We start from the raw sequence: 72,089 nt of genomic DNA, 5'->3' as shown, positions 1-72,089 counted from the left end.
GCCCCGGGGGATTCACCATGAAAAACTTACCGTGCCACGTAAGTGGAGCGGAGGGTTTTTTTTTTACAAGTTACATAAGCGTATAAGTTAGGGGTAGGCCCCCAATAATTTATCTCCCAAGCTTAAAAATAAGGGAGGGGGTATTATATTTAGGGAGGCGGGGGGCACACATACTATTCCCTATACTTTTATTTGTTTTATCATGTTTTAGATGCTTGAAGATCTAGCCTATAGCTTTTATACTATCTTGAACCGAAATTGAAGGCCACATGCCAGTGCTCGAGACAAACATGGGTTTAGTGTATTCCCACCCACAAATTTTGAAATTTACCTCTTGAAATTAATTATGTGGGTTTTGACAACTTAGAAAAAAAAAACCTATTAGGTTTTTTAAATGTATGCAAAGGAAGAGGAGGTAAACTACCTTTTGAATATACAAGGATAAGATAAGTGTAAGGGAAAATAAAAAAGTTATATAGTTTTTTTGAATTTTAAAGTGCATTATGTTGTTGAACTGAGGAATAGGACTAAGGATAGTGGGAATGGGGAATCAGGATGCCTTAATTAGGTTCATGTAAAGTTTAAAGACTTTAGTGTTGCTAGTAGGTTAGCCTTAGCTAACATTTAAATCTAAATAAACATTATTTTTGGTTGGCAAGGCTCCCGGCCCTTTGTGTCATCCCGTCTCTTTTCAATTTGCCTTGTGAGCCTGTGACTTGTGAGCGTTGTCTAGGAGTCCCCTTTCACTCTCTCTTCCTCTCTCTCTCTCTCTCTCTCTCTCTCTCTCTATGTGTGTGTGTGTGTCTATCTCTGTCGCTGTTCTAGAATCCAAAGATGAAGTTTGAACAAATGCATCCTTGAGGTTTGACCTTAGGCGTTTTGTTTTAATTAACAAAGGTAGCATAATGCATTTCAATTTTTGGGCAGTAAGCCTTTGAAGTTTGAAGTTTTGAACGGCGAGTAGGGTTGCAGGCATGCGTACACGCGTGCGCACACATGCATGAGCGTGCGCGCGCGCACACACACACACACACACACACACACACACACACACACACACATAGGGGATGCATTCTCCTCCCCAGAAACTGAGCGTGCTCTGTACCACTGAAAGGAAAAGGGAAACTCTACATGCCTATTCTCTACCCAATCACTCCCTTTTATAGACTCCATAAGTTATCTTTAGGAAACCAGGGGGGGACAGGGTCAGCTAGGCATGCTAAGAATAGATGGTCCTACCCTTGTGGTGACATTGCCCTTGACACAAAATGATACCTCTCAACCAAAACTTTTCTCAAGATTGAAAGGGATATTTAAGTGTCCAATTGCTAGGGAAGGGAAAAAATGGTGGGATGAAGGGCTCGTGTCACATAATCTACCCTTTCCAAGGCAATTGCTTTACCATTTTGCATTGGTGTGCTCTCATGATTTGGTATAGGAAAGTTACACCATAAATTGGATGTTGTACATGAGCACTCAATTCATCCATGAAACACTTTTCACAACGTCTGTTGAGTTCACCTTCATCTGACATGCAACTCACAATATGATCACAGAGAGTTTCCTTACTGGCACCTTGTAAAGTGGACCATTGATCCCTAATGGGTGGGATCGTATGGGACCCCATCCCATTGTCCAAACGTACACACGTGCCATGTGTGAGTGCCGAGGTTACCATTGCTGCCAACTCTTAAACTCTTGCCTCTATTTCAAAAGGTATCCATTTCTTGCTTTCTAATCTCTGTGGGTTGCCCCTCACGCGAGCTTTAGTATTCAACTTCGCCGTACACACCCATTTTGCATCTTTCCCTCGACGCAGATAAACTCGGTCTCTCCCTCATCAAGGACCGTTGCACTTGCATCCTTAGGGTTTCCCAAAAGCTTCACCCCGGGATGCATCACCCTCAATCTCCACATACCTACAAAGATGACCTCTACATTTGGATTTTCACAGATTGTCTATGCTCTCGTTTATGAAGGAGTTGACGCACACACCACAAGAACTTCATGACACATTCCGAAATGAGAAAAGGGTCTTTTTTGGCTTGCCCAAAGGGCTAAGGTCATAATGATGTGTTCCCTTTTTCCTACTAAAAAAGGAGAGGTTGTTTTTTAAAAATGTGTAATTTTATGATTGGTTGGTTGCAAGAGCATACAGTCATTACAGGGATAGGCCTTTAAAGACACTATTTACAAGGATCAAAGACTGTCAGGACACTCATTATAGGGATAGGACTTGAAAGAGAATTTTTCCAAGGACCAAAGACTGTCAAAGCTCGCCTCTGTTCAAAGTTTTCCATCACACATGGCTCCTCTCTCTCTCTCTCTCTCTCTCTCTCTGAGTTTCATCGCCTTCATCACATAGACCATCCCCCCCTCTCTCTCTCTACCACTTCGCTCTCAGAGGATCTCTCTCTCTCTCTCTCTCTCTCTCTCTCTCTCTCTCTCTCTCTCTCTCTCTCTCTCTCTCTCTCTCTCTCTCTCTCTCTCTCTCTCTCTCTCTCTCTCTCTCTCTCTCTCTCTCTCTCTCTCTCTCTCTCTCTCTCTCTCTCTCTCTCTCTCTCTCTCTCTCTCTCTCTCTCTCTCTCTCTCTCTCTCTCTCTCTCTCTCTCTCGCTCGTCAGACAGACGATCTCTCTGAGTTTCATCGCCTTCATCACATAGAACATCCCCCCCTCTCTCTCTCTGCCACTTCACTCTCAGAGGATCTCTCTCTCTCTCTCTCTCTCTCTCTCTCTCTCTCTCTCTCTCTCTCTCTCTCTCTCTCTCTCTCTCTCTCTCTCTCAACTCGTGGGGTTGGCTAAGATGTAGCTTGTTGTATGTTCAGTTGTGAAAAGTTTAATGCGCTTTTTAAAGCTTGGATGTGTCCCTGATCAATCCTTCATCCTCTTCAACGACAACTAATTACATTACTTGCTCTCTCTCTCTCTCTCATTCCTACATGCTTTTGCTCAACAAGTACATATGCTCTCTCTTTATTTACTATGTTGCCTCACATGGTGTTGCAACAGCTCTACTGATCACATGAAAGGCGTGCAAGGTGGAGTTGAGAAAGAGAAACTTAATCTAGAGCACAAAAACGCTCAACAAATTACGAGGGAGGTAGCTTAGAGGGCATGAGAAGCACAAAGATAAAGATTCTTCCATCACATATTATATAGTAAAAGCACACGCATGCTTCATGTCCTTCTGCTCGTAAACCTACACGCAAGCTTGGAGAGATTTCATCTCCTCTTGTGTGAAAATGCAAACATGCTTGCAGAGAGGTCATAGGTGCTCTCTCTCTCTCTCTCTCTCTCTAGCGCTACAGTCTTCTGGATTTTGGCACGATACTTGCACTTATTTCTGGTGTGAGTTGCACACTCTGGAGTCTATAGAGTCTTCAAAAATTGCGATATTAATTTTTTCCAAACCCCGCACCAACATTACTTAGCGTACATGCCTCCATATTGGCTATGCAAACCATCCAGTTGAGCCATCAAGGTTGACCAGTGGTGGATAGCAGTAGTGACTAGCAAGTTGGGAAGGGAGGAAAAGTTTTGAGCAAGATCGAAATGCTTGTTAAAGTTTGTTGAACAAGGTCCGCATTTGTCCTAATTTCCCTTTGGTTGGATAGGCGTAGCAAGTTGGGAAGCAAGGGAAGCATTTTGTGTTTCTGCTTTTACATAGGTGCAACTGCTTACCCAGTACCAGATGTATGAATCAAAAAATGTGGCACATCTATTTGTTGTTTGTTGTGCTGCTAACAATCACCACCACTGAATTGAGGCCCGCTACTGCTGCTCGCCCCCCCCCCTTTGCTGTTGCGCCATCTCTCTCCTCCCCCCCCCTCCCTCCCCCCACTGCCCCTTCGCTGCCCCCCCACCCCCTTCAGCCCCTGCGCACTGCCTCTCAACCCACCCGCTGCCCCCCCCCTATCTGCACGCGCTGCCCCATTAGCTGCCGCAGCCCGCTGCCCCCCCCTATCTGCGCGCTGTCCCTTAGCTGCCGCAGCCCGCTGCCCTCCTCTCGCTCTGCCTTCCCCGCTCCATCCCCCCCGCTCGCTGCTACTTGTGCACCCGCACATTGCATGGCTGCCCTCTTCGCCCTCGCTGTCTCCTCATCACCCCCCCCCCCCCCCCCCCCCCCCCCCCCATCCTCTTCGCCCTGAAGGCCCTCTGCACCTGGCTCGACAGCACTTTCTCTTCAGGAAAGTGCCTGGCTGACTTGTTTGCAGGTTTCTTCTTCGTCGCCCGCTTCTTCGACTCAGCAATAGACACAGATGGAGGCTCCAGCTTCACCTCAGAGGGACTCGCCCGAAGCCCCCTCGCCCGACCCCGCTGAGCCCACCATTCGACTTGCTCTTACGCCGGCAGAGCAAGCGAGCCTTGCCACAGAGGTAGAACGCTTGCAGGCAATTTCTGTCATCTGCAAGGTTCTCGGCACTCGTCCCAGCAGAGGAGAGCTGCAAGACCTTCTCCAGGCCCGCCTCCTCGCAGAGGTGGGCAAGATCTTGGATGTCCAGATTCTCGGACGGGGGTACTACCAGATTGAGTTCGAGACTTCCGAGATGGCCTCCAAGGTCATAGCTATGAGTCCATTGGCCATCCGAGCATCACGCACCCACTTTCGACAGTGGCGACATGGTTTTGACCCGTCTTCGGATGTGCTAGTAGAGGAGGCGGACATCCCCATCTCAGTCTGCTTTCCGGGTTTACGGAGGGAGTACCTTCCACTTCTCTCCAGGATTGGCTCCGCCATCGGAACTGTCCTGGAGACACCTCGTACGGCAGCATCAGTAGCTGCCAAGGTGGCTGGCATCCTTTCAGTTCGAGTTTTGGTCAGAGATACCCACATGCTCCCGAAGGTCATCCTTCTGCCTCGGGTGAGTGGGGGTTGGTTTAGACAGAGTGTGGAGTACTCGGGTCTCCCGAACCAGTGCTTCATTTGCAGACAGATGGGCCACCTAGCGAAGGCCTGTCCACGGAGGAGACCACGACCCGCACCCCAGCCTCAGCCCCAGCCTGCCAAGGCTGGGCCACAGCCACAGCCAGCGACACAGAGCACAAATTCAGCGCCACCCTCCGAGCGTGGGGCTCCAGCGGAGGAGGGGTGGCAGCAGGCCCGTGGCCGTCGACGCCAGGGGCCACAGCAACAGCCTGGCACTCAGAGTGGCCCCCAGGTGCCTACTCAGCAGCAGTGGGTTCCCACGGGGAACCGCTTTGGTCCTCTTGAGCAGGAGGAGCCCCCTACGCCAGCCACCACCTCCGCTTCACCCTCGCCAGCCGCTCCGCCTTCCGATCTCCCCTCCTCCTCCTCATGCCCTCCCCCGCCCTCTGCTACCGCTCACTCCCCACCTCGCCCCCCCCCCCCCCCATGTCTTTGCCGCCCCACCCCGCTTCTCCTCTCTCCCGCCCCCCCCAGCCCCTTCTCCCCCTCCTCCTGCTTCAGTACCACAGTCGGCTCAGGAGACTGGACCCTCGCCGGCGGCTAGGAGATCTCTTGGTAGCGCCTTCGCCACGAGTCGCCTAGTGAGAGAGGGTCAGCCCTTCATGCGGCCCCCTTTGCAGATTCAGACATCTCCTCTTGCAGCTATCCCTCGTGGTTTGACGAGCATTGACCTCCGACGCTGCTGGGATTTCTTCGATTACGGGTTTACTCGTTTTCTTGGAGATTCCGCAGCAGACCACGAGGCAGCCTGCTTCAGAGTCCACGCTTTGTTCCTCACCGCTAGGGGGACAGAGGCCTTGGACTCAGCAGTTGGTTTCTCCTTCCCCCTCTGTGGCAGGACTGAGATAGAGTGGTCCCTCGACTCAGTGGTGGGATGGTTGCATACACAGGTTCTCGAGTTCTCTCACCACATGGGAGAACTTGGCGTTACAGATTTGCTGCAGACTTTGTGGCCACTGGCCAAGTTTGCGGTGACACCCCCAGATTCAGCAGGATGTAGACACATTGTGGTGTACTTTTTTGCTGATACGCAGTGTTTGCCTTGCTATGTATTCATTCATGAGGACTCCTGGATAGAGGAGGTTGCTTTACGCACGGCTCGCTCTACTTGGGCTTGGACCAGGCACTCACTGCAGTCTCGCCTATCTAGAGGACGCTCGGATGCGGATTACTCCCCATCCAAGCCTGCTTCGAAGATAGCTCGTCTTGCTGCTGCGGCAGCATCTGTTCTCTCTCGCTCCCCATGAGGATCGTCTCATGGAACGTGCAGGGACTAGGTGGGCCCCAGTTTCAGCGACAACGGGGCCGATTGCGTCAGGAGCTTCAGCGTTGCCTTGTGGGAGGAGAGATTGATCTCCTTATGCTTCAGGAGCACCATTTGTCTGAGAGCCGCATTCGACGATGTGGTCAGATTTTGCGTGGACGCTATGATACCTTTTGGTCAGCTGCTTTTGGACCTGGAGGCATCCAGGGTGGGGTATGTATGACTATTGCGGACTCAGTACAACAGGCCATTGTGGGCAGAGGGATTATTGTACCAGGCAGGGCTCAGTGGATTACTATGCAGGTTCAGGGTAGCCTTGTGGGTTTGCTGGACATCTATGCGCCCAATGGGTTTGCGGTCACAGATTGTTGAGTCTTTGCCACAGGTTGACCAGTGGTGTGTAGGAGGGGACTTCAACATGTTGGAGGACCCTTCTGACAGGATCGGAGGCAGCCATGCTACTTTGCATGGAGTCGAGTTAGCAGCTTGGGAGAGGTTTTGTATGACGTTGAGGGTCTCGGATACATGGCAGCATTCTGGCTTTGTGAGGCCTCCAGAGAGTCTTGCCTTCTCTAGATCGGACCGTCGAGTGGGAGGAGTGAATCTATCGCGCATAGATCGCTTCTACACTAGTGACCACTTCAGTGACTTGGGGGGATCAGTGGGCATCCTGGCAGGGACATCCTACTCGGACCATGCACCAGTGATCCTCACAGTGGCAGACAGGCAGAGGAGTGGGAGCACGATGCTTCGCATCCCAGAGCGGGTCTTGTTGGACTCAACACTCAGAGAGAGGGTCGAGGCTCTATGGACAGAGGGCATGGACAGCCAGGCTCCACCTGCAGACAGAGTGGCCTCAGGCCTAGCTCAGCTTAGCCACTTCTTTCTCCAGGAGTCTCTGGCTCGACGGGCTGCAGCGAGAGAGGAGGAGCAGCGTCTCAGACGAGGCATTGCTTCACTAAAGAGGATGCAGGAGCAGCATCCAGACAGTCCATGGTTGGAGGAGCAGTTACAGCCGGCTCGACAGGAGCTTGCTTGCACAGAGGAGAGGCGCCATGAGTTTGCCTTTCACCGACAGGCATCTCAGTGGACTCAGGTGGGTGACAGAGTGACAAGTGCTTTTTTTGAGACAGTGGGACCTCGGCACTCGCATGCCAAGGTCAATGAGTTGAGGAGACCCGATGGGTCAGTTGTTTGTGAGCGAGAGGATATGCGTGCAGTTGCTACTGACTTTTACCGTGAGCTACTGTCGGCTGAGCCCGAGTCAGAGAGACAGGATGCATGCAGGGAGCAGGTTTGGGCACAGATGCCTTGTCTTGTGACTGAGGAGATGCGGCAGAGGCTTGAGTTACCTCTTCAGCTTGAGGAGCTGCACACGCCTCTTAGGGCCCTCCCTCGTGGTAGCTGTCCAGGTGAGGATGGGCTGACTTTCAGCTTCTTCTTGGAGTACTGGGACCTGCTTGGCCCAGATCTTTGTAGTGCCTTTCAGTACATTCTGCACACAGGAGTGATGCCGGATAGCATGAGTGAGGGCCTGATTTACCTCATTCCAAAGGAGGGTGGCTCCTTGGATGAGATTCGACAGTGGCGCCCCATCACCATTCTCAACTCAGCCTACAAAATTCTTGCCAAGGCTCTGAGTTTGAGGATTCAGCCACTTTTGGAGAGCCTTATACATGGGACTCAGACAGGTTTTGTCAAGGAATGCAGTATCCTTGACAACATCTTCACTTTTTGGGAGGCTTCTTCCCTTGCACGGCTCCGTGGGGAGGACCTTGTGATTCTTCTTCTCGATTTTGAGAAGGCATACGACAGAGTTGACTGGGACTTTCTAGAGGGCACGCTACGCAGGATGGGCTTCTCAGAGGCTTGGATCAGAGGGGTGTCAGCTTTGTACAGACATGCTCACAGTCAGGTGATTTTGGCAGGAGGTAGAGGTGAGCGCTTCATGCTCACACGATCGGTCAGACAGGGTTGTCCTCTTGCCCCCTTTCTCTTTCTGTTCTATGCAGAGGCGATGAGCAGATTTTTGGTGTCACAGCAGGTTGGTTTGAGGGGCTTAGCACTCCCTATACGGGGAGATGAGCTTCTGGACGCTGAGTTTGCCGACGACTCAGCCTTGTACTTAGAGGGCCAGGAGGCCAATTTACACAGATGTGGGCAGGCTTTGGAGACCTTCTGCTGTGCATCGGGCGCGCTGATCAACTGGAGAAAGACAGTGGCTTTCTCAGTTGGTAGTGCTCCTGTGCCAGATTGGATGCCAGGAGAGGGTTTCAGGTGGATTCCTCCAGGGACTGCAGTTCGGTACTTGGGTTGTCAGGTTGGTTTGGATTTGTCCCCCGAGAAGCAGATTGCTCCTCTTCTCCTGTCCATCAGGAGAAAGCTGTTACATTGGAGCTCAGCACGACTTTCGCTGGCTGGTAGAGTAGTAGTTGCCAACCAGGTGTTGTTGGCGACTATGTGGTACATCACTTCTTGCTGGATCTTCTCGAGTTCTTGCATCAGCCAGGTAGAGAGGCTGATCAAGAACTTCCTTTGGTCAGGTCGCGACACTCAGATTGCCCGAGCCAAGGTGGCTTGGTCGGTCATCACACTTCCTTGTTCTTAGGGAGGGCTTGGGATCATTGATCCATCACAGCAGAGCAGAGCCCTTCTTGGGAAGTTCGTCGTCAGAGGACTTCTTCCAGGCGAGGAGCCCTGGAAGGAGTTCTTGTTGCAGAGGCTTCGTGCCAGGGTGCCTCAGTCACGAGGCCCTTGGCAACCTTCGACCAGATGGATCTTTACAAAGTTGCGCCGAGTTGGTTTGAGCAGGAGACTGGAGGACCGATTCGCTGTGAGTTTGCTTCGTTCTTGGGAGCTATTGCGGCGTGGCCTAGAGCAGCGACAGCCGACGTGCACGGAGGAGCGCCTACGGCAGCCCCTCGTCTGGAACCCCATGGTTAGCACTCAGAGAGGCCACTTGGTTGGGAGTAGGCATCATGTTTCTTGGGGTCCCATGGCAGCAGGTCCAGCGCGCTCTCTAGGTGACTGGCTAGAGTTTACAGGTTTGTCAGAGGAGGTGCAGGTTGTCCAGCTACAGGGCATGAGAGGGGTTCACAGCATGTGTCAAGACATCTCAGAGTCAGTTCCAGTTGATTGGCTCACGCCTCTCGAGCCAGTAGCACCCCGGTGGATGGGAGCCTTCACACGAGTGGAGGTTCTCATTTCAGTCAGGGCTTGCTCAGAGACTGTCCCAGCCTTGTTCTTCGAGCTTCAAGGTGGGGGACGATTACAGAGAGTTGCAGTAGAGGCCCGGCAAGTAGCAGAGTGTTGTTTCCAGAGAATCCGAGTTGTGGGCATCTGTGGGAGGACTTGCGTCATAGACCCTGAACCAGCAGGTCTTGAGACAGGACACTGGAGGCTATGGGCTTGGGAGTGTTGTCCACTGGCACGAGTACAGTGGGATCCTGGTGAGTGGCTTTGGAGGGACCCATTCTTTTCTGCAGACCGCCCAGGAGTCCCTTTCTTTCAGTACACTGTTCGGCTTGGACGTCATATACTTGCAGCACAGAGAGAGGCCTGCCCCGCTGCAGCACGTCATTGGCAGGAGGAGGGTCTCACAGTTGAGTTCTTGGCAGCTTTTTGCCAGAGGCTGTGGGACTCCAGACAGCCGAGGCGCGTCACCTTGTTCCAGTGGTTGGTTGCACACAGAGCCACAACAGTAGGGAGCTGGCTTGTACATAGTGGTCTCTCGGCCGCATGTACAGCCTGTGACCAGTTGGTGGAGAGTCAGCGACACTGTCTTTGGGACTATCCCTCGGCCTAGCTGGTGTGGCTACGAGTTCTTTGGCTGATGCCTGCCCTCTCCACGGCTCGACAGTACACTTGGGGGGCGGCGGCTTGGTCCACCCTCACGGGCCCGGCACTTCAGTTTGAGCTATCTTCCACCAGCAGGATGATAGTGATACAGGGGGGTCGACCTACACTCCAGCCTGCTACAGACCTTACTCCACAGGAGTGGAGCAGTGAGAGAGCGGAGTGTTGGGAGCTCATCAGCGGCCTAGCTCTCTGGTTCATCTGGCGGGCCCGGTGTTTCCGCATCTTTGAGGCTCGCCTTGTACCACCAGCAGAGACTGTTCGTGACTTTTGGCTAGAGCTGATCCATACTCTCAGAGGACAGCTTGAGGGACTGCAGGGCAGCTCCGACTGCATGCGGGAGCTCCGCGAGGCTTTCCTTCGACTCTGGCGCCCTGGGCCGTTTTACTCCATGGTCCAGGGGGTGCTCAGATGGCACTATTGTCCACCTGTGTGTCTTTTCCCTCCTCCCATCTCTTGATTTAGCCCCATTGTATATATGCTATTTTCTCATTGGGAGTGTCTCCCCATCATGCTTGTTGTAGCCCTCTCTTGCAGAGGTGGATGTAGCCCTATGGGCAGCTTTCATTAACTAATAGAAGGATCTTTTTCTCGGAAAAAAAAACAATCACCACCACTGGTTATGATCTGATTCATTCTGTATAATGTTATTAAAATCAGAGGTGTAGGATGTATGAAGTAGCAACATCACTTCTATTAGTTGTTGCTAGCTTGTGCTGCTAATAATGAAACCACCACCACTCGTTTATGATCTGCTTCATATGTTGCTGTATAGTTATCATACTTATCTTGCAAAATAATACTTGTGATTGCATGAATCGTGGATTAAATTTGGTCCCTCCTAATGAGATGTTGTATTTTATGTCCCGGACACAAGTTTTGGATTGTTGTTGATGGATTCTATTTCTGTGTACAAATGTCCATTGGATCGTGATTGGAGCTACTCTTCCAAGGCTCCTCTCTAGGTTTGTTTTAGGCTTGTAAGCTTGTGTGCACATGTGCAATCTTCAATACGCTGTACGTGCGAACATGTAAGCTTAAACAAGATGTTATCTTGCCTTTTAAACAATCCAATCTTCCATGGCGTAGGCGTGATGTGTTCTTGTTATGTACGGCTCACAAATAGTAGGCCTCGTGATTTTATCACTTGTTATATTGGTCGGTTGTTTAGCAGGCACTCATTATAAAGATAGACACTCATTATAAAGATATATCTTTGCAGACACTCATTATAAAGATAGACACTCATTATAAAGATATAGCTTTGCAGACACTCATTAAAAGACGATCTATCGTTAAATTCTTTTTGGTGTGCCTAAGGCAAGGCCTTATAATTTAGCTTTCTCCGTGGTGACCCTATATGGATTTATTAGGTATCCATTCCTTAAAAGTAGCGTATATTTTTTGTTTTAAAATATTTTCTAGTATGCACGGTCATCATGAGGGAGAGAGGCATACTCAAGAGTCCCTTTGCTCAACTGTAAAAAAAACTCTTTTCTATCTTTTTATTCCCTCCTAGTTGCTGCGATGGTGAGCTCCAGGCCACATGAGCAGCTCTCTCTCTCTCTCTCTCTCTCTCTCTCTCTCTCTCTCTCTCTCTCTCTCTCTCTCTCTCTCTCTCTCTCTCTCTCTCTCTCTCTCTCTCTCTCTCTCTCTCTCTCTCTCTCTCTCTCACGTGCGCGCCCTGTTTCGGACCTTTGTTCGACTTCATCTTCTTAAACCTGCTCACCTCCCTATAGCTAGTCGTCTGGGCTTTATAAATCTCCAGCTTCAAAGCTTGCTTCACTGCGATGCTCTCTAATGGATGCAGTCGTCACATTTATCAATTTCTCTACTTCCAAGCCCTTCCAATCGACCAATTGTAGACCCTTATTTGCTTTGTACTTCGGTGCTTCTTGGCCTGCACTTGCGCCTGGCATATTGTTGAATGTTCTCCTCTGGCCTCTGTAGTAGCTTGTCCCTCCCTCTTTTCTATTTATAATTGCGCACATATTTGTGCTCCACAGAAAGACTTGATATATAGAGCAGGAGAGGAACACTCCATGATTGCTCAAGGGTAGGAAAATTCAGAACTAAGCATTGGCAGCTTAAGAAAAATAGTTCATGATGTAAATTATAATGAAATGATGTCTCATTTACAGCTCCCTTGTGTCTATAAAGTTTTGGTTTACAAGAAGATCACTGACATGTCTCAAGTGGATCCAAGGTACCAAATTTCTTTGACTTGTGCTTCATTTCCTGTCATGTTAAATGTGGCAGACATTACACCTATTGCAACCTGTTATATCTTGCACTCTAGATGGAGAATACCTGGTGGAGCTGGCCTCTTTGTTACTTTTAGAACAGAAATCCCTTCCGTTTCACTCATTTGCTGTCTGTGGTGTGATGCATTTCTAAAAAAATTCTTCAGTAGCTAATTCATCTCTCTCTCTCTCTCTCTCTCTCTCTCTCTCTCTCTCTCTCTCTCTCTCTCTCTCTCTCTCTCTCTCTGCAGTTTTGTTCCTTGCAATTGGTTTTTTCCTTGTATTTTTGAACGGTATACAATTGAAATCATTTTTACTATAAACTATTCTGGATGATATGAAAGGCAAAAGAATAACATCCAGAGAAGCAATGATGTACACTAGGGTTATGAATTTAAGGTTGAAATTCACCAATATCTGAGTTGTGATCCTAGTGAAGAATTTTGTATGGTGTCCCTCTTGGAGAGAGAGAGAGAGAGAGAGAGAGAGAGAGAGAGAGAGGGAGAGAGAGAGAGAGAGAGAGAGAGAGAGAGAGATAGATAGATAGATTTTATTATCGTCCTCGGAGGTCAAATATGACCTATGGGACCAAAGTTACATGTGATGTAGTATGTGTATGGCTGATGAGTGACTCTCGATGCTCCAAAATTGTAGTGATGAGAGTCGCAATGGAGAGCCCACACTTTGGCTGGGAGAGGAAAGTGTGTAGGTCTAAGTTATGGCTGAAAATGTGAGAGAAGCAATTTCGGATGTGATCAAAAGCTGAGCACTCTAGTAGTGTGTGGTACTCAGACTCTCGAACTTGCAGTGAGCATAATGTGCACAATCGATTTGACTCTTCTCCATTGCCCCAACGCCCTATCTCGCATCGAAGGAAATGGGAGCTAAGCCGAATTGCTGCGATAGTGCGTATCGCGGACAAGGGAATAGGCTTAAGCATGTAAGTGTGAGTACGGTTTCCTCTCTAGGCGAAGAACATGGTTTTGTGGTTGGGGGCAATATAGGTGGTGTAATGTATGAAGCGTGACCCACCGGATTTCTCCCAAGCCATAATACATTGGCGTTGTAGAAAAGCTTCATTCACTTGAGAGTCAATTGAAGCATCATGTAGCAAGTGTAATGCATCCCATCTCCCAAACCACTTCTTTATGTCTTGCATCCATCCCGTGCTCAAGATCTTGCTTTTATGCGTCTTTTGAACTTTTTTGCTTGCTTCCCATGCAATTGTAGGAAGTCGATGTGAGGGGTTTTGACGCATCTTTATCATGTACTCCACAACCCTTTCCATGCCCATAACCTCAATTGGAAGAGATCCCGACTCAAGAAGTAGGAGCATATATGGTGTTTGTGTTTTAATTTGGAGAAAGTTTGTAAGAAAACGCTTTTGGACATTCTCAAACTCTTTCCAAGTAGACTTTGAGATGCTCCCGCCCCACACTTCAACTCCATAAAGAAGAACCGGTGTCACCAATGCATCAAAAAGATACTTCTTGAGAACCCAACACTTGATGTTTCCCGCATTACACATGTTCTCAAATGCATAATATACTCTCTTTCCCGCTTCCAAACGACGCATAGCACATTCATGCCACTTGTGATTGGATGGAACCTCAAGGCCAAGGTACTTAAAGCTCTCAACAACTTCAAGTGTCTCGTTGTTGTACACAATGCATGGCTTCTCCTTATGGTTGGTTTTCACAAGCATAACCTTTGTTTTGGATTCATTTACAATCCGCCCACTATGCAAGCAAAAGTTCTCAAGGACAACCATAAGCTTTTGTGCATCTTCTAAAGTGTGTGCTAGAAGCACTACATCATCCGCATACAACAAAAGCATGATTACCGCATTGCAAATAGTGACCTCTTCAATGCCTTCTTCTTGCATAAAGTCAAGTACCATTTGTTCCAATTGATCGATGCATAGACCAAAGAGAGTTGGTGACAATGGACATCCTTGTTTAACCCCAATAGTACTTACAAAAATTTCTGAAATTTCTTTTCCCATGCGCAATTGACAAATCACCTTCTCATAGATTCGAGAAACCGCAAGCATAAACTCACTTGGCACTTGGAGTTCTTCCATCCTTCTCCACAAATTGTTACATGGAATCATATCAAAGGCTTTCTTAAAGTCCACAAAACAACAATACAATCGCTTGCCTTTCAACCGACTTTCCTCCATGAGAACACGAAGAGTGACAAGATGATCAATGGTGCTATGGCATCGACGAAAACCCGCTTGTCCCTTTGCACGCTTGTCATTCTCTTCAGCCCAATCACTCAATTTCATCTCCATTATGCACCCAAACAACTTTGCCATAAGAGACCCAATCATTATAGTCCGGTAGTTGCTTACATTCTTTACATCCCCTCCTTTATGCAAAGGCTTAACCCAATTAGTACTCCAATCATAAGGCATACCATGTTGAAGTGCAAGGTTGAACATATCACACATCCACTCATGGGTAAAATCTCCCATCCATTTGATCATCTCCGGCTTGATACCTTGAAGATCTCCCGCTTTGCGAGTGGCCAACTTTTCAAGCCCACTGCATACATCCTCAATAGTAAAAAAAGACGGCATACATGGGAGTGAACCATAAAATGGCATTTTTTCAGTATTTTCTTGCTCATATAATTGCCTACAATGTGTGTACATATCCACTAGACTCAAGTTACCAAAATTCTCAATCCGCTTGCCTCTCAAGTTTCTCCAAAATCTTCCACATGCATGTGCCTTTTCTTGGACTTGAAATTCTTGTTGCTTTACTTCCCATCTTCTTCTCTTCTTTTGAATCAATGCCTTGTATGTATGCAAATGACTTTGATAGTTGTCTTTGTCCATAGTTGCATCAAGCTTTATCAAGGACTTTCGAGCATCTTGACATTCTTTATCAAACCACCTTTTGCGTGATCTATCTTTGTTGATACCATGGAGATGCTTTATGGCAAAGCATTCTTCCGCACAAGAACAAATTGCTTTCTTGAAAGCTTCCCATTTAGTTTCCAATGGTGCATCACATTGAAGCTTTGTCATCCATAATTTTTGCTCAACCATTTCAATGTACATTGGTGCCCGTTTGAAATCCATACATAGTGATAACTTCTCTTTCCTTTGGCTGAGATTATCATGCTTAGTTGCTTCTCCACATGAAAGGTCAATACATAAGGTGCGATGGTCGGACTCCGGGGTCCATTGACCAAACATAAAACTCTTTATGCGATACATGATGGAGAAGAGAGAGAGAGTTTGCATGGTTGCAAGCATTTGGTGCACTGGGAAATTTGTGGATGACATAATGAAAAAGCATTGGATGGATAGGAGGTGATGGAAGTATCGTGGTCCGAGGCTAGCCAAGGAGGTTATCAAATTCCTAATCCGTTGCTCTCTAGCTACCTATAGTACTCACAAATTCTGCAGCTCTGTCGCTTTCAAGCTACCTTTTGGAGCGTGAGCCAGTAGCAGGTCAGCGGACAAAGAGAAATTAATGATGGAGGAGCTGCTATGGACAATGCGTTGGCGCTTGAAGAGTGATGCTATAAAACTGCCATCGAAGATGTGGTCATGTTGGGCACGCGCGTGCTATTGAAGCGCTTGGACCTATGGTTGAAGCTAGCCTTTGTCCTGAGAGGGCCTCGAAGTTGAGTATATCGACCTTCCTATGTATGCAAAAACAAAAAAAATTGGAAGTAGGGTATAAAATAATGATCCAACAAAAGGATGCATGTAAAAGCATCCTTGGTCACTACCTCTCTCTCTCTCTCATGCCTTTGTTAGTCTATTTCTCTCTCCATCCATGCATAGTCTCACTTCATCTTTTGCCTCTAGCGCTGTTGTAATGTAAACATGGACCTTAGCCCTTCTCTAATGCAACTAGCTTAACAGAGGGAGCTTGAGAAAACCTCATCAATTCTTTGTAGCTCCTCTATCTTGAGCCTCCCACCACGTGTAGGGGCACCGTGCACCAATACACTTAGGATGAAGTGACGGTCCCTTGAAGTTGTCCATGTCTACAGCCTTGCAATGCTAATGCATTTGTGCATCTAGCCTTTTGTGCGGTTTTTAGTGAGTTCGACTTTCCATTAAGAGGTTTCTAGACCCAACTTAGGTGCCTATGGTTGGGGAGAGTGGAGAAAAACTGGGTTCAGCTGGTGCACGTGGCAGATATGGGGCTTGTACGTGGTCGTGTTGATTGCTCACGAGCTGACATAGAAAGTAAAATATTGGTAGAGAGTGGTGCAGCCAAGGTGTTGGGTGCACTTTGGGATGGATTTCTATTTTTCTTGTCATGGTGGTGAACTTTTATCGTGATTATATGCAAGGCTTGGAGACGCCAATTACCTTTGCGTGACTTGTATTAAAAATATTGGGTTGTTGTCATTGCATATACTATTTGATTGAAACCATGCAGTCTTAGTTTGATGTGTATAGGTGATCTAGCTATTGCATTGGAGTAGAAGTGGAAATTTTCATCCTCCGTGAAAAGAGCCTATTAAGTCTCATTGGCCTAAGCCCATTACGAGTGCCATCATCTGCACACCCCCCCCTTGCTGTTGGTAGGTTTGTTGGAGGCTATCTTGTCGTTTTTAGGTGACATTGTGGGAATTGTTCAAAGACAAAATGATTGGACATATATCTTAACATTGTGCCACATGAAATATTACATTTATCAAAAATCATGTTTTCAAAATTTGCATTGGTTGCATTGCAACCCATGCTTTTTCATGTTGTGCACATATGTTATAGGGAAATATTGACAAGGTAAGTTGCTATCTAACATTTGCAGCCATTTCAATTCTAGATTGACAACATCTTTTCTTTGCAAGCATTATGTTTAAATGAGGCCTATTTGTCTTGTGAGCATATTAGTATTTTGGATTTCTATTTGCAATAACTTGGGAGCTGTTGTGCATGCTATTTTTGCATGGTGTGTGTAGTTGTTTGGAAGTCCTCGTCTTTTTTCTTAGCATTTTAGGAATTTTTTATCTATCTTACACCCCTCTTTTGTTTATGTTGTGCGGCATGGATAGAAGTGGATTAACAAGACAACTTGTTAAAATATATGTTGTATTTTTATCGCTTGTTTCTTGTGGGTTGGTACTTGTAATAAATATTTTCATGCTATATGCCATGGTGTGATCTTGTATGTTTCATCTTGTGGTTGGGTATCTTGTATTGACCTTTGTATGTGGGTCCATTTCTTAGATGTTTCAAAAGCATATAGCTTGAATCACTCTTTCTTGCAAATATTTTTTTTTCTTTTTTATCGAAGTAGTGAGATACTATCAAGAAGATGTGAGCATGCGATCTCTGTAAATGTTATTGTAGTGCAAGAGGGTTGTTTTAGGCTTCTTTTAATTGTAAGATTTGCAACAACAACAACTTGCACCAAATAACTTATCCTATTGTAGTGAATTGTGATTGCTCTTTTAAGTTGACATTTATCATTGCTCTTGTGGTAAACAAGACCTCTTGATTGTTTGGGACAAGAATGTGTTTTTCCATTAGTATATTTAAGTATTTGACATGACCTAGTGAACACAATTGTGATAAGTTTTTCTTTTCTGGTGGCTATTAGTAAATGATTTTTTTACTTTGTTGCTCCTTTCGTGCGTCTTCAATTGCACATTGGATTTAGCCCATCTTGTTAGTGTTGGATTTTTTTGGGACGTGTTTGATTTAGTTCAAACATTCTAGACCAGAGGCAAAAGGCTCACAAAAGGGTAGTCAGTTTTATGACTTTTACCTTTCCGCCTACCAAGCTCCTCTTAGTGGGCTGGCCACCACTCCCTCGTTTTGTGGTTTCTAGTGATTAGAATCCATTACTTTTTTTTTAGTTCTAATGCTCTTTGTAAGTGTCGAATTTTGTTTTATCAGGGCTTCCTACACTCAAGCTGCATGATGTTTCCATGCGTGATGGCTTTGCCACAATGTTAGATTACGTCAGCATATTGCCCTTGCTCTTGAGTTGCCATTATTTTTTATATAGAGAACAATCCATTTTATGTGTGCTTTATATCTCATGTGGGAAGCCTACTGAGTAGGTAGCTAGTGTCTTTTTTTTTGAGATTAAGATTTGTATCGATTTACAAAAGAAATGTTGTTTGTTTTTTGATAATTACATTAAATTAGTTGGTTTATCTTAACCTAGTATTCGTTTTATTTGTCGCTTTTCATGGTGGTTTGTTTTCTCAAATGAAAGCACATTACAATTTACACTTTTGATCATCTCCAATTCAACATGTATTTTCGCAAAGCATGTGCTTCTAAAATTGTCATGTTACTAGAATACATAAAATAGTGGGCCATTACATTTCATACAAAATCCATACGGGGGAATGGTTCAGTACGCAAATATCCATATCTTGTCCGTATGTAGGGAAATATGTTAGAATTTAAGATATCGTACATAGGGGGGTTTCTCTAATTTGGATGTACGCATGTGACATCTTTTCATTACTAATAGTGAATCTCCCGGGGTCACTATGCTAGACACTCTTGATTAGTTTTACTTAGTTAGATCATATGAGGCATACATTTTATAGGTAAGATAAGGGTATGATAGTTTTCTTCATTTATTGTCGTATAAGTGTAGAAAGGGGGGTCATATTTCCTAGTATGAGTCGTATATAGGGGTTTTATCAAAGTTGTCCGCTCGCAAGTGGCGTCCCATTTTGTATATAGAGTGAATCCCCCGGGGTGTGTGCGTTCTTGCACACAAGCATGTGCTTGAAGGTAATGATGATTGTCCATCCAAGAGAAACAGAGAGATGACCTTTTTCTCTTCCTCTTTATATATGTAGGTGTCTGTATCCTTTTTCCTCAGAGGGCGATTGCACAATATACTAAGTATCTCATACAACTTGGTGGAAATTGAATGTTCTAGCTAGACAAATTTCATGTTCTAGGTGCAAGCCTCAAAAGAATCTAGGTGCAAGCCTCAAATCTCAAAATGAGCGAGTTTGAGCCTTGGTCCTTTGTCCTTGAAACTTGCCCTTGATAAACCATAGGCTTATTATTGCCAATGAACACATTGCCCATAGGATAAATACCAATCTTCCGATAGAGCTTGAGAGAGAGGAATATATATATATATATATAGTATAATAATGTGTAGAAGAAGCCCCCCCCCCCCTTTCTTGAATGCCTAAGGTCAACAAGTCGTAGAGGTTCATTATTTGCATCCAAACCTCCATGTTTATGTGTTGCATGGACCACAATTAGTTTGCGAGGTAGGGCATGACTTTTGTTCCTTATAATTTCTTGGGAGACATTGTGTCGACTCTTCATCATACTTCTCTATGGCACTTTTGTATGACATGCACTATTTATGGACTTCATTGTCTCCGTGCCTCTTAATAACTTTTGAGAGAGAGAGAGAGAGAGAGAGAGAGAGAGAGTTGACCTAGACTGATTGGGCCCCTTTTACAAGCATTTATTTATTCCTCCAAAGGTTTACTAGTTTATAGGCTGAAAAATCAACATGGAATCACCGTGCGTTCTTCATGCAATCACTTCGGCAACATGTCCTCCAATGTCTTCCTTCCTCACATGAGCTTGAATGTGTGTGTGTGTGTGTGTGTGTGTGTGTGTGTGTGTGTGTGTGTGTGTGTGTGTGTGTGTGTGTGTGTGTGTGTGTGTGTGTGAGAGAGAGAGAGAGAGAGAGAGAGAGAGAGAGAGAGAGAGAGAGAGAGAGAGAATGTAGAGCTTAAGGGGGGGAGAGAGAGATTGCATGTAGAGGGCAATGGTGATCGTAGTGTAAAGGAATCACCGTGCGTTCTCCTTCATGCAATCACTTTGGCAACACCTCCTCAAATGTCTTTCTTCCTCACATGAGTTTGAATGAGAGAGAGAGAGAGAGAGAGAGAGAGAGAGAGAGAGAGAGAGAGATTGCATGTAGCGGGTAATGGTGATAGTAGTGTAAAGGCTTCTTGGGCTGAAATTGAGAGGAAAATTTCAGCGATGAGGTGATCTCCAAAATGAGGGAGAAGGGTTGCTTTTATAGATGAACTTGCGACTTGTAAAGGAGAGCATTTACACAAGTGTTTTGCCACTTGTTTAAAAAAATAAATTGTCTTTGACAAGTTTCCTTGCATGTCTGAGGTGTTTTGCCACAAGTGTTTTGCCTTTTGTAAAAAAAAGTAAATTGTCTTTCATAAGTGTTCTTAAACATGTAAAAGTGTCTTGCCACTTGTTTTCCTTTTGGAATTTTCCTTTTAAATTCTTCTAGCCCTTGATTAGAATCTTCTAGAACAATTTAGAATCGGCAAAAAACAAAAATATTAGTAATGGGAATCAAACGAAAGCTCTTTTCAAGTAGAATACATAAGCATTTTCAAAACAACACTCAATGCAAGTCATCATCCATGTTTTACTATGTGTACCTCGGGTAGATTCTATCCATTCCATACACTTGTATCCATCTATATCTCCCTTGCAATAAGGTAAGAGGATACAGTCCTCCATGCTTTTCAAGCATGTAAATGGCCATTTATACTTCCTCACTTAGGGATAGAAGTATGCCTAATCAATCATGGTTCCGTAAACACGAGAAAACATGTCCAATTATGTAATCTTTTAATCGGAAAGAGAACATAAGTAATCTTTCATAAATTTCTTTGATTCATGGGTTTCATATACAAAAGCTCGTGACATTACCTCCCCTAAATTTTAGTTGTCCTCATTTGAAAGGCTTCCAGATAGGGGTTTAGTACTTCTGGATGATCTTTCATATCGTCTTCATTTATGCATTTGGCATCAAGAGCTGAATAATTCTTAAACTTTACCAAGAAACTTCTAATAACCTTGCCTTTGGATCATTTCTTTTCTTTATGGAAGACAACTTGTTTTGGTTGCAAGACTTCAATAGATTTCTTAGTGAAGTTTAGATGGATCTTCCATGATAGGGAGGATGGTTCTTCTCCACAGTAACACTTCAATAAACTCACATGAAAAGTGCTTTGAATTTTTCAATGAGGAGGTAATCAAAGTCGAATTGTTACATCATTGATCATTTGTTTAATCTTGAAGGGTCCATAATCCATGTTTGAAAGCTTGATTGATTAACACTCTCTCCTCTTCTTCTTTAGGTGTTTCTTCTCATATTTGAGAAACACCCATTGTCCTTCTTTGTAATATGCTTCCCATCTTCGTTTATCAACAACTTTTTTTGCTTAGCTTAAGACTTCACTATGGCTTGATACACTTGAGTGAGCAACCGATCAAAATTTTCTACATGCAGCAAAGATTTGTTCTTTGATTGCATAATAAGCAATAGATAAGGTTGCACTTCAAAATGTGCTTTTCTTGTAGAAGAATGTACAAAATTGCTATATGCAAACTTGAGAAGAGGTAGATACGTTTTCCAAGCGGTCTTCTACTCAATACAAAAGCGGTTCAACATATCCAAAATTTGAAGATTAACATTCTCACTTTGTCCATCAGTTTGAGGATGATGATAAGAAGATAAATATAAATTAGTGCCAACATTTTCAAAGAGGGCTCTCCAGAATAGGCTCGTAGTTTTAGGATTCCTATAGACTTAGGAAGCCCATGGTGCTTGAATACAAGGTGCAAATCAACTGCTTTTTCAGTCAACATTCATCCCTCTCACAATGGGTGTGCAAATCAGCCGTGAATTGATCATTTTTAGGCCCACCTCCAAGAAGCTATAGGCCTATGATGTGTGGATTTTCAGCCCCTTCGTCCTCGCCATTTTGCAGCTATGGAGGGTTGAAGGATAACACCGACAAGACCTTCTTACGCAAGGTGGTCATTCGGATTGTTAGCTATGGTATGGTCAGGTGCTTAATAAAATTATGGTTTGCGCTGCTCTGACGAGTTTCTTATTCAAGAGCTGTGATTGCACGATTTGACTGACAATAGGAAGGGCTACTACGCTTGCAATCTTGCAAGCATCTGGCATGATGGAACATGTTGACATAGGGAGAAAAGTTCTCTCCTTTCTCTCTAGGAGTGATATCCCCAGTAGGGGCAGGCCAGCAAGCTCTTGTCTGTTTGCATCTGAAGCAGAGCAAAGGCTACGATTACTGCAGTGTTGTTTCTAAGATTGCTAGCCGTCGGCTGTTTAGTCTTGCTTGGCAATGGTTCGGCCAACTTGTATTTCTAATCTTCCTAATGAGCTTCTTACTGAAGTTGCTGTCATTTGGATTACTCTTATTGCACGAATTGGTTGATAAGGGAAGGGCTATGCTTGCATTTTGAAAGCATCTGCCATGACTCAACATGCTGTCATAGGGAGACCCTCTCTCTCCTCTCTCCCTGGATGTGATATCCCCGCTAGGGACAGGTCTCAGCTGTTTTTATCTATAGATCAGAGCAACGACCAAGACTAGTGTTCTTTTGTAAGCCCAACAAAGGCAAGGCCAGAAAGATCTGGTTGCTACACTAGGCAAACATAGCTCCAAATGGAATTACGTTTACTTGCATCTAGGGCGCATTTACTTTGTGTTGGTTACATAGATCGCATCGGTTTCAAGCTATGCTTGACAGAGACAATTCCAAGATGCATTGAGGTATTCTCCAAGGTATGAAAATATGGCAACTACAAGGACTGAGGCATAGAGCCAAAAAAATTGAGACACTAAGCCAATACAACAAGGCATAAAACCATGCTCAGGACCATGTCCTATTTTGTTTTCCAAGATACAGATCCCCAAGGTGGCCTCCTTGATTTGTTGCCCGACTGTCAATCATATTCATGGCACATGCGGGGTTTTTGGCATAAAAGGTCTTAAGCAATTCAGCATGGAGATATTTTAGGTCAACTTTGTTTATTTCTTCTCTAATGCATTGTTTTTTGTTGTTGAGTTGCCTAGAGGACGCGCACCCCCCGTCTCAGGCTATATCTCAATTGGTGAGGGGCACTAATTGTTTGTCAAATAGGGCAGGCTAGGGTTTTCAAAACAATGCAAGACATTTATTCCTCACCTGACAATGTGACGCGCACAAAAAGATCAACAGAAACAGGAAGGTAAACCACATTTCCTAGCCTAGAGTGCTACATAATCTCCACTCTCTTACGGTGCTTACAGCTTTCAACCAGTACAAGACAGGAAACAATGGGCGGCACATTGGTAAGACAATCAATACATAGTGTCCTCTTACAACAGCTGCAATGGTTTGCAATCGAGGTCGTTTAAATTTCAAGTTGCCTTGTGCCTCCTCAAAACTCCAAGAAAATTGACCAGCAGCGAAAACAAATGGATAAGATAATGTACACGAGTAGTTTTCTGTTACCTTGGGCATGGTTCAAAAAGCTAAAAAAGCACTCTCTGATACTAATTACTCAGCAGAAGGTAAGACTGACTCAACAGCTTCCGTTGCAGAGGTAGCAACAGACGCAGCTGGCGTCTGGGATTGAGCTGGTACAGCTTCAGGTTCGGCCTTTGCCGCAGGCTTTGGCTCTGCAGCAGCCGGCTTCACAATGAGCTTTGCTTTCGCTTTCTGCTTAGCCATTGCCTCTTTCATTGCCTCTTTTCTCCTGTATGTTGCAAGAAGCTTTGCATCATAGGCGCTCAATGACTTGTCTTCCTCCAGTCTTTTTTCAGCAGTTTCAGCTGGCTTCTTCCTTGCAGCCAGGGCTTCTTGTGTGCTGTACGACTCCACCAAGACTGCCAAAAGAGTGGCAACTGCAAAAGTTCTTTGCACAACAAGAGTACAAAAAATCAACCGCTGGGTTTTGCTAGCCTTTTCTTGATAGAGAAATAAGATAAGAAGGACCTGCCTGCGGGGAACCTTCTCCAACCTTTGCTCAGAAATGTCCACTGGTGACTGCTGGCACAAAACTTGCAGACTGGGACAAGAGCGACTTGATGATGTTGTTGATGACTGACGAGATAATGACATCGGGCTTCCGTACAATGAGGACCATGTCAATGAAGCCATGACACCTGTGATAACATGAAAAAGATTAGTGATGTCTCGCAGTTACATCAATGTTTTGATCAAACAAAAAAGGATTGCTATCATAGGCTTAGCTATCAAATAAATCTGAGCCTACCACTCTTTGAAATGTAATTTGACGCTTAACCAGTCCTTCAGGGCACATGGCATTTGACAAACTAACATTGGATAATTTGAACCTGAAGCCCACAAATGCCGGAGAGAAGGCCAACAACCGCAACTTGATATAGGGTCCTTTGCTTGCAGGGTTCGCTGCAGCCCTGGCTGAAGCAGGACTGGGAGCCTCTCCAAGTGGTTCGTCTACACTGGTGGAGGAGGCCATTGACACAACCTCATGCTTTGGATATTCGAGCACCAACCAAGATGGTAAGGGCAGCAGCCAGCTGACTTGGAGGTGAATGGCACCATTGCACGCGTTGCGCGGTAAAAGCCACCCAAACAAGGTTGGAAATCCGGTGGCTGTAACGAGCGGTTGGGCAGGGAGTGGGAGGCCGAGCAGCAGGGGCAGGTCGGCCAGATGTCACGGGTAGGCTGCAAGCCAAGCATGGAGATTAGGGATAGCGGGCCATGTAACCAGCAGCGTGAGGAGCCTCTAGGCAAAGAGAATGGATGAAGCAGGCTGGAAGAGCGCTTGCAGACTCTGGCAGAACAGTGCACAGGGTCAGCGGGAACTCTATGTACAGGCAACGAGGGAGGGCAAGAAGCTTAAAGGCGATCACTGAGCGAGGGTTTGTCTTCACGCTGGGTTCGGTCTGTTGCACACGGGCGCAGGTCTGCGCCATGCTCAATGCTCCTCAATGATAGCTCTGAGTGTCTTGGGTGGAGAAATCTCTCCTAAAACGGGCATATCCTGCTGCCCGTATGTTCTCACTCTCTGTCCATCTGCTCAACTGTTGCTCAAATACAACCGTGCCAATGTGTGTCCAATTATAATAGTACGGTGGTTTCTAGGCTTCATTGGATCACCTGCCTTGAATATAGGCACAATAGTAGACAGTCTCCAAGTCTCAATTAAACCCTCACATATAACACGATTTAACACAATTGCAAGAACCTCTATCAGCATATCTCTAGCATGTATAAAGTGTTCTGTTACTAGACAATCTTAATCATATGCCCTCCTGGTCCTCATCCTGTCAATGGCCGTCTTTACCATCTCTATGTTAAAGAAGGTACTCGTAGATGGGCATGGCTCAAGAGGATGTGGAAGGGGTGTATGTCCAAGGACCGTATACAAGGATGTTGCATACTGACCCCACACATTAGGGGAAGTAACACTAGGGAAGGGGAGTGCTCATGAAAGAGAGCCATACCTCTCCTGAGTCTCTACTCAAGAACAACTGGTATAAGTTTGGCTCCATCTGAGCTAGGAATGCTCGCTTCTTTTGTCGCACAAGGCGCCAGAAGGCTATCTGAGAGAGAGAAATAAAATGAAATGAAGTGTCATATTAACGTCTTCAAAAGGCCAAAGTGACCTATGAGACCAGAAAGTTACAATGTGGTGGATCTGATACATACTCTGAGTAACAAAATAAAAAATATTGAATTTGAAGCTGCTAGATGTGAACTAAACAGCTAGCTTGGATTGTGTAGGATATGAGGGGGGGGGGGGGGGGGGGGGGGGGGGGGGGGGGGGTTGAAGCAAATGGGGAGCTAATACAACAAAATGTGGGTGTATCCTCTGAAAGAGTTAAATCACAGGAGATCTAGCATCGGTCGCTAGCAGATCTCATCAATCTCCTCCGTGGTCAGTAGTCTAACCGAGCGTCGTGCATGTTGAGCCAAAGTGATCTAAATCCTCAAATAGAGCTTCCTTCGATGCTCTGTAGTCCTCCGCAGTCTCGGGCGTCTGGATCTCCCTAGCTCGGTCGCTCGGTCGATCAATTTGCCTCTAGTACGAGGGGAATGTGGGCTCTGTTGTGGTAGTAGCTCCTCCGGTTTCCCAATGTGCGTCTGCTCTAAAGGAGTCTATGATCCGTCTCTAAGACTGGCTAGTCTCTCCTCTCATCAGTCTCTCTCTGAATCTGCATAGCTCGAGCAGAAACAAACCCAGGCATCTCTGGTCCTCGTATCCCATGACTCTAGAGAGTGGTCCAAAGCCCTCTCTGAACAAGCAGTGAAAGCGGCCTCGTATCTCATAGTAGATTGGGCAGCGCCATGTGTAGTACAACTCTGTCTCACGCTCCATGTGACACAAGGGGTATGTCCTAGCCTTTGTTGGTACTCCGCTGTATCTCCCAGTCTCGACCCGAAGCTGGTGTGAAGATGTGCGTATTTGGCCAATAGCACATTGAATCCCATGAGACAAGTGGGTGTCCATGTATCTGGGTCTCGCCACAAAGCTGTCCTCCGTCAACTGGAGAAGATGCTCTTTGTTGAAAGCCATCTTCGTGCCCAACTCCTACGCTGGCTGTATCCATGTCCTCCTAGTGTCTAGCTGAGTCAGGTCCTGAAGGATGAGCCTGGTGATCTCGGATTGTGTAAGAGTCAGAGAGGGTGCATCCAATGAGTACTAGAAGGGAGGCAATCTGTCGATGTTGAATCCGTGTGTTTGGAACCATGATGTCATCTCCCATACCAGCATGTTGTATCTCCCTGCATGGCTAACTGTTGAGAGGACTCAAGTGCTAGGCGGGCATATCTGTCTTTGGGAAGTTCCCACAGGCGGTGTATGACGAAGACTGACCTAGTGAGCGCCTCAACCACTAATGGGGGGGCAGCTAGCTCTGCTCGAATAATGTCATATGGTACTGAAACCTTGGCCCTAATAAGTCGTGAGATCATAGAGACTAGAGGCTTCTCCATGTCCCCCCATCCATCAATGCGGCCCGACCTCCCATGATGATCCAATGAGGGTCCCCAAATCTCAGCTCCATAGAGCAATGCGGAAGCCACCAAAGTATCGAAGAGCCAGAGCTTCGTCCGAGGCTCCTGAAACTGAACCTGTGAACACATCCTCTCCAATCTATCCAATGTTGCATGGGCTCTGGTCACTCTAGTCTCTACTGCTCTCCTCAGTGAAAATGCTGGTCCACTACCCCAAGGCAAGTGTAAGCATTTGTATACTCCACTGTCTCCTGGCCGTATGTGAATGCAGGTGTTGACCTCTTGCTCCACTGTGGGGTGGTATTAAACACCATACCTTGGTTTTACCAAGGTTGACAAACAAACCACTTTCATGGGCAAACCTATGCAAAGCATCCAAGTGCTGTTGCATCCCCTCCGGAGAGTCAAAGATCAACACAATATCATCATAGCATATAACAATAGTGGAATCCATGTCCCTGCCAGCTGTGCACCTCTATCACCATCTCTCTCAATATAGTCAGAGACCTCATCCACATACATACCAAATAGAGTAGGAGAGAGCGGGCAGCCCTGCTTCACCCCAATAGTGGAGTGAACCGGTGTAGATAGACCCTCCGAGGTGCGCGCACCAATACTGACCTGTATAATGCCATGATCCCCCAAATGAGCTCTAAGGGTACCCCCATTTCCTGCAGTCTATGCATCAGTCTAGCTCTGGGTACTGTGTCAAATGCTTTGTGGAAGTTCACAAAGCTACAATAGATCCGTCTCCCATGTGATCTGCCCTCCTCAATAATGGCTCTAGAGTCATGATATGGTCAAGAGTAGAAAAACCTCTCTTGAACCCTGCCTGCCTGGCTGCGCGTATCCCTTCTCTCTCTGCTTCTACTCAATTGTTGCTCAAGAATGGATGCGTACAACAGTGCCAATGTGTGCCCAATCATGATAGTGCGATAATTCCCAGGCTCCATAGGGTCTCTTGACTTGAGGATAGGTACAATAGTAGATAAGCTCCAAGTATCAGGCAAGCCCTCACACATGGCACGGTTGAACATAACTGCTAGAAGCTCTGTTAGTAGATCTCTGGCATGTATGAAATGCTCAGCCACTAAGCCATCATGATCATATGCTCTCCCAGTCCTCATCCTGTCAATGGCCTTCTTTACCATCTCAATGGTAAGAAAGCACTTGTGTGTGGGCATGGATCGGGGGGGTCAGCAATGGGTGGCTGTCCGGGAACTGTGTACAAAGATGATGCGTACTGGCCCCACGCCTCTGTAGAGGTAATGGCATGGGGAGGGGAGTGCTCATGAAAGAGTCGCCATGCCTCACATGAGTCCTGGCTCAAGAATAACAGGTACAGATCCTGCTCTAGTCGAGCCAAAAATGCCCTCTTCTTTCGACGCACTAGGCGTCGGAAATCAATCTGTCTGTCTGTGAGTGATGTCCCCCAAAAGCACCTCCCTCTCAAGTCTGGCTCTTGTCTCGCAACATTCTTCATCATACCAGCTATTCTGGGGCATGCTCCCAGAACACCATCTATGCTCAAGTTGGGTGTGCGGATATGCCTCTATTGCTACATCATGTAATGTCTGTGGTAGACTGTCAGTATAGTAGTAAGCTCCTCCAGCGGTCGCCCTAGCTCCTCAATGCACAGGCATTCTATAGATCCCATCTATGTATACAGAGTCCGTTTCCCGCGTGAAGGTGTAGCAAGTAGGGGCTATAACCCGTGGCCTGTGTGCTACACTAAACTGGAAAGAGATGGTCATCGAAACAAGGGCATGATCCACTGCCACACCAACAGGTCTCGGTCCAACCGTGAGATCCTGGATACTAGAGATAAAGCTCGGCTGTGCCATGACATAATCCATTGTGCTGGCTCCATGTCTGTGTGGAAAGCATATAAAACCTCCCGCAATAGGAAATCTTTGTAGGTCATTCAAAATGGCCAGTCCATGTGCATTCCCCATGTCTATCAAGTGTCGTCCATTCTCAGTAGTTCCACATCCCGTGATAGTCTAGACAAGCCCGTCTCTGTAATATCCAGCTCTCTCACCATCTCCTCTGACGTATCATAAAATACTGTCTGGTAATGTGCAGTCCTAGCATTGAAGTCCCCTAGGATGATAATGTCACTATCTCTAGAGAACTCGCATATGTCATCATCCAAAATAGAAAAAGGGGACTGTCCTCTAGGTTGTGCATATACTGACGTACTCGGGGTCAAGAAGCAAATAGCAATGTAAAGATACCTTCCTGTCTTTGCTCTCAATCTCACCCACATGTACCTAGTCTGCTCATCCCTGCGGGCTATATGTATCAACGGTCACAACTCCTCCCCGAATAACACTGCCACTCCCCCTGGGCCCCGTCATCTGTGCTCTGATCGTGTCTCCTGTCTGCAGGCTGTCTCCCATCTATATCCACTGATGTGAGGCATAGACTGCCGAAGGGCCTGATGTGTCTCAGAGTAGAAGGCGATGTCTCTCCATGTAAAACTATCCTCATAGCACCCACATCAAGGCGCATAGATCAATTACAATTCCAGGTAGCAACTTTGAGTGTGGTCCATAGGTCTCCCACCGTCATGTGGAGCGTCACTCCAATATCACCACTCTTCCATCTCGGTAATAGGCAATCTTACCTTTTTTCCTTGCCACTCTAATATACCTCTTAAGTTCAGAATAGTCTGAACTCACGAATTATAAGAGGGAGTAAAGCACTCATAAAACTATAAAAGCAAGGGACACAAGAAAAGAAAAGAAAAAACAAAAACAAACAGACAAACTAACTAAATCACTTTATTTGCTACGAAACAAAACTAGATAAAACAAAACATTATTAACTTAAAAATGTTTTTAGAAAAGGCATGCGTAAAATAAGTTGACGCAACTTACTTGGCTTAAAACAAGTACTCGACAAAGGATAAGACATCTTAAAAACTTAATCCTAGAAATCAAACTTCACACAACAACTTCCCTTGCCGCTCTAATCTCCGGTATTACCTCCTGCATAAAAGCGATTTGCGAGAGGGTAAGATCACCCCGAGAAAGATGCCCGTCTTCTTAAGATTGGTCTCTTCTTCAAAAAGTCCTTCACTTCCCATGGAGGGAAAACAAAGGATGAGTGCCCTTTCTTTCGAGGTTTCCCCATTGCTTCCATTTTTCTTTTTATTGCCCACTCTCCAAGCTTTTGTGTGCATCGGCTCATTAACCCCCATCAAAGCCATGAGTTCTTTTATCTCTTCGTCCACATTGCCTGTCTTTAAAGCCGCAAATCCTCTCGTGTAAAACGCGTACACGCTTTCTTTGCTCCTCTTCTAGTGTCAAGTTAATAATGGTGGGTGTAGATGTTGTTTCCTTGCCTTTTCCTTTCTTGGCAACCTCGATCCATTTCTCGGCGTCATCCACCTTCTGTTGGGTCTTTGTAATAACATCTACCCAAGAGGTCGTCATTTCTTTGTGTTGCTCTTCCCCCTCTTTGATGCCCGCACTTGCTCTTTAATCGTATTGAGTTCTTCTATTACTGAGGGTTGCAGTTCTCCCTCTTCAAGTGTGTCTCTTGATCGTACCTCGGCGAGATCCTTCATGAGTGACGCAATCTCTTCATCTTGGGCTGTCACACGACCTTCCAATGTAGTTATCTTGCTTTCTTAGACCGACACGCGTTCTTCGAGCATCTTTATTGTACCCAAGAGGCTGGGTTGATCTTGTTAATAGTTTCGGTCATTTCTTCTTTGCACTTTTGAATGGCATCCTCTAAAGGGTCAGTCTTGTCATTCTGCTTCCTCATGCTTGATAGCCGCCAAAAACGAGGGTATAGAAAGTTCTGGCGGCAGAAAGAAGATCATACTATACTACACGCAGATGTGTTTCCTCATTATGTATACATGTCAAACATGTCAAACTTCTGCATACATTTTGCCCGCCCTTCTGAAATTTATTTTTAAATTCCTGCAATTTCTGCTTGCTTTCTGCAATTTTTGCAATCTGCTGCAATGCAGTTTGCACAGCAGCCTGTATGCTGGCTGCTCTGCCGTATGTGACCTCTGTCCTGCTGCACAGTAGCCTAAGCTCGCACGCATGTCCTGCTGCCCCTGATGCATGTTTTGCAGCCCAACCACGCGCTCTCTGCCTGCTCACTGCTGTTGTAGCCCTGCTTGCTGTAGATGGGGCAGCGCGAGGGGGAGTGGGTTGTGGGTGGGGCGCAGAGAGAGAGAGAGAGAGAGAGAGAGAGAGAGAGAGAGAGAGAACTGTTGACTTCTGCGCCAAACCCTAATTTGGCTGCTGCAGATTGACGCGAATCCTAATATGCCATCTCCTAATCTGCTGCAGACTGACACGAAATCTAATGCTGTAGATGGGGCAGCACGAGGGGGAGTGGGTTGTGGGGGGGAGGGGAAGAGAAGAGAGAGAGAGAGAGAGAGAGAGAGAGAGGGTAGGGCACATGGGAGAGGATTTATTGTAGCTTTGTGGATTTCCACAAAGCATTTGATGTGGTGCCCAGAGCCAGATTGATGCACAGACTACAAGAGATAGGACTGCCCAATGAGTTGATTTGGGGGATCATGGCTCTATACAGATCAGTGGTGAGACATGTATGCATTGCAGAGGGGAAATCTCATTTAGTGCACTCCACTATTGGAGTGAAACAAGGTTGTCCATTGGCCCCCACTCTATTTAATATGTAAATAGATGAGGTTTCTGATTACATTGACAAAGAGGGTGACAGAGGTGCGAGCTGGCAGGGACATGGATTCCATTGTTGTTATGTGCTGATGATATTGTGTTGATCTCATGCTCAACGCCTGGAGGGTATGCGACGACATTTGGATACATTACATAGCTTTGCGGAGGATAGTGGATTGACCAAGGTTATGGTGTTTAACACCACACCGCATTGGAGCACGAGATCAACACCTACATTCACTAATGGTCAGGAGATTGTGGACACAGATGCATACACTTATCTTGGGGTAGTCTTCATTGGGCCAAGGTTTTCTTTGAAGAGAGCAACAGAGACTAGACTCACCAGAGCGTATGCAGCCTTGGGATGATTGGAGAGGATGTGTTCGCAGGTTCAATTCCAGGAACTTCAAACAAAGCTCTGGGTCTTTGATACCTTGGTAGCTTCAGCTATGCTCTATGGGGTTCAGGTTTGGGGACCCTCTGTGGGTCAGGATGGGTGGAGAGGTGTGGAGAGGCCCTTTCCGTGCCACATGAGATCATTAGAGTGGACTTAGCAGGCCCCCCCACCCCCAAATGGCACATCAATCTCCTTTATGCACAGCTTATGGGACACTACCAGAGACAAATATGCCAGATTGGCCCTTGAGACCTCCAAACAATTAGCTTTACAAGGGGACACATCATGCTGGTATGCACAAATGTCATCATGGTATTAGATACATGGCTTCAGCATGGACAACTTACCTCCCTTCCAGTAATCCCTTGATGCACCATCGCTGTCTCTTACACGGGTGGAGATTACTAGACTCATTCGCCAGGACCTGACGAATTATCTTTATAGGGGGGACACATCATGCTGGTATGCACAAATGTCATCATGGTATTAGATACATGGCTTCAGCATGGACAACTTACCTCCCTTCTAATACTCCCTTGATGCACCACGCTGTCTCTTACACAGGTGGAGTTTACTAGACTCGTTCGCCAGGACCTTGACTGTTAGATTTACACCACTTTGCTGCTTCATATAGGTCTACGGCATACTTCCGGGCTGGCCACCCATGTATAGGTTGCACCTTTGTCTGGCTGCCCACTTAGTATGGGCACCCACTCATATTTCCATGCTGGGTCGTGGGGCTTCATCCATACTGCTCAACCTCCCTTGGGCACTCGTATATAGGGGGCCAGGGGGGTACCCACTTCTCAGATAGCATCTGGCATTTGCACAGGTTTCATGCTTTGAAATAGTCAGGGGGGTTGATCGCCCTCCCCTTACCCTACACCAACGTTTGTGTTCTCTCTCTCTCTCTCTCTCTCTCTCTCTCTCTCTCTCTCTCTCTCTCTCTCTCTCTCTCTCTCTCGTGCGCTGTGCTGCTTGCCCTCATGCCCTGCTGGCTGCCCGCGCTGTGCTGCTGCTCGCTGCCCGGCTCGCGCTCTGCCCTTGCTCGTTGCCATGCTCTCGCTCGCTGCTCTTCTTCTTCTTCTTCTTCTTCTTCTTCTTCTCTCTCTCTCTCTCTCTCTCTCTCTCTCTCTCTCTCTCTCTCTCTCTCTCTCTCTCTCTCTCTCTCTCTCTCTCTCTCTCTCTCTTTGTGCTGCTCGCCCTTGCGCCCTGCTCGCTGCCCGCCCCTACTCTCTGCCATGCTCCCTCCTCTGCAACCCCCCCCCCTCGCTCCGCCTGCAGCCCCACCACACGCCGCTCGTATGGTGTCCCCCCCCCCCCCCCACCTCCCCCTCCTGCTCGTAAGGTGCCCCCCCCCCCCCCTTTCTTCTATGCGTAGAATGTCCCCCCCTTCTTCTACGCGTAGGGTGTCCCCCCCCCCCCCCCCCCCCCCCCCTTTTCTTTTACACGTAGGATGTCTACGCGTAGGTCAATTTTTTTTATTTTTTTTATTTTTCTTCAGATTCACTGCCTTGTAACTTTCCGGTCTCATAGGTCACTATGGCCTTTTGAAGACGTTAATATAACATTTCATCTCATTTCATTTCATTTCTCTCTCGTTGTCCCCCTCGGCCGCCCCCCCCCCCCCCCCCCCCCCCCCCAACAGCGCTGCTCCTGCTGCTGCTCCACTGCAGCACCACCCGCCTGTAGCTGCTGCTTCATAGGTCGACCCACACACCGTTACACACACCTAATCGAGCATTCCGAAGAGCCCGGCAGGAAATTGAAAACTAACAGAGAGCGCAATATTCGGAATTTTACAGGGAATTACAGGAAACTCAAAAACTGCAGACCTCGTTTCTGGCGGTGACCAAGCATGAGGAAGCAGAATGATAAACCCGATCCTTTAGAGGATGCAGTTCAAAAATGCAAAGAAGAAATGACAGAAACTATTAACAAGATCAACCGCAACCTGCTAGGCACAATAAAAATGCTCGAAGATCGTGTGTTTGCCCAAGAAAGCAAGATCACTGCAATGGGAGATCGTGTGATGGCCCAAGACGAAGAGATTGCGTCACTCAAGAAGGCGCTCGCAGAGGCACAATCACGAAACACACTTGAAGAGGGAGAACTGCAACCCTCAGTAATAGAAGAACTAAACTCGATCAAAGAGCAAGTGCGAGCCATCAAAGAGGGGGAAGAGCAGCACAAAGAGATGACGACTTCCTGGGTGGAAAGACTCAGCAGAAGGCAGATGAAGCCCAGAAATGGATTGAGGTGGCCAAGAAAGGGAAAAGCAAGGAAACAACGTAGACACCCACCATTATCAACTTGACCCTAGAAGAGGAGCAAAGACGACGTGCGTGCTATCTACATGTGAGAATTTGCGGTCTTACAGACAAAGATAATGTAGACGAAGCGGTAAAAGAACTCATGGCTTTGATGGGGATTCATGAGCCGATGCAATCAAGAGCTTGGAGAGTGGGCAACAAGAAGAAAAATGGGAGCAATGGGGAAACCTCGAAAGAAAGGGCACTCATCCTCCGTTTTCCCTCCATGGAAGCAAAGAAAGACTTTCTGAAGAAAAGGCCAACTCTTAAAAAAACGGGTATCTTTCTCGGGGATGACCTTACCCTCTCACAGATCGCTCATATGCAGGAGGTAATGCCGGAGATTAGAGCAGCAAGGGAAAAAGGCAAGATTGCCTTTTACCGAGATGGAAGAGTGGTGATATTGGAGCGACGCTCCACATGACGATGTGAGGCCTATGGGACTGCACTCAAAGTTGCTACCTGGAATTGTAATGGATCTAAGCGTCTTGATGTAGGTGCTTTTGAGGAGAGTTTTCCGGGAGAGACATTATCTTCTACTCTGAGACGCATCAGGCCCCTGGGCAGTCTATGCCTCACATTAGTGGATACAGATGGGAGACAGCCTATAGACAGGAGACACGATCGGAGCACAGAGGGCGGGGCTCGGGAGGAGTGGCAGTGTTATTCAGGGAGGAGCTGCAGCCATTGATACATATAGCTCGCAGGGATGAGCAAGCTAGGTACATGTGGGTGAGATTGAGAGCAGAGACAGGCAGATATCTTTACATTGCTATTTGCTACTTTCCCCCGAGTACGTCAGTATATGCACCACCTGAAGGACAATCCCCCTTTTCTATCTTGGATGATGACATATGGGAGTTCTCTAGAGACGGTGACATTATCATTCTAGGGGACTTCAATGCTAGGACTGCCCATCATCAGACAATGTTTTATGATACCTCAGAGGAGATGCTGAGAGAGTTGGATGTGGTGGAGACAGGCCTATCTAGACGATCGCAGGCTGGGGAATATACTGAATATGGACGGCACTTGATAGACATGGGGATTGCACATGGATTGGCCATCTTGAATGGCCTACAGAGATTTCCTACTGCGGGAGGTTTCACATGCTTTCCACACAGACACGGAGCCAACACAGTGGATTATGTCATGGCACACCCAAGCCTCATCTCAAGTATCCAGGATCTCACTGTTGGGCCCAGACCTCTTGGGGTGGCAGTGGATCATGCTCTTGTGTCGTTGACCATCTCTTTCCAGTTAAGTGTAGCACACAGGCCACGGGCACCTGCCCCTACTCGCTACACCTTCACGCGAGAGATGGACTCTGTATACATAGATGGGATATACAGACGCTTGTGCACTGAGTAGCCAGGACGACCTCTAGAGGAGCTTACTACTATTCTGACACAGACTTTACACGATGCAGCAGCAGAGGCATACCCACACACTCAGCCTGAGCAGAGACGTCGTTCTGGGAGCATGCCCCAGATCAGTTGGTATGATGCGGAATGCCGCGAGACTAGAGCTAGACTTCAGAGGGAGGTGCTTTTGGGAGACATCACTCACAGGCAGTCACAGATTGACTTTCGACGCCTAGTGCGGCGGAAGAAAAGGGCATTTTTGGCTCGACTAGAGCAGGATCTTTACCAGTTATTCTTGAGTCAGGACTCACGTGAGGCGTGGCGGCTCTTTCATGAGCGATCCCCCCCACCTGCCATTACCTCTATAGAGACTTGGGGCCAGTACGCATCATCTTTGTACACAGTTTCTGGACAGCTGCCCCCCCCCCGACCCCCCCGATCCATGCCCACACACATGTGCTTTTTTCACCGCTGTTGAGATGGTGAGGAAGGCCATTGACAGGATGAGGACTAGGAGAGCATATGATCATGATGGCTTAGTGGCTGAGCATTTCATGCAGGCCAGAGATCTACTAGCAGAGATTCTAGCAGTTATGTTTAATCGTGCCATGTGTGAGGGCTTACCTGATACTTGGAGCCTTTCTACGATTGTACCCATCTTCAAGTCAGGAGACCCTATGGAGCCTAGGAATTATCGCACTATCATGATTGGACACACACTGGCACGATTGTACGCATCCATTCTTGAGCACCAGCTGAGTAGATGGGCAGAGAGGGAAGGGATACGTGCAGCTGGGCAGACAGGTTTCAGGAGAGGCTTTTCTACTCTTGACCATATCTTGACACTCAGAGCCATCATTGAGGAGGGCAGATCACATGGGAGACGGATCTATTGTAGCTTTGTGGACGTCCGCAAAGCATTTGACACAGTACCCAGAGCTAGATTGATGTGCAGATTACAAGATATGGGAGTGTACCCACAGAGCTCATTTGGCGGATCATGGCATTGTACAAGTCAGTAGTGGGGCATGTACGCATCCCAGAGGGCTTGTCCGCACCGGTTCACTCCACTATTGGTGTGAAGCAAGGCTGCTCGCTCTCTCCTACTCTATTTGGTATGTATATGGATGAGGTTGCTGACTACATTGAGAGAGATGGTGATAGAGGTGCACAGCTGGCAGGGACATGGATTCCACTATTGCTGTATGCTGATGATATTGTGTTGATCTCCGACTCTCCAAAGGGGATGCAACTTCACTTGGATGCTCTGCATAGATTTGCCGACGAAAGTGGTTTGTCTGTCAACCTTGGTAAAACCAAGGTCATGGTATTTAATACCACCCCACAGTGGATCAGGAGGTCAGCGCCCGCATTCACATACCGCCAGGAGATGGTGGAGTACACAGATGCTTACACTTACCTTGGAGTGGTTTTTAGTGGACCAGCATTTTCATTGAGGAGAGCAGCAGAGACTAGATTGACGAGAGCCCATGTAGCATTGGGCAGATTGGAGAGGATGTGTTCACAGGTTCAGTTTCAGGAGCCTCGGACGAAGCTCTGGCTATTTGACACTTTAGTGGCGTCTGCATTGCTCTATGGAGCTGAGATATGGGGGCCTTCTTTGGATCATCACGGGAGGACAGGTCGCACTGATGGGTGGGGGGACATGGAGAAGCCTTTGGTCTCTATGATCTCACGGCTAATTAGAGCCAAGGCTTCAGTACCACGTGCCATTATCCGAGCAGAGCTTGCTGCCCCCCCACTAGTAGTCGAGGCGCTTACCAGATCTGTCTCCTTCATACACCGCATGTGGGAGCTTCCCAGAGACAGATATGCCCGCCTTGCACTTGAGTCCTCTCGACAGTTAGCAATGCAGGGAGATACAGCATGCTGGTATGGTGAAATGACATCATGGTTTCAGGCGCATGGGTTCAGCATAGACAGATTGCCCCCCTTCCAGTACTCATTAGAGGCACCCTCTCTGACTCTTACACAGTCTGAGATCACCAGGCTGGCTTTCTACAGAGAGCATCTTCTCCAGCTTACAGAGGATGGTTTTGTGGCGAGGCCCAGATACATGGACACTCACTTGTCTCATGGGATACGATGTGCTATTGGCCAGATACGCACATCTTCACACTAGCTGCGGATCGAGACTGGGAGATAACAATGGAGTACCAACAGAGGCCAGGACATGCCCCCTGTGTGGCATGGAGCCAGAGACAGAGTTGCACTACACATGCCATTGCCCCGTCTACTACGAGATACGAGGCCGCTTCCACTGCTTGTTCAGAGAGGGCTTTGGACCACTCTCGAGAGTCATGCAGTACGAGGATCAGAGATGCTTGGGTTTGTTTCTACTCGAGCTGCACCGACACAGAGAGAGCTTGATGAGAGGAGAGGCTAGCCAGTCTCAGAGACACATCACAGACTACTTTAGAGCAGACACTGGACACCCGGAGGAGCCACTACCATAGCAGAGCCCGTCGCCTCACACCAAAGGCACACTGATCGACCGGGCGACGGAGCTGGGGAGATCCAGACGCCCACGACTGCGGAGGACTACACAGTATCGAAGAAGGCTGCACCAGAGGCTTAGGATCACTTTGGCTCGACATGCACGACGCCCGGTCAGACTACTGACCATGGAGGAGATTGATGAGATCCGCCAGCGACCAATGCTGGATCTCTTGTGATTTACCTACCCCAGTTAGCTGCTCTGCCCCGTTCACACCTAGCAGTCCAGGATTCCATAGCATATTTGTTTTGTCATTTTGTCATTTTGTTACTCTGACTTTGTATCAGATCCACCACATTGTAACTTTTTGGTCTCATAGGTCACTTTGGCCTTTTGAAGACATTAGTATAACGTTTCGTTTCGTTTCTTTTCGTCTCTCTCTCTCTCTCTCTCTCTCTCTCTCTCTCTCTCTCTCTCTCTCTCTCTCTCTCTCTCTCTCTCTCACGCTTCCGCACACGCGCACACTCACATGGTATCAATCGCCAGTATTGGGGAGCACCTTCACCTAGCGTTGGAGCCCTAGGCAGCCAACCATCACTCTTCCCCACCCTTCCATCGCGAAGAAACTGCACACAAGGCCAGTTCAGACTCCTTGCGTTTTTTGGGGAGGACTGCTGCTGCATTTTTTTGGAGAGCTATTGCGTCTCCTCTTCCTAGGCCCATTTGTGGAGAGGCTCATCGCCTGCACCATTACAGGGTTCCCTCTTCACCCTCTACCTGCTTTCTCATTGCCTTTGACATCGGCTGGAGCATTTACCTCTTCTGGAGCAGTCAATCTACTTGCTGCATTTTCAGGTTTGCTGCGTTTTCCTACAGAATATGAGGTGATGATCTCGATCTTGTCTTTTCCCGGTACCCCTCTCTATTGCCTCTAGACATCTTTGCCTTCCACAGGTGGTTTTCCTCTTCATTCGGCGCTTTTCTGGACCATTGTTACCTGCTGTTTTTCTCTCATTTCAGCCCCTAGATGGCTGAGATACACAGGGAATACTCATTGCCTTCTTCTGCAACGCTCCCTCCTTGTTCGGTGGCGTACAAGCTTGCTTTTTTTTCTCCGAGGCTGAAAATTCCTGAAACCACTTCCAACACAACATACCTATTCGATGTAAAGTGACTGGAAAAAATCTCGTCTTCCTCAAAGACTGTGCATGCAATGTAGATGAACAAATAGACAGAGTGCCAAACCGTTCACCACACACAAGAAAACAATGAGATCGAATCTGATCTTTCTGATCTAAATCAATCAACTGTGGCAATTCACAACAAAAATACTCATGCTTGGTGCTCATACTTTCTTGTGCTCGTTCTACGAATGTATCATGCATGTAGATGAACAAATCAATCTCATTGTTTGCTTGTGTGTAGTGCCAAACTGTTCACCACACACAAGCAAACAATGAGATCGAATCTTATCTTTCTGATCTAAATCAATCAACTGTGGCAATTCACAACAAAAATACCCATGCTTGGTGCTCATACTTTCTTGTGCTCGTTCTACGAATGTATCATGCCAAGGAAGAAACATGGAATGTGACTTCCTTGAATGCAACCATTTCATCTTTTCAGTCTTTGAGGAAGACGATATTTTTTCCAGTCACTTTACATGGAATACGTATGTTGTGTTGGAAGTGGTTTCATGAATTTTCAGCCTCGGAGATTTTTGAAGAAGGTAGATGCATGACTCTAGATGGAGTGCCAAACCGTTCACCACACACACGCAAACAACGAGATCGAATCTTGTCTTTCTGATCTAAATCAATCAACTGTGGCAATTCACAATGAAAATACCCATGCTTGGTGCTCATACTTTCTTGTGCTCGTTCTACAAATGTGTCATGCCAAGGAAGAGACATGGAATGTGACTTCCTTGAATGCAACCATTTCATCTTTTCATGAGAAATCCGCATACATCCGTGCTCATCCATGAGTGAATCGTGCTCAACGTACAATATGGCATGCCTTTGGAAAGGGATCACATAAAGACGCTGACTAAAATACAGGAAACGATCACGAATGAAACACTCCAACAATGCGTGCTGACTAATCATTCAAAGACATAGTACTTCCTCTGAGGGTTCTTTAGACCTACGCTGGAGAGCCAAGATCGGTTCTTCGTGTTTGATCGAATCTTCCTATGGGGGTTCTGTGGACCTCGACTCGAGAGCCAAGATCGGTTCTTCGTGATTGATCGAATCTGCAATGAGGTTAGCTTCACTAGAAAAAGTATCAACTAACACATCATCCTTGTGAACAATCACATCATCTTCATGCAAATCATCGTAAGGTGCAGCGGAAGTGAATGTTGAACTTTGCTCAAGATGAGTGCTCCGAACTGTGCTCAAGGTTCCTTTTACTCAAGGGAGAGCCTTCCGTTCCTTTAGTGAGAGAGTGCAATGGACACAAACAAAGTGAATAGACACTGTGCATGAAGGTGCTGAGACTGAGAGATAGAGAGAGAAGAGAATATGACACCAGAATGCTATCAAACCCTCTTCTGAAGGCCCCATTCTCTATGGCGAGAGCGGTCTACTTCTGATTGCACAAATCTCTACAATGCTTGGACTTGCCGATGATGTCGACGACGATGAGGACGACGACGAGACGGGTTAAAATCTAAAAACACTAATGGCTGGAAACTACAAATCTTGTATCTGCTGATTCTAACTCTATGTCGGTGACGATGTCGATGGCGACGATGCAACGACGATGCGTGGAAAATGCAGATGCTGAAATCTGCGTTTTTCGGGCTGAATCTGCAAACTGCGCTGGATCTGATCGTGCGGCAAGGAACTGCTGCGGAAAGGTGAGATCTGCGAGGTTCGGGGGTTCTACTGCGGAAACTGATTGCTGAAAAGTGAAAACGTTGAGTCTAGGGCTCATTCTGTCGCGAAGATCTGCAAAAAACGCTAAGGCGGATCTGCAAACCAAAAACGCTAGGAGCTGAATTCTTGTCCTAGTTGCAAAAACGCTAGGGATCTGGTGTACTGCTGTTGCCGGGCTGCTCTGCAATGCAAAAACGCCAGGGCTATCTGGATATTACTGTCACCAGGAAACTGTAAGTGCAAAACGTTGGCTAATTTGTCTTCTGTTGAATGGGGGTCTTGAGGTTCTTGGGGATCTTGAGGTTCTTTGGTTCTTGAGTTCTTGAGGTTCTGGAGTCTTCACGTTCTTGAGGTTCTTCTTTCGCTTGCAATCTGTGTTAGAGAAGGATCTTCTCTTCACCCAAGTTCTGCTCTTTTCCGTAGGTGCACCCCTTGGCGGCCTTGCGCTCACACCAAGGTTGCTTTTTCCCACCTCACGTCGATTTGGCCGCTAAGTGCACGGTCCGCTCTCAATGAGTGAAAAGAGGCACAAGGGGAGGCTGGACAAACCCTTCTTTCTTGGGTTTCCTGTCATTCTTCAAAAAACACGATTAGGAATTGACACGCCCAAGAGCTCTTGGGTTATGTGTGACCGCAACAAGCAAAAAAAATTATGTGATTCTTTCCTTGAGTGATACAGAACACTGCCAAAGCTCTGAAACCAATGTAAGGTGCAGCAGAAGTGAATGTTGAACTTTGCTCAAGATGAGTGCTCCGAACTGTGCTCAAGGTTCCTTTTACTTAGGGAAGGGAGAGCCTTCCGTTCTTTAATGAGAGAGTGCAATGGACCAAACAAAGTGAATGGACACTGTGAGTGAAGGTGCTGAGACTGAGAGATAGAGAGAGAAGAGAATACGACACCAGAATGTTGTCAAACCCTCCTCCGAAGGTCCCACTCTCGATGGCGAGAGTGGTCTATGCTATTGATTGCACAATCTGGTACAATATGCTGATGCAAATCTAAGTGATGCTATGTCGAGGTCGAGGGTGCCAAGGCTGAAAACTGAATGTTGTACAGACGACGGGACGACGACTGTGATGGGCTGACTGTTTTGCTGTCGCAAACGCTGCCCCTTGCTGGTCCCCAAAACGCTAACTGCTACAGGTGTAAAACGCTGGCTGCTATGGTCAGAAACGCTGATCTAGGGCTGCTGGAATCGCCAAGTGCAGGGGCTGAAAAACGCTGGTTTGCCTTGCTTGAAAACGCTGGATCTTGCTGTCTTTAGTCGCTGAATTGTGTCCCAATAAACGCTGGGCTAGCTGGGTCTTAAAGCTGAAAACGCTGATGGGTTAAAGCTGAAAAACGCCAGCATACATGAGGGAAAACGCTGGTCTGAGGGCAAAAGTCGCCAAGTCTCCAAGGGGATGAAAACGCTGGCTATGAGAGTTCTTGCTTGAGAAGTTGCCTGTTGAGCGATGCTCCTGCTGCCTCTTCTGCCAGAAAGTGCTACCTCTGGTTTCCTTATATATTTCATTAGCGAAATTGCCCTACCTAGTTCCCAACAAAAGTCACTTAATAAATAAGTGAAAAATGTCAAAAATATGGAAAATAGGTTTAATGCACTTGAAAATTTCCCTTATGGATTCTGATGGATTCTCATGGTAATGCTGATAATCATGCTGTGTGCAACCGGAGGATATGCATCTAATCTAAGTGTCTGGACATGCACGGCCTGCGACCAGACTCACAAAAGTGCCAGATCACTTTCTACTCTAGACTGACTTGACTGAACTGAACCCTCGTCATGCTGTAGCTAGTCCACGGACACATGGGGTTGGATGTGTCACGTGACAAATGATCATCAACATGACATTCAATACCCATCATGAGCATTTTACAGAGCATTGACACAAGAGCATGATCCACTGCCACACCAACAGGTCTAGGTCCAACCGTGAGATCCTGGATACTAGAGATGAGGCTCCGCTGTGCCATGACATAGTCAACTGTGTTGGCTCCATGTTTGTGTGGAAAGCATGTAAAACCCCCTGAGGCGGGAAATCTCTGTAGGCCATTCAAGATGGCCAATCCATGTGCAGTCCCCATGTCTATCAAGTGTCGTCCATACTCAGTGTGTTCTCCATCTTGTGATAGTCTGGATAGGCCTGTCTCTGCAACATCCAGCTCTCTCAGCATCTCCTCTGAAGTATCATAGAATACTGTCTGATGATGGGCAGTCCTATCATTGAAATCCCCTAGAATGATGATGTCACCATCTCTAGAGAACTCCCATATGTCATCATCCAAAATAGAGAAAGGGGACTGTCCTCTGGGTGGTGCATACGCCACTGACGTGCTCGGAGGAAAGTAGCAAACAGCAATGTAAAGATATATGTCTGTCTCTGCTCTTAGTCTCACCCACATGTACCTAGCTTGCTCATCTCTGCGGGCTATATGTATCAATGGCAGCAACTCCTCCCTGAATAACACTGCCACTCCTCCTGATCCCCGCCCTCTGCGCTCTGATCGTGTCTCCTGTCTATAGGCAGTCTCCCATCTATATCCACTAATGTGAGGCATAGACTGCCCATGGGCCTGATGTGTCTCAGAGTAGAAGACGATCTCTCTTCCCCTGAAACTATCCTCAAAGGCGCCCACATCAAGTCGCATAGATCCATTACAATTCCACGTGGCAACTTTGAGGGTGGTCCCACGGGTCTCGCACCGTCATGTGGAGCGCCGCTCTACAATCACAACCCGGCCATCTCTCTAGAAGGCCATCTTTCCCTTCTCCCTTGCCGCTTGAATCTCTGGCATTACCTCTCTCATATGCGCAAGCTGTGTGAGAGTGAGGTCATCTCCAAGGAATATGCCCGTTTTCTTTAGTGTAGGATGCTTCTTCAAGAAGTCCTTCTTTGCCTCCATGGATGGGAAACGGATGATTAGAGCTCTCCCTTTTGAAGTCTCCCCATTGCCTTGTGTCTTCTTCCCCACCCTCCATGCCTTTGTATGAGTAGCCTCACCACCCATCATGCGGAGAAGTTCTTCAACTTCCCCTTCCACATCATCTCGGTCTTTTAGACTGGTTACTCTTATATGCAAAGCTCTAGTTTTCCTTTGTTGTTCTTCTTCTAGAGTCATGTTGATGATTGTAGGAGTGGGGACAGATGTGGTTTCTTTCCCTTTGCCTTTCTTAGCGACTTCTACCACTTCTTGGCCTCATCCGCCTTCTTTTGCATCTTCGTGATCCCATCCATCCACGAAGACGTCTTTACCATCTTTTGTTTCTCCTCCTCTTTGATCATCCGTACCTGCTCTTTGATGACCTTGATTTCCTCTATTACCGAAGGCTGGAATTCCCCCTCCTCTAGTCCACTGCTTGCTCTATCGGCAAGTTCTCGCTTGAGAGCTGAGACCTCTTCTTTAAGTGCTTTGGAGTCCGCCTCAAGTGCTTGTAGCTTTGCGTGCAGGTCCTCTTTTGCTTTCTTCCACTGCACGCCTTCGTTGAGAAACATTTGAAGAAGGTTGGCCTTCTCTTTCCACCATCCCTCCATATCTGCTTTCCAGTCTTTCATTTCCCTCTCCATTTGTGTAATCCGCTTGTTTGTAAGCACAAAAGTTGCCTTCGGATGGGGCTTACATACCGGCGAAGTAGTCATGACCTCCATCAAAAATACAATCTGCCCTTCTGCCAAGTCAAACCACTATGTCCACATCACACATACATCCCTGTCCCGCATGATGCATACATGTGTGTTCCCCGTATCAATCATACATTTTTTTATTTTCTGCAATTTTTGCAATTTTCTGTCAATGCTGAAAATTATGTAATTCTAAAATTCTAAAATTTCCCTGTAGGTCTGCAACTCGTGAGAAATCTGAAAATGTGAAAATGTAAATGCTGTATTTCTGCACGTCTGAAAAAATTTGCAAGTCCGAAAAATTTGCAGGTGTGACTGCGCGCTATCTGCACTATAATGCACCTGCGGGCTTTGAGGGGGGGGGGGGGGCACAGTCCAGCTGAGAGAGACCACGCGCTGTTGTGGCGCAGGCAGCAGGGTGCAGCCCAGGTGGCGCGCAGCTCACACAGAGAGAGAGAGAGAGAGAGAGAGAGAGAGAGAGAGAGAGAGAGAGAGAGAGAGAGAGAGAGAGAGAGAGAGATGAAATGAAATGAAATGTTATATTAACGTCTTCAAAAGGCCAAAGTGACCTATGAGACCAAAAAAGTTACAATGTGGTGGATCTGATACAAAGTCAGAGTAACAAAAGTAACAAAATGACAAAATAAAAATACTATGCTATGGAATCCTAAACTGCTAGGTGTGAACTAAGCAGCTAGCTAGGATATCTAAATCACAAGAGAGATCACAAGAGATCGGTCACGGACAGATCTCATCAATCTCCTCCATGGTTAGTAGTCTGGCCAGGCGTCGTGCATGTCGGGCCAAAGTGATCCGGATCCTCTGATGCAGCCTCCGTCGATGCTGTGTAGTCCTCCGCAGTCATGGGCGTCTGGATCTCCCCATCTCGGTTGCTCGATTGATCAGTGTGCCTCTAGTGTAAGGCAACAAACTCTGCTGTGGTGGTAGCTCCTCCGGGTCTCCAATGTCTGCTCTAAATAAGTCTGTGATCTGTCTCTGAGATTGCCTAGCCTGTCCTCTCGTCAGTCTCTCTGTGTCTACGCAGCTCGAGCAAAAACAAACCCAGGCATCTCTGATCCTCGTACCGCATGACTCTCGAGAGTGGTCCAAACCCCTCTCTAAACAAGCAGTGGAAGCGGCCTTGTATCTCATAGTAGACGGGGCAGTGGCATGTGTAGTGCAACCCTGTCTCAGGCTCCATGTCACACATGGGGCATGTCATGGCCTCTGTTGGTACTCCGTTGTATCTCCCAGTCTCGATCTGCAGCTGGTGTGAAGATGTGCATATCTGGCCAATTGCACATCGTATCCCATGAGACAAGTGGGTGTCCATGTATGTGGGCCTCGTCACAAAACCGTCCTCCGTAAGCTGGAGAAAATGCGCTCTGTAGAAAGCCATCTTCGTGCCCAGCTCATGTATTGGCTGTATCCATGTCCTCCTGGTGTCTAGCTGAGTGAAGTTCTGGCGGATGAGCCTGGTGATCTCGGACTGTGTAAGAGTTAGAGAGGGCGCATCCAGTGAGTACTGGAAGGGGGGCAATCTGACTATGCTGAACCCATGCGCCTGAAACCATGATGTCATCTCCCCATACCAGCATGCTCTATCCCCCTGCATGGCTAACTGTCGAGAGGACTCAAGTGCAAGGCGGGTTTATCTGTCCCTGAGAAGTTCCCACATGCGGTGTATGAAGGAGACAGATTTGGTGAGTGCCTCAACCACTAGTGGGGGGGCAGCTAGCTCTCCTCGGATAATGGCACGTGGTACTGAAGCCGTGGCTCTAATGATCCGCGAGATCATAGAGACCAGAGGCTTCTCCATGTCTCCCCATCCATCAGTGCGACCCGTCCTCCCGTGATGATCCAATCAAGGTCCCAATATCTCAGCCATTGTTACAGGGGACGGGGGGGACGGGCCCTAGGGTAGGGGGACGGCCGTAACCGGGCCGGGGACGCCTTGGGACAGTCGGATCTCTGGCCGGACGGGCGGGTCGCAGGGTGACGGACCGGGGACGGCCGGATCGGACGGGGTCAGACGGGAATGGCAGCTTTCAGGCGGGGTTAAAGGCCGTTTATGACCGTTTTAAACGGCTCTTTGCAGCCCAACTGCCACATTTTGGGGGGCCTTGGCCCTTGGGAGGCTATAAAAGCCCCCTTGGGCCTCTTAATACTTATTCCAATTGCCCTCAAGCTCAAGCTCTCCTCTCTACTCAATGCTCAAGCCTCATAGCCTCATTGCTCAAGGCTCAAGCATGACCATTGACTACTCTACACTCTACCCTTGAAAGTTGAGTCTCCACTCTCAAGTCTCTCCCTCTTCTACCCACTTTGAAGCTCTCCTCTACTCTCTCTCCACACAAGCTCTCCTCTAACTCCTCTAACTTCTAAGCTCTACTCTCTCGAGTCTCTCCACCATCATGTCATCTCAAGCCAACTCCACTTCTCAAGCCGGTTCTTCTCGAAGGAGGCCCGTCGTGCAAACGTGGTCGTGGTGGGATGAAGTCGACTTTAGCACGCGTGGCAAAGGTGGCGGTGCAAGACCATGGACATGCAAGCTATGCCCATACAAGAGAACGGGTGGTTCAAACAAAGTGCGAGCCCATCTTCTTCATGAACCCGGTCACGAGGTGAAGTTTTGCCCTCATGTAGCTCCCGAGAAGAGGTTGGATCTTCTTGAGAAGCTCACGGTGTATGAGGTTGCGGAAGCGGCCAAGAGGGGCCGTTTTGTTGCCGTTGATCCCTCCGCCACGGCGACACCGCGAGAGCAAAGGGAAGCCAACCTTGACGACATCTCTCAAATCTTCAAAAGCCATGCATCTACACCGTCCTCTTCCGTTCCGCATCGCCAAAGCACTCTCAACGAAAATTGGAATCCTAAATTGAAGGAAGAGGTGGATAGGTCGGTTGCCCGATTCTTCTTCCACGACCACATTGCCTTCCATGCTTCACGGTGAGTTTCCCTTGGCATATGCACATTGCAATCTTCCATTTTGTATTCATAATGGGTTATAACTTCTCGACTCTCGACTCTCCATACTAACACAACATGCTCTAATTTGTGTGGATAGGTCTCCATACTTTCGAACCATGGTTACGAAAATAGGGGAATATGGCTCCTCTTATGTGCCACCTTCATCGGAGAGGCTTCGCACCACCCTCCTTGACAAAGAGAAGCTTGCCGTGGAGCAAGCGGCCCAAGAAACAAAGGATTTGTGGGAGACCAATGGCGTCTCTCTCCTTGTAGATGGATGGAGCGACACCCGCAAGCGGTCCATCCACGGGGTGGTGGCCTACTCTTGGGGGGAGATGTACTTTGTGGAGTCACATGATGCATCCGATAGTGGCAAGGCCGCCGAGATGCTTGCTGCGGAGTGGACAAGCACCATACAGATCACCGGCCCGGAGAATGTCCTTTGTATGGTTGCAGATGGAGAGGCGTCAAATAGGGCAGCCGGAGCTATCATTGAGGGCATGTATCCCAGCATCCATGTCACATTTTGCATGGCGCATTGCCTCAGTAACCTCCTCAAGGACATAGGGAACTCGTCATGGATTTCACCCACCATTGGTGACGCCTCTCGAATTGTCTCCTTTGTGCTCAACCATCAAAAAGTGCGCCATGAATTCTCAAAGAGGAGCCACTTGTCCTTGCTCAAATATTCAGAGACAAGATTTGCATTCAATTGGCTTATGCTAGGCCGCTTGTCTACATGTGGCGGAGCCTTAAGGGGCCTCTTTCTCAGTGATGAGTTCCAAGCCATGCCGGAGTCTACATCAGCAGTAGGATTGAAATGCCGAGAATGGGCCGACGACGCCGCTTGGTGGGAGGAGGTGAAGACTCTTGACGCCATGGTCAAACCTATTCTACACCTACTTCGAGTGGTGGATGGCTTGCAGCCATGCATTGGCAAAGTCTACGAAGCCATGGATCGGATGATAGAAGCACTTGAGAAGCTTGTGCCTGACCCTTTTCAGTATGCGGAGATTCATGGCTTGTGTGAGTCAAGGTGGAATGGATACTACTCTCCACTTGATGCGGCAGCTTATGTGCTTGACCCTGAGTTTCAGGGAAGGCGTCAAGAGACCGACAAGGAGGTGAGCAAAGGATGGCGGCTTGCATTGGAGCGCCTTGAGCCTAGCAGTGACATTAGGCGCAAGATTAGAGACGAGCTACTCAACTACAGGCAAAAGAAGGGCTCCTATGGATGTGTAGATGCACAGCTTGATCGCAACAAGATTGGCTCGGTTTTGTGGTGGGAGGACTATGGCCCACATATGCAGCGCTTGGCTGTTCGTGTCCTTAGCCAAGCATGTACCACTAGTTGCTTGGAGAAACTATGGAGTGTGTACAGCCACATTGCCTCTAAGAAGAGGAATCGCCTTGGGGTTCAGAGGGCCAATGATTTGGTGTTTGTGAGCGCTAACTTGCGCATGCTTGCCAAGAGCGTCACACACAAGGCAGATCCTTTCACTCAGTGGGAGATGGCACAAGAGAATCCATCTATGGTCGATACTCTTTTGGAGGAGCTAGAGGAGGACTTCGAGCCCAATGCGAGCCTCCCGAGCCCTCATACGTCACTGACGACCTCGACTACGACGACGATATGGAGATTCAGCAGGCGAGCACTTCTTGAGTTTGATGATCATTGATCACTCGACTCTCGAGTCTAGACTCTTGAGTCTACGACTCTACCTACTACATAGCCCTTTGTACTTTTTGTTATCCATGAGGCCTCAGGCTTGTCCTAAGTCCTTTAGGCTTTTTGACTCTTGAGCCCTTGTGGCATGCACTTCTCATTTTGTATCCATCGATCATCGATGTTTTATTAGCACATTTCCGCCTATACTCGTGTTCTTTGGTCTATTTAGTGTAAATTTATGGTCAAAGTGATGCTCTATGTGTGTGGCATGTGTGTAGGTCAAAAAATGCCAAAAAAACTCTTTTTTTTTTGCCGTTCCGACCCCCGTTCCTGTTTCCTGACTTTTGCAGTCCCGTCCCCGTTCCCGACCCCGACCTGAAGTCCCATGTAACTATGCATTTTTCACTTATTATTTAATGAGTGACTTTTGTTAGAAAAGTGAGTAGGGCAAATTGCTAAGGCACTATAACAGAAACCTAGTGCTAGCATTTCTTAGCAGAAGAGACAAAAGGAGTTCCAGCAACTTGCAGTGTTCTCTCCTCAGCAAGATCAACAAAAGATAGCCTAGCGTTTTCAGCCAAGAGAAGCAGATAGCGTTTTTAAGTGCAGATCCTCTAGCGTTCTTGCTACAGATCAGCCTGGCGTTTTTCAGTTTGTAGATCTAGCCTAGCATTTGCAGATTCCGGCGCCAAATCAGTCCTGCACATCAGCGTTTTCAGTTTTCAGCACTTAGACTTTGCAGATCAAGCCCCTAGCCTCACATACCTCACCTACCCTTAGCAGATCCTTGCCGAATCGTCGAGTCAGCCAGCATTTACAGTTTTGGCCCACTGTTTTCAGATTTCAGCATCTGCATTTTCAGCGCATCGTCGTCGAGTCATCGTCATCGCCATCCTCGCCGACACAGTGTCAGATATTAGCAGAAAGTCAACGTTTTGCAGATTTCAGCATTTCAGCCCTAGCGTTTTCAGTTTTCAGCCCGTCCTCGTCGTCGTCGTCGTCGTCGTCATCATTGCCGTCGATATCGTAGGCAAGTCCACTGCATCTAGACCATTGTACCAGATTTGTGCAATCTATAGCATAGACCTCTCTCGCCATAGAGAGGGGGGCCCTTGGAGGAGGGTTTGAGAACCACATGGTGGCGTATTCTTCTCTCTCTCTTTCTCTTAGTCTCAACACTTTTATTCACAGTGGCATTCACTTTGTTTGTGATCATTGCACTCTCTCTCTAAAGGACGGAAGGCTCTCCCTTCCGTAAGTAAAAGGAACCCTTGAGCACAGTTTGGAACATTATCTTGAGCAATATCAACATTCATTTCTGCTGCACCTTACACTTCTCCTCTCCTTCAAAAAGATGAAAAGGTGTTGCTTCCTCAACCGTTTGGATTGCTTTGAGAAGAACAATTATATGAGCTTTGATACCATTGTAGCCGACAAGCCACTCACGAGGTGGTGAATCACTCGAAGGATACTGAACTGAACCAAAACAACAAACACTTCAACTTGAAAGAGAGAGAATATCACACGATAGACAAAAGAGGGCGGCACCCCTGGCATCTCTTTTATAGGCACGGGTCCAAAAGCAATCCCTAAAAGCAACTTTAAAAATCACACTTATTATTGACAAGTACAAAAGCACCAAAAGTCAATTGTCATCAAGAACTGATGCACAAAAACAGAAAGTCAACACTTTCATCAACAATGTCCCAAAAGCAGGAGCCACATCAACTGTACAGCTGCCCCCTTTTCTTGCCGCAAATCCCACAACAAATCCTGCCGTGAATCCCCGAGCAAATTTCAAGGATGGCCAGCTGCCTGTTGTTCTCCCCTAGCTAGTGTGGTGTTGCCACATCATCACTTTGTGACAGAGGCAGCTCTACATTAATGAAATATGACTGGTGATGTTCTCTTGTTTGATTAGTTTTGTAGGTTGTCTCTTGTGTGAGCAGTAGCAAGAGAAAGCTTCGGAATCTACTTGAGGGATTCAAGCATCAGAGTCATAGAAAGCTTGAAGAATTTCCACCCTCTAAGATCTCTCTTCGGGATTGAGAGCTTTGGCTCTTGAGATTCACATTAGGGAGAGGAATGTTCTGAGTGCCATTGAGACAAAGATCACAACAAAGTGTGAGTATCGAGACCCACTTTCTTGTTCATGTGCTTCTACAGTTTCTTTCCTGATCGATAAAGATACTCTTCAGGGAAAAAAAGGATATATCACCTAGAAGATAGATGGGAGATAGGAGGAGCAATTGAAATCATGTGGGCCCTTTGTTGGATGTGTAATGCAAAGAGCCCGTCCCCAAAAGTGACGGGCAGGCATCAATTTGGTGGGTATTCAGCCTAGGTAAACAAAACCAGTATATATGGGGATGGGTCAGCTAAAATATATATGACTCGGAAAGCACAAAGCAAAACTGAACCAATCTGTCTCAGGGCACTGCCATGTAGAGCCAAGTGGTAAATCTGTGTGTTGTAAAGGCACATTGACATTAACGCTTGTCATGCACTAAGTTCTGATTCTTTGTAAAAATAAGTCAGCAGAATGTGTGCAAGTCTGCAAGAGCACTCACACGCGAAAGTAAGGATTTTCTGACACCACAGTCGACGTATTAAACACTACATTTGAGCACGTGAACATCAGATGCTCAAGGATGTATCTCTTGACCAGAGTTGCATGGCTAGGGTGAGTCACCGATAACGTCAATATAGGCGAAAGCAGCCCCCCCTCCCCCCCAACAACACACACACACACACAGAGGTGATTAGAGTGGTGCAGAGATGAGGCGAACGAACCTGGCGATGTAGCTGATGGCCTTCAACCACCACCCGCTGCTTGAATACTGTCGCCTGTATGCAGCTCAACTATCAGCACGGGCCTTATCCATTTAGCCTTTTACTCACTTTTGACATCTTCGAGTCACATGAAACGAGCATCGCAACGACATATTCCCATGTGTCTACATCTTATTTTGACACCTTTGAAAATTGAAGGGAAAATTACCAAAATACCCCTGTAATTTGTAGAAATTCCCAAAATTCTATATACCCCTCATGTTTGACCAAAATTCCCTCATTAACCTCTCAAACATCGCTAATGACAATTGTTCTCCCTCAATAGAAGATGATATGACTAGGATTTTTAATGGTATTGTGGGCACATAAGATGAAATCGTTCATCATTTTTAGACATAGTTGCCTCTATTTTTGAGCTTATTGGTGAATAGGATAGAACTCTATTGTCATAAAGATTGAGGCAAATCCATTCCAAAATGGCAATTTTTGAAATTTGAAGGGTATTTACACAAATTATAGGGATATTTTGGTAATTTTTCTAGAATTGGAGTTTGAGCTCCTCTTGGTCCAATGTGACGACAAGATGAAAAAAGTCCGGGCTAGGATTTGAAGGGCACCCCTTTACGAAAGATGGGTTCAACTAAGTTCACGTGTCACCTATGGAAGGGAGGATTTTCTATTATCTTTTCCTATTGTCTTTCAATTTAAATCTTGTGTAGCTCTAGACCATTTTCAATAGGTGCAACAAGAACGCTGCAACCCTTTTGTTGACGCCGTTAAGGCAAAGGCTGTGAAAAGGAATTTTGAGAGTGGTTCACAGGCTTTCTTGGAGTTGATATTAATTAGCCTTGTGAAGGTTTTGTGGATGTCATGCAGTGGGAATAGGCATTTTTGGAGTTGAGACCAATTAAAAAAATTCGTGTGAACGTTCTGTAGATGCTATGCAATGGGCTCTATTGGGTGGCGTTTGGGCATGTGAAGCGTGTGCAATGAATTGCAGTTTGTCTCTCTCTCTCTCTCTCTCTCTCTCTCTCTCTCTCTCTCACACACACACACACACACACACACACACACACACACACATCGATCCATACAATCATGCTTTGTTTTGGGAATGCAAGGTGTGTGTCTTTCTCTTTGTATTGGTGGTCCTTGTGTGCGCCTTCAAGAAATCACATGCTATGTGTGTAGCTACTTTACTTTTATAATAAAACATAAATGAACATTTTAGTTCAAAAGACAGCTAGCTTTAGACAAGTGACAATGATAAGTACAAAAACGACTCAGTCTTAGAATTATTTTTGTACATTGCTATAAGAATGAGGTATCATCCTAGTGTAAAGTACAATGGTCGATCTAAAATGTATGTTCCATGAAGTGGCAAGAGCCTGGTATGTCAAGGACAGACATTTGCTTTAAACAAAAAAAAAATCCAAGAAAGGATAGAGTCCTCACCTGCATCCATTCAAACAAGACAACAGATATGTTAGCCTTGAATGCGTTTTATAGGTGTCAATGGACTTTATCAGTTGTTATCCATCTCCAACTTACAACCTTTTTAACTTAAAACCAATGTCCAAACTGAATCATTATCTTTTGTTTTTGAAAAAAATCTCAAGGTGTGAATTGTTCTTGGTTCTTTCTTAAACTTGTAATAAAAAAGGTCATCACTCATTTAAGATTCAAGTACAATAACATAGGTTATAGATAAAGTAATTATATATCCCAAATTTTTATTTTTAACTTAAATAGTTTTATTTAAATAATTAAATTAATGATCGAAAGGCCACCACCCCTTCCGATCCAAGTGTCTTTATTCCCAATTTTTGCTCATAAGGCGTTTAGTATCATTTATATATATCCATTACCTTTGTGAAGTATTTTAAAACTTTACCTGGAAAAGGTCTTTTGAAAGAGTCAAAAGGTTATCAAAGGCCTATCCCCCCAAAAAAAAATTGAGTATAACCTAATCCACAAAAACCGTTTTTTTAGCCTGCCTAGTTTAACACTAGAAAGCTATCACACTGGGGAGAGGTATAACCGTGAGCAAGAATAAAGCTTCAAAGGCCTCTACACTCACATGCCATTGTACTTACAGTCCAGGCTATGCCAGGCCCGAAAAAAGAAACCTCTTAACTCGTCGATCGAAAGGTCCCATAGATGAACAACCAAGAGATTTCAACCACTCCAAATAGTATGTAGAAAAAAAGGCTACAGTTTGGTCAGCAAGATGTAGGGAATGAAAAAAAAAACTAAGTTATCAATGGCACATTATTAGCAAAAAAACACACGACCCCACTTCTTTGGCCAGAAAAAAACCTTATCAAAACATTCCAGAACTGCGCCAACCAACATTTCCATTGTGCAGATAAATGCAATGCAAACCCATCATCAAGAGAAACTATCTATCATTCTCAGTAGTGCAGGTGACTTGTTTTTTGTAGTGGTTTTGTCTATGCAAAGCACTCAAACCAGTACTTGGGCTATTAAAGCACCCTCACCTCTTATATATAAGTGCTACAGGGTTTGAACCTTCCTATTTGTCCACGGCAACATAATCACCCAAGATCCATGTACTCAGTGGGTATTACTTTACAGAAATTTAATACAGCCACCCCTACTTGTATGGTGGGGGTTGAGAGGGAGAGTGGTAGGGTGGGATTTACCTTGAGTGGAGGGGGTTGTCTAAGCGCACGACATGCTATAGTAGGAACAAGGGGGAGGGGGAAAGGGTAACAAGATCGTGAAAGGATGGGCCAAGTTTAAGAGGAATAAACTCCTCGTTTATTGTATCATCACGATCTGGGAGTGTATTACACCGAATACAACCGCCTCAATAGAGGTTATGATGGTTTAGGGTCTAGTGGAGGCGGGTATAGCTACCGCAACAGAGGGGGATAGAGAAAGAGAAGCGTGAAGAGGGCCTTCAATAGAGGTGAATAAAATCACCATGTCCAATTTACTTCTCACCCTTTAATATGCGCTCATTCACGGGTCTACTCAAGTCAGGGCTGATTCCATTGTGTGCCCATTCAAGGGTCCACTCCCATGAGGAGAACCATTTAGGAGGTGTTAGCTCATTTTTTATTGGGGTAAAAGATCCCCTATTAACATGCATACATACTCGCACGAATGAAATGAAATTCCATTAGTGTCAAGATTCCTTTATTCCCCCTCTGGGCGCTTGGTTGTGCTGCCTCAGCCATCCTCCGCAGTGCGCATGCCTGCATTTGCATTTGCCTCACCTTGCTGCTCTGTCTTCTCGTCATCTCCTCCTCCAATTGGCAAATGGACGTGCTCCATCTCTTGTTCTTCCAGACCGCCCTTCATATCTACCACCATAGCCAATTGACTTGTGCTTGCAGAGATGAGGTATCAATCCCTCTCTCTCTCTCTCTCTCTCTCTCTCTCTCTCTCTAGCCTCGTACACCAGATTCTGCCCAAGGCTCTTGTGCGTGCTCTAAGCAGAGAGAGCTTTGATGTGTGTGTGTGTGTGTGTGTGTGTGTGTGTGTGTGTGTGTGTGTGTGTGAGAGAGAGAGAGAGAGAGAGAGAGAGAGAGAGAGAGAGAGAGAGAGAGCCTTCAAGTCGCTGTTTGGAATTCCAGTGGGATAGCATCTTCAGATGATGCTCATTAATCTTTTCTTTTTGAAAATGTGTAGCACATACTAACATGGTGTAGTGTTTCTAACCATATTGTAAGTTTATCCGGCCTAGTGAAGAGGTATTAGTACTTAAGTACGTGCCCTTGCGTGCGCGCACATGTGGAGTACACATCTCTGCGCCCTTTTAAATAGCTACGTTATATTTTTGGAGTTTTTTTATTGTCGATTGCTATATTGAAACAAAGGGTTTGATGAGGAAAAAGGCAAAGACTATAAGGCACGCACATAAAAACTCTACCCTTCCAAACCCCCCCTCAGTTTGCACAAAGAATCCGAAATCAAGTCACATAGATGTGCACAATGTGATCGTATCTATAATGGCTCTCTCTCTCTCTCTCTCTCTCTCTCTCTCTCTCTCTCTCTCTCTCTCTCTCTCTCTCTCTCTCTCTCTCTCTCTCTCTCTCTCTCTCTCTCTCTCTCTCTCTCTCTCTCTCTCTCTTATTTTTTGACATGGGTTAGTGGCTAGTGCTAATGCAACAAGCACGAGTCATAGTCACAGGCAAACACTGAGACAACTTTGAGGCCTCAAGCCTATCCTGTGGTGCCTAGGCTTGTGCTCTCTTATTTGAAAATTCTATGTGATGTTTTGTATCATGTATAGGTCTTCTTCTTCTTTGACTTTGTTGTGGTTGTGTGCTAGGTTAGAGCTCTGTGATAGGTGAATTATTCTCTTCCTGGATTATCTTTGCTTATACAGTGATGGTAAGGTATTTCTGGTCTTTACCTGCAGTACATTGATGGCATTTGCATATTTCAATCCTCTTATTAGCACATTGGTGCACCCAAAGTGTGTCAACCATAGAAAGTGGTACAATCAAGTACGTGCAAGCTAGCAGGTACATGGCAGAGAACTAGAGCAGCTACAGGGATCCTGGGCAGACAGGTAGCAACGGGTGTGTATGGCAGATGTGGTTTATAGGCCAAAAAAGGCTCTAGAGAGGGCAATTATGATTGTAGGTAAAGATGTTCATAGTGCAATTATTTTGGCATGGATATGTACATCTTGAAGTTTTGAAGGAGCAGGTCCAAACGACACATCAAACAGAGCTACAAAGCCCAAGATATGGAGCTCTAAAGTTGGAGATGGTTGCAGATCTGAGACGGAAGGGCAGGTGGTGCCAAGTAGCTTGAGCTAGTTTCAACATATAGATGCGTAGTGCTTGAATTATGGAGCCTGCTAGTCTTTTCAGATTGGAAATGGGAGCCAGGATGAGAGAGATATTAGCAGATGAATGTTTGACAGGGGCTTCTAGGCCACTTTGATGATTGCTTTGGAGAGCGTGCAATATGGTGATTTTTGAAGTTCGACGGGATTCTAGGATGTGGTATGCACCGTGTGAAGTTAGTAGGAAGTGACTGCCTGTCAACCTGGGTGCTTGATATGGCCAGTTGAGTTTCGACGATCTAGGCGACCGCAGGTGATCTGATGTTTTTTCCCATTTTGCTGCTCGTCGTTCAAGGCCATGCGGAGGTCGGAATGCGGAGATAACAAGTGAAGTCAAAGTCGGATATGCTAAGTTTGAGATAGTTTTGACGGCTTGGGAACAAAAGCTCTGAGCATTCTATGGGAGAAGGTCTATGCCGAAAAATAAAAAATGGTTCTTTTTGAAGTTTTTGGTGGAATTCTAAAGGCTTTGGGGGTTGGAGTCTTGTGAGAGCACCACATGGATGCCCTATAACCCACATGGGGAAAAATGAGGGCACTATTAATGGTATAAGTAATGTAGCGTGGGGCCTTGATGAGCAACGAGAGATGTGAGGGGAGCTCCCCTTGAGCCCAAAAATGGCATCCTTAATGGGCGCAACTGTGTGGGCGTGTGGGTGGCGCAGTTGGCGCCCACAGGCGGCCAGTGGCAGGTTTTGGCATAACAGAGGCGATGGGCAGTTGCGCGGAGCGGCAAACAATATGGCGTGGCAATGTCGTGGGGTCGTGTCATGCGCCAAGTCTTTTGGAGAGCACCTTGAGGGGCAACGACGGCGCCGTCGTTGCCCCTAGGGGTTGATCATGTGGGGTTTGAAGTCCCGAGGCCTGCAGTGGACGGTTCACTTGCCGATAAGGTGGAAAGTAGTTCAAGGGGGCAAGCATGCAATGGAATGCTAAATGTGGCATGCTAGGTGTATACAATGCACAAGAAAGACCAAAAGGAGACCTTCACAAGCAAAAAAACATTTTTTTCTTTTTAAAGCTTTGTAAAGCCCTATAAAAGGGGATTCTCGCAAAATTGAAGGGGTTCTTTTATGAGGCAAGCGAACCGGGAGGACCAAGTGTTGTACGCTGTCGAGGTGCGGCTATGGTGCTGATGCATAGCCATATGGCTGTGGATTGATGGTTTGGACTAGCAGAGGGTGTGCCGGCTTGGAGTGTCTTTGTAAATGGTCTTGTTGATGATAAAGAAGTCATCATTGCTATGCATTTCATGTCGGTTCCCCCCTTCCCCTTCTCTTCTCTGTTGTGTGCGTGTGTTTTTGGGCGTGTGTCGCCAGTTGTGTCCCCCGATGGTCTGTGGAGCACAGAGGGATTGAGAGAGGTTGTGTGTGTGGTGAAGGCCGTGAATCAAGCTGTTGGGGATGATTGGGCTCTGTTTGTGTTGTCGCATCGAGTGTGTGCGTACGGTTGTGTGCAAATGGTGTTTTGCTTGTGAGATTGTCGAGTTTTGAAGGTGAACTCTAGTGGTTAGGGGTGCTTTGTATATCCTGGGCTATAGAGAGGCGTGCTGATTGTGTGCCGAGTGTGTCTCCCTTTCCCACTTCCCAATGTTAGCATTTTCTTGAAGCAATTTGTGTATCTTTTGAAAGAGCGTGTGTGTGGATCAGTCAAAGGTGGTGCCGGTTGTTCGAAGTGCAGAGCATGTTGAGGTAAGGCCAACGATGTATTATGTTCCTTGGAGGTTTCCAGTTTATGAAGTGCATGTGCCAGCGATGGATGAGCTTGTCAAAGAGGATAAGCCCCTTGTTGAAGTGATCCAGTGTGCCAAAGAGGTAGCAGATGTTGGGTTTTTAGAGTAGATTGAAGAGGTAGAGCTTGTTCTTGTAGAGAGTTTGTATGAAAAAGTAGAAGAGTGCAATTCAATTGCAGATGCTGAGGGCTTGGAAGTAGATGAAGAAAGTGTTCAAAGTCGTGGAAATGGTCAAGATTTTGTGGAGCAGCTAGTGGATGACGATGTTGATACCGAGTCAATGTATGATGCTGATGAAGATAAAGAGACTAGTTCAAGTTTCTGGGAGACAAGCCAGGAGGATAGATTGGAGGAATCTGCATCTTATGGCCAGGAGACCGAGTCTGATGAGCCAGTGATGGTAAAGGTAAAGATGCCTTCTTGTTCAGCTGATGATGTGGTGATAGCCAATGTGGAAGAAGAGCAGGTTGAAGTACCAAAGTTAGTAAAGGTGGATATGATGTCAAAGGGGACATGCAGTGCTCTATTATTATAAAAATATGTTAGATAGCATGTTTTGATATAAGACACCTTTTATTACTTATTTATTCTATGTGTACAACATGCAAGCATTGCAGGTGACTGCAATATGTGAATGTAAAGAAGAAGATGAAGAAACACAAATCTTGTTTTGGAGAAATTTAAACACAGTTATGGAGAGTTGTGGGCATGAACCAGCAGATTTTGTTGGACTTATGTCTAATGAAGCCGGAGCTAAGCTGGCAATACGAGTTGTATACAATGGAGGACTACATAATGTAATGGAGGGGAGGGAGCACTCGTGTCTTTTCCGTTGGGAGCAGAGTCTACACAAACACACAAAAATACATGTCGCTTACAGATAGAAAAATGCATCACATTGAAATGTGTGAAGCATGGCGCTTAGCAAAGACTACAAATGAGGCCTCCTGTATAGCTTACACAATATGAGAATGGTGGGTGAAATATGTGACAGGGATAATAAAAAGGCTTTAGAGAGATGGTTTAATTGGTGGGAGCAATGGATTGCCCATTGTGGAAGCGCTGAGATAATGGTATATCAATCATTTTTTTTGGTTCTTATTAAATACATGAAAACAAAGATTTACATATATATGGTTTTAATCATTTTGTATTTATAGGTCAATAAGAGTCCCTGGGAGAAAGCTCGAATTCCAAGTATAAACTTGTCAGAGAGCATCCATGCTAGTTGGCTGGTAGGTGAAGGTGGTAAGCGCAAAATCTCACTTTATGATGCATGTGTCAGTGATGTTTTGAATGCATATATTCAATGTGTAAAAAGATTGGGATACACCACAAGCAGATACATCAAAACGGGCCCTTCCATAGAAACAATGATGGCCAATTCCAAACGCAGAGAATATCCAAATCCAACTCATTTTGCCAGTACATTAAAAGGTTTGGTTGCTGGTAGTCCTTTGGATGAGGAGCTTGTGATGGAAGGTGACAAGGGACAGTACAATGGAAGAAGAAAACAAGTGCAGTCGGTACACGCTCACATAAACCTGGATATGTAATGGAAGCAAGACAACACAAAACCACATGGAGACCACGGAATATATATTTTGGTAGAGAGGATAATGAAGAAGAATATGTTTTCAGTGACAATGAAGCAAGAGAGAGCATTCCAGTGCAGCATGGGGAGAATTCAGCAATGTGTATTCAAGAGGTCGAAGTTGCCCGCAGAGAGTGGGCTTTATGAACGATGCCAGCCAATTGTATGAGGAATGTTTTGGAATGGTAGGGAAGAAAAGTTGTGGTAACAAATTACAGAGCCGTCAAGTGGGAATGGCTGCTCCCTGTTTTTGGTTTGAGAGAACTTTTAAAGACAAGACAACTACACAGTGGATATGGCTCTGTAATTATGAAGTAGGCCACACACAAAAAGTATAGAGGTAAGTTAAATTCTCACATGCCGTTCCTACTTTCTGGCAAGTGGATATTGGAACCAACTTATCAAAGGAAGAGAGTGACAACTTGGTACAATGTGGATTTTAATTTGCAGATTTTGCAACACCACTATGCCACATGAACAATACAAATGCTGCTCTTACACAAGGAGCCTCCATTAGCAGGAAGCGTAAGTGGAGACATGGTATTTCCAAAGCAGCACAAAAGATATTGGAGTCAGTTGCAAGTATGGATGCAACGTTCTTGGACGAGAAACTAGAAAGTGAACAACACATAGTTTTTCGAGTATTGACAGAGAGTTGTTATGATGTACACATTAAGGTAGAACCTAGTTGCACCTGTCCCTATTTTCATAAGAGAGAATCTACACATGAAACGTTTTTGGCATGTAAGCACATGTACTATGTGTATGTGCATATTCTAGGGCTTCAACAAATAGAGCACATGGTCATTCATCAGCCTCCTGCACTACCACAGACCTTGCATTTGTATTCGGGCAAACCCGCAAAAGATAAAACCTATGGTGTAGTGAACCTAAATCTTATATAATGTCATGTAGAGGTATGCATTGAAGGAGATTTCTCTTATGTATTGGATGTGAAGTAGCTTTTCTGGACACATGAGATTTCACTTGAATTCCTTTTAGTAAGAGAAACATGCTTTGTGGTATCTATCTAGACGATTGTACAAGCTCAAACCTGGGGCTTTTGGAAACTTCTACATGTTTTTGGTGTGTATTGTTAAAAGAGACTCCAAATCTTAAGCCAATTTGTTGCGAGATGATAGATGTTTTTTGTTGTGTATAATTCTGATGTCTTTGTTTTGGATTAATTTTTTTGTGTCGTTAGAAAAGGCTCTGAATTTAAAATAAAAAAGCTCGCAAAAGTGGTTTTGATTGCAAAAGCTCAAAATCGAAAGCTCGCGCATAAAACACACTCATCGTCGAATAGTCTTACTGCCTCTCAATACCTTGTCTTTATGTCGGAGAATGGACTCGGGCTGCAACACCTTTTCTTGGTCCTCGATCTCTGTGGGTCTTCAATGATTGTTTCTTGAGGTGGATCTCTTTTGTAAGGCTTTAGTAGGCTCATGTGGAAAGCATTGTATATGAGCCAATGGTTGGGCAACTTGAGTTGATATGTCATCTCATTGATTGGCCTAAGAATCTGAAGGGGACCATAGTACCGTTTTGCTAACTTAGCATAGTACTTTTGATGTCCTGTAGGATTCTTGCCCATCATGTGCCTTAATCGAGCCTTGGGAAACTTAAGCAAGACCCAATCATTTTGTTTAAAGGCTAGGGCTCTTCTGTGCTTATCAGCAATAGCCTTTTGCCTTTGCTGAGAGATGGATATAACATCCTTAATCTTTTGAAAAAATTGTTGCAGGTCTCGGCTATATTCATCTGCAGCGAAGATCTTCCCATGTACCTTGAGTAGCAGAGGACTTTTTTATCTTCCCACTATCACTTCAAAAGGTGCTTTTCCTGTGGAAGTATGTACAGTGTTATTGTAAGCATACTCCACTAAAGATAAGTACTTCTCCCATTGGGACTTTTGATATACTTTTGTGACATAAGATTTTAGTAGATCAAAAATTTTTAGGTTAGCTATTTCACTTTGGCCATCCGTTTGGGGATGATAGGCCGAAGAGGAGTTTAGCCTTGTACCTAAATTCTCAAAGAGACCCTTCCAAAAATTACTGGTTATTGTAGGATCTCTCCATCTGTTTTCGCGCTCTAATCAACACACAAGGAGCTTCAATCTATCTCAACTTGATCATTTCTTTGTTGGTGAACTTCTTGGAGGCATAGGAGGTACTATCTTCATATTCTAGCTGGCACACATTGGTTTTACTTACGTTGGAGGAGGGCAAGAGAAGTAGGGGTATTTGAAGATTTTTGATATAGAGAGGGTTGCCATTTGATGGGCCTTGATAGTCTTTTTGGAAGATATGAAATATGCTTGTTTTCAAAGCCTGTGTACTATCGTCCATATTCTTGTATTCCCATGGATATACTTGGGCAATCCAAAGATAAAATCCATGGATATGCTCTCCCATGGTGAATTAGGGATTGGAAAAGGTTGAAACAATCCAGGGTGCTTCCCTCTATCAAACTTCGTTCTTTGGCATACCACACATTTTGAAACAAACTCTTGTATGTTGGCTTTCATGGAAGGCCAATAAAAAAATGTTCCTATCCCTTTTAGTATAGATTGAATCCCTATATGCCCCGCATAAGGAGGAGCATGAGATAGGCATGAGATTCATACATTAATTTCTGACGTAGTGAGTTAGTAACGCAGAGTCTATTGCCATAGAGAAGATAACCATTTTGTAGGGTAAATGGTTCTTCCTTCTTCCCTAGTGCAATGGCTGAAATTACATCTCTAAAATCGGGATTGATAGCGTACTCATCTATCATAGAAGATAGATCATTGTGAGTTGCTATGGATACCGCGTTCACTCTCAGTCGTCTTGAGAGTGCATCGGCCACTTGATTGTGCTTGCCAGTAATGTGAGAAATATGAAAATGAAATTGCAAAAGGTTGCTCACCTCATTTTTTTGTCGGAGAGCTTGGTCTACGTCATGGAGTACTTAAGGCTTTGGTGATCCGTTTGCAGAATGAAAGGAGTCTCAAGTAAATAGTGCTTCCATGAACCTAGAGCATGTAGAATTGCTAAGAGTTCCTTCTCATATATGCCTAGAGCTTGCTCAATAGGGTCAAGCCTTCAACTTTCATAGGCTATGGAATGCCCTTCTTGGAGCAAGACAAATCCAAGGAAATCACCACAAGCGTCGCATTCGACCTCAAATGGCTTTGAGAGATCCGACAATGTAAGCACAGGTTGAGAGATAAACTTCTCTTTAAGCTTTTCGAAAGCATTGTTCTCCTTGGTGGACCATATATACCTAACATTTTTCTTTGTTAGGTCATGTAATGGTCCCGCAATTCGTGAGAACTTTTCTATGAAGCATTTATAGTATGCACACATACCTATAAAACTTCTTATTTCATGCAGATTCCTTGGATTAGGCCATCCTTTTATTACCTCTAACTTTGATGGATCCATTTGGATGCCATCTTAAGAGATGATGTGACCTAAATACTGAATGTCTTGTAAGAAAAATTCACTTTTCTTTTGATTATTATAAAGTTTATTCTCTCGTAAAACTTGATATATTACCTGGAGGTCTTTTTTGTGTTCATCTAATGAATTAGAGTAGATGATTATATAATCAAAGAACACTCCAGTAAAGGTTCAGTGAGGTCTGAATAGCTTCTCCATCAGGCGGTTAAATGTGGCCGGTGCATTGGTCAAGCCAAAAGGCATGACAATGTACTCATAAAGACCAAACGTAGTACAAAATGCGGTCTTTACAATGTCTTGATCAACTATCCTTATTTGATGGTAGCACTTTTTAGGTCAATCCTATTGAAGTAGGTCTACCCCTGTAGCTTATCAAATAGGCCTTCTACCCATGGAATGGGTAACCTATTCTTGATAGTGATCCTATTTAGTGCTCTATAGTCGACACACATACGATATGTACCATCTTTCTTTTGCACTAATAACTCTGGTGAACAAAATGGAGATGAGCTAGGCCTAACCATGCCTTTCTCAACCAACTCATGTGCTTGCCACATAATCTCCTCTTGTTAAGCTTGGGAAACTTGATAAGGAGGTTTATTAGGCGGTGAGCTTCTTGGAAGAAGTTCAATTGCATGGTCGTCATCCCCTCGTTTGGGAGGTAGTTCAGAAGAGATGTTGTCAATAAAAACATCTTGGAATCCCTTGAGGAACTTGGATGACTATAATTCCTTTTGATTAGTTATATCTTCTTTGCTAAAACATTAGGTTCATTTTGAGAATCTTTAACAAAAATCATGTACATGGAAATAGAGCTCTTTATTGACTTATTGAAAGCTTGTTTATGTACAATGGGTATGGTACTACCCAACTCCTTAGCATCTATGTACATCTCTTATTCCTTGAACCTAAAGTAGGTTTGCCTTTTAGGGAATTTAACATTGGCAGCCATGCGATCAAACCATGGTGCCCCTAGGATTACATCCTCATGCTTGAGAGGAGAGATGAATAAATCCTCCTTGTCCACATAGCTTTGGACATGGAGTCTCAATTTCCCAATTAAAGGAGTGACTGAGGCTTCTTGCCCCTTGAAAGCACCATCGACAGATAGGACATCTCCCATCTCATAGGCTTGGATGACTAGCTTGGTGGCCAACTTTGTGGATATGAAATTGTGAGTAGAACCCAGGTCAAAGAGAATGAAAGCATCATGTTCTCTTACCTTTCCCCAAGCATGGCATAGAGGAGATCCTTTGTGATGAGCATCCTCTTCTTGAATTTTGACCAAGGTAGCTCTAGGAGGCTCATTATGTGCATTCTTGTGGGGACAAGCACGAAAGGCATGCCCTTCCTCCCCGCACTTGAAACAACGGTTATCTTTTTGATAACGCTCTAGCTCTTCAAGAGAGAGTTTATTTTTGCCTTTATAAACTCCCTTCTCCTTAGCTTTGTTGTTGTTGACATTGCCTTTGGGAGACTTTTGGATGTTGTCCTTCCCCTTAGGCTAGTTACGGTCGTTGTTTTCCGTGGCTTAAGATTTCTCTTAGCCCCTTGTTGGAAGTTGATTCTTGAAGCCACCATGGTATGGTGTATGACCGCAGATATGGTGCGTGGCCTTTGGGAGTTAACATACTCCGCCATATCGTCAGTTAAACCCGCACAAAATTGTTGTTTTTGCTCTCCAAAATCCATCTTTTTGAAGAAAGTGGCTTTGAGATGTAAATCCCAAAACTTGTCTACATATTTGTGGATAAATTCGTAGGGAGAGAGCTTTAAGATTCTTCATTTGGTGAGTACTTTGTATGTGGCATCGGTAGCCAAAAACTGCTTCATGAGCTTTCCATGTTTGTGGAGCTTCACCGTTTGCTCTTAGGATAGACCACCATTGCCTGACAGACTTTTGAAAATGCATGGCTACATGGCGTAGCTTAGAGGACTCCATGAAGCCTTCATCTTCAATTGCCACATCGAATTGTTGGATAAAGGCCAAGACTTTGTCTGTAGCACCAAAAGTGCCATCTTAGGTGAAGAAAGAGATGTTCTTTCCTCCCTCTTTGAACCTTTTGAGTTGGACGACCTCTTCTAGGCGCATTGGATTTCCTATGGCCTCTTCTTTTAGATGGTTCAAGAGCTGCACCATCACTTTCTTCATAAGAGGAAGAGTATGAGGAGGATGGAGAAGAGGGTGACCTCTTTCTTGCCTTTTTATTCCCTTGTTCCTCCTTGTCTGCACCATCACTTTCTTTAGAAGAGGAAGAGGACGAAGAAGATGGAGAAGAGGGTGACCTCTTTCTCGCCTTTTTCTTCTCTTGTTTTCTCTCTTCCCTCTTTGAATTATGGTGTAGAGAAGTATGAGATAGTCTTCTCCGTTTAGGGGGTGTTGGAGAGCATTTTGCCTGCCGTCTTCGTGGAGCCATCTCTGTCAAGGTGGCAGGAGACTCATTTATTTCTCGTTCTTTTGGTGGGGGCTCTACCGTTGAAACTTGGGTTCTCCTTTGGGAGAGAGATGCCTCATCAAGTAGTAAGTTTTTGAGCCCTTCGTACGGATCCTCCTCTTCTTCCCTTATTGGAGAGAGTTCTCTTTTGGAAGTCTCACCAAGAGCTTTCCTAGGTACTCTCTCTTCATGGTGGGGAGTTTGGAGAATACCATGGGTGCACAATTGCTGTAGCACTTCTCCTTGGAGGGATGGGTTGCCCAGGGCTTGTTGAAGTCTAGAAACAAGATAGTTTACAAGCATAGGGAAAATCAAAGCTATCAACATTCATTTCAATCTCTTTTCCCTTGTCAACCATACTAGTAAATTTTAGGTGTAAATTTTTACTTGTAGTTTGGCACTTCAAGCCCTAGTTGCTACTCCTCTTCACCTTCAAAGATAAGCACTCAAGCATCTATACCCGTGGCTCAAATATTATTAATTGCAAGGAATAGAAGAGAGGGTTCAACAGAGCCAAGATAGCACCGGTTCCTGTCAAGCTTCTAATAGCTCAATAATGGTTAAGCCATCCCCGTAGGACTCCATTATTGAGACCATATCTCTCGACGGTATCCCCGTTAACTGCATAAAGCAGGCATGCTTCAAGGATGAAAAAACCCTAATCTACTTACTCTTTTGCAATTAATAATACCAACCATTTGTAGCAAGCTTGAGGACCTCTCTTCTTGAGCAAGAAAAGAGAAACCAATAGCTCTGATACCAATGTAGCATTTAATGCACTAGTAACTTGTGTGTAGAAAAAATAGATAACATAGTGAGCATTTCATTAAGAACAAATTCCTAATGAACATAGAGAGAGTACTTAATTTGAGAAAGCAACATAGCAATTTACACCTAGCTAATTTAGCATTGAAAATACTTGAAAAGAGAGAGAAATAGAACAATTGACAACAGATGAGGACCGGATTTACATGAAGCCGGTCCCCCCTCCATGAAGGCTTTGTATTATAGCTTCTCCCATCAAAGGAGACTTTTGTACAATACAATCTTTGTGTTCCTTGACAAAACTACTTGGTGCAATGAAGATGGAAGCTTCATGCACAAAATTATGCTTGGAAAAAACACACCTAGTGTCCTAGCCTCAGGCCCAAGACCTCACACACCTTCAAAAATGGTGAGAGCTAACAGGGAATGAGGATAGATTGAGAGGAAGAAGATGTATCTTACGAAAAAGAAGTATTCTCCTCACATTATCACTCTAATAGCATAGCTTAGCTTAGTAATTAGCATGGCAGAGGAGATGAGCATGCCATTGAAGCTTGGATCTTGGTTGGATTTGCATTCTATAGCCAAGAGTTGTTGGTGTAGGCCTCCACTTCTCAATGCTTGGAGAAGGAGATGGAGTTCTTCTTGCACACATGAGTTGTGTGTGTGTGTGTGTGTAACAATGTGTTAGAGTAAAATGGAGCCCTCTCTCTCATCTTGGTCGAGCCCTCTTGCAAATTTCTCATGCTGGCTTCCCATTGGCCCCTGTAGAGCTTAGCCATCACAAATTAGAAGCATAATTGATAGCCTTGTGACATGTGTCCCCCTTTCCCCTTTTGTGAGAGCTTTAGGTAATTAAATAATTTTATTTAAACTCTCATTGGACCTTTTTGTCTTCCGGCCAATAGGAATCAGGCAAGCCATTGGGCTGCTGGATGCTCATTGGACCCCTTGATAGACTGCCCCCAATAGTCTTCTAGGAAGCTTAATTTCTATTGGTTCTTTTATCAAGCATTTTTAAAGTGATTAGACTAATTTTACTCTAGCCTAATTTTCATTGGTCCACCTCTATGGCCATCCAATAGGGTTTAAGGGGAAATTGGGGGCAACTGGCCTAGCAGCCTGCCATGTGTCCATTCTTCCCTTTGGGGAGAGCTTGGGAGTGTGTGTGTGTGTTTCTCTCTCATCCCCTACTATTAGGGCTTGCCCTCTCCTTCCTAGGGACGTGGGAAGACTTTTTAGTCTTCCCATGATCATCCAATTTTCCCCTACTTTGGCCATTGGACAATACAATTAAATTTAGGAACTTTAGCCTATGGAAGTCTTAATGGAGCTGAACCTTAGGTCTTTTAAGCCCCATCAAAACACATTACTCTTTTGAAGGCTGTCCCCCTTTGGATCCCTATTTTCCCTCCTTTGGATCCCTGACAGAGGCCGGTCTGGCAGCCTTACCAATATTCTAGCTTTCACTCCTCTGGTACTTCCCATATTAAATCAATTTAACATGAGAAAATCACTTGGGAGAATTAGATATTAGTTTTTATGACAGAATCAGAGCCGATAGCAAACTTTTTAGCATTCGTATAAATTGTGTCTTGAGGCTCCCCAACCTTGAGTGCCTTTACCTCAAAATTATATCCTTTAGTGTTAAGGTTGACCACTTCATCTTTTTATTTAATGGGGAGAGTCTTCTCAGTCAAACATTCCTTATTTTCTACCTGGGTCTGTCCCTTTGTCGATGCTCTATCTATCAAAATCTCAATGGTTGATGCTCACGGTTTTGACCCATCCCCTTTGTCCATCGACACGATGCCTTCCTACAGTGGCAGTCTCCTCGCCACAAGCATTTGCAAGAATTTTTGGATGTCCTCCTCCATGGGCAACATCTTGGCATCCATGTTAGGATCGGCGATGGAGCACTATTTAGTGGTGGGGTGTGTGTGTGTGTGTGTGGGGGGGGGGGGGGGGGGGGGGGGGGGATTGGCTGACAGAGCCACACCCTAGTGGAAATGATACCTAGTAAAAGCACAAGAAGAAAGCAGCGCCAAAGATGAAGTAAAAAATAACTCCAAAGATAAAACCAATGTCGAAGATAAATAGTGAGCATGCATTGGTTGATTCAAGATAATAATCTCTTATTATCTTAAACGCAAAAGATATCGGCAGGGGGAGAGGTTGTGAAGCAAGGGTGAACCCACACAACATGCACTAGCGGGTCCTGATCTACACAAGATGGTAGGGCGAGAGAGGGCTTGGGTGACGGAGCGAGGTATACACACAATAAAAGGGTGTTTAGGGTATGCAACTAAGAGCAGGGTTAACAAAGCACCTTTGGCAAAGTGGAGCGGATCATGCAGTGAAGAGAGATGACACTAAGAGCGGGCCAAGATGGAGTAACTCCCAAGCAAAAAACTAGCGCTAGTTTTTGGGCTAGGAATAGCTATAGCTTTTTGTGAACTTTGCTAAAAACATACCTTTGCTTTTGGTGGTCAACTCTCCCACTTACCACCTAATTTTTACAGTAAATTGATCAATTGAACAATATCCGGCCAACTAATGGAACCTTGGCTAGACTATGCCGCACCGTGATATCTTGACGTAATTACGACTTTCCCGTACTGCCCCGACGTATATATGGTACTTCTTTTTATAAAAATAATTCCCGTAAAAATCCCGTTTAGTCCTGTTTTTCCTCTGAGTGATCGTTTTTAAATCTTATGGAGACTATGATTAATAATTTTATGCTTAGATCTTCCTAAAAAGCACATTGCTTTTCAAAAGTGCCTAAAAGAAAGAAAAGCTAAAAATAGCGTAAAAAGAAAAAAAAATGTAAAATTTACTAAAATTGAACCACAAGGTTCCCTTGTCCACTAAAATAAGAAAGCAGACTCGCTTTTCACTAAAAAGCACTAAAAATCATGAAAAGCTAAAAATAGTGTGAAAAGTAGAGTTTTACAAAATGGAACCATAACTTCCTCGGAACACATAGATTAAGGATCCGACCTTGCTTTTTGCAAAAAAGCACCTAAAAGCATGAAAAAACTAAAAATAGTGGATTTTCTCAAAATGGAACCAAACATCCGTTTGACCTACTGGAACATGGAAATGACCTTGCTTTTTACTTTAAAACCTTACAATGCTGTCAATCAAGCATCTGAAATCAAAATTTGACAAAAATAGATATTGAAAGCAAATCTTCTAATTCTTATAAGAGACCCAAAAAGTGGGGATCTTAAATTTTCAAATTGCTGGAAAGAAGGTATGTAGGAAATAGTCTCTTTTTATGGAGAAATTTTTGTGTGGTCTATTCTTACTTTTCCTATTTTTCAATATGGATTGCAGGTCGCGAGGAAGATTGAGAAGAAAGTTTTATGTAAAGAAGTACTAGAAGGAATAGTACATCTTTTTCCAAGCTAAATCCTATTTTGTATCAAATTGCTAAGGTTGTATCAAACTGGTATTTTGTACAAATACTGGTTGTCATTTTGTAGCAGACTGACATTTTGTACATTACCATATCAATGAAAAATAAAATTTTGGTTTAGATGTCTTATCTAATTTATTGTTCAAATGTCTTGTTTGATGTCAATGTCATCAATATTGTATAAATATGGCAACCCAGTTTAAGTTTGTGAGCAATAGGTCAAGAGATATTGGTAAGGATTCTGGCTCCTCTTCCTCATTTCCTATGAGCAAGAAGGAGAAGAGAAAAGCCCATGATACGGAAGAGAATGAAGATGAGGAAGAGCTGGAAGAGAAGGAAGATAATGAAGAGAAGGAAGACCCTAAGCCAATTTTCACTATCTCCACTTACTTGAAAGAACTCCCACCATGGATGGCGGATTTCCTAGGCCCTTCTGGGGTGGAGTTGGAGGATGGCATGGATTATGGATTGGGCCTTGACATGTTGCTGTCAACATAGTTGGACTATGAAAAACATGTAGAGATAAATGCAAGGGCTACCACTATTGCAACGAAAACTGAAAGACTTTATTGGGAGCTACATGACAAATGGAGCCAGTGAAAGTTGTAAAATTTACATCATACTCTCAAGGAGAGAATTTGTAATGTTGTCTCTTTACAAAAAAATATGAGTAGGTAATGTTTTCTCTTTACAAAATTCTCTCAAGTAGAGAGTAGGTAATGTTTTCTCTTTACAAAATTTTCTCAAGTACTGCTTTGCAATTTACAAAATTCTGCTTCACAAAACACTTTTGTGGGTTCTAGGAGTCCTGGGACTGTTTCTTGTGCTATCTTCCTCTGTTTTCCTTGGGCTCTTCCTGTTAAGTATGGAGCTTGATTTACCCTTGCAATTTTCTGTGGTAAAAGCGCACATTTTTAAGGCCCCCATTATGAGGAGAAGCCATCGTGCGTGAAGGAAAATCTCTCACTGGAAACCAAAATTTTCACAGACAAGAATCAGGGGCAACTTTAAAGGCCTCGGGGACGGAGGCCCCCGAGACTTTTTTTTTGCTGGAATATTCTTTTTCGCTGGAATATTATGGCCGGACGGCGGCCGGAAAGTGGTCGAAAAACAACCGTTCGGTTGGCCGGTGGCCGGTAGTCAATGGCCGATGGCCGGTGGTCGGAAGTCAATGGCCGGTGGCCGGTGGCCGATGGCCGAATTCAAAAGCGGACTTGTCTTCTCAAGGGCGGCCACACATGCGCAGATTGGAGGGTCCGATTTGGACTTATTCGCACAAGGGCGGCTACACATGGCTGTCTCTCATAAGAGAGGGCAGCCCTTTTGGCCTATAAAACTAGGCCATTTCTACACACATTTCATAGTGTGAAGTTGATGCAACAAGGTGAGTGTGAGGTGGTGAGAGTGAAGCAAGGCGGGAGCTCCATTAAGGGTATAATCCCTTTGTAAACTACTTCTTGTTTTGAAGTACTAAATCCATTGAGTGGCTGCTTTCCCGTGGATGTAGCCCACATTGGGTGAACCACGTATATCGTGTGTACTCTCTCTCTCTCTCTACTCTATAATCTCGTGTATGTAAATCTGTCTCTCTCCATTAAGTAATCTACTCAATTATCTATTTAGCTACGTCTTATTTCCTAACAACTGGTATCAGAGCAAGGTTTGCTAGTAGCTAAATTATCT

General features: G+C 45.5%; 1 protein-coding gene across 1 annotated transcript; it reads right to left on the bottom strand.

Annotated features, from left to right (window-relative positions):
- Positions 1-23,365: 23,365 nt before the first annotated feature.
- On the bottom strand, positions 23,366-52,335 carry LOC147449097 (uncharacterized). Its single transcript, XM_086521672.1, has 3 exons — positions 52,180-52,335; positions 24,038-24,203; positions 23,366-23,953 (listed from the first exon to the last, which is right to left on the bottom strand). The coding sequence occupies exons 2-3, from the start codon at positions 24,196-24,198 to the stop codon at positions 23,596-23,598; spliced, it is 519 nt and encodes a 172-aa protein (XP_086377798.1). The 5' UTR covers positions 24,199-24,203; positions 52,180-52,335; the 3' UTR covers positions 23,366-23,595.
- Positions 52,336-72,089: the final 19,754 nt, after the last annotated feature.

Source organism: Adiantum capillus-veneris, chromosome 10 (assembly GCF_014529385.1).
Source record: "Adiantum capillus-veneris isolate H3 chromosome 10, ASM1452938v2, whole genome shotgun sequence".
Classification (NCBI taxonomy): domain Eukaryota; kingdom Viridiplantae; phylum Streptophyta; class Polypodiopsida; order Polypodiales; family Pteridaceae; genus Adiantum; species Adiantum capillus-veneris.
This window is presented reverse-complemented; position numbering and strand designations above follow the sequence as displayed.

Bases quoted from the DNA above. Each gene is read 5' to 3' on its own strand.
- LOC147449097 (XM_086521672.1), bottom strand. From the start codon at position 24,198: ATGGCTTCATTGACATGGTCCTCATTGTACGGAAGCCCGATGTCATTA. The intron at 23,954-24,037 runs GCAGGTCCTTCT...TGTTGTGCAAAG, and splicing joins TTGGAGAAGGTTCCCCGCAG to AACTTTTGCAGTTGCCACTC.